The sequence below is a fragment of the Cavia porcellus genome, unplaced genomic scaffold (assembly GCF_034190915.1).
Source record: "Cavia porcellus strain 051 isolate PalLab524CR breed Dunkin Hartley unplaced genomic scaffold, mCavPor4.1 scaffold_7, whole genome shotgun sequence".
Classification (NCBI taxonomy): domain Eukaryota; kingdom Metazoa; phylum Chordata; class Mammalia; order Rodentia; family Caviidae; genus Cavia; species Cavia porcellus.
In genome coordinates, this window is record NW_026947490.1 from 25,485,128 (window position 1) to 25,543,690 (window position 58,563).

At 35.5% G+C, this 58,563-nt stretch overlaps 1 protein-coding gene and 2 pseudogenes across 1 annotated transcript; 1 reads left to right on the forward strand and 2 right to left on the reverse strand.

The window, feature by feature from the left end:
- Positions 1–4,380: 4,380 nt before the first annotated feature.
- Positions 4,381–32,915, reverse strand: Std1 (3 alpha-hydroxysteroid sulfotransferase). Its single transcript, NM_001172893.1, is given in 6 exon segments — positions 4,381–4,750; positions 5,722–5,899; positions 15,336–15,430; positions 29,118–29,244; positions 31,661–31,869; positions 32,745–32,915. Coding segments are annotated over 6 exon segments (864 nt in total). The 5' UTR covers positions 32,881–32,915; the 3' UTR covers positions 4,381–4,631.
- Positions 32,916–42,352: 9,437 nt separating this feature from the next.
- On the reverse strand, positions 42,353–43,364 carry LOC100731781 (PHD finger protein 6-like; annotated as a pseudogene).
- Positions 43,365–43,521: 157 nt separating this feature from the next.
- Positions 43,522–49,863, forward strand: LOC101788520 (pyruvate dehydrogenase (acetyl-transferring) kinase isozyme 1, mitochondrial-like; annotated as a pseudogene).
- The last annotated feature ends 8,700 nt before the right edge of the window (positions 49,864–58,563 follow it).

Below are 58,563 nucleotides of genomic sequence, written 5' to 3' on the forward strand. Positions count from 1 at the left end.
TGGCACAGCCACTAAGGAAATCAGTATGGAGATTCTTCAGAAGATAAGAAGTGATAGTTTGATTCAATGGAGCTATTCCACTCCTGGATATTTTCACTGAAAACCTGAAAATATCATGTCACACTGATATATGTGCACCTATGTTTATAACAGCAATATTTGTATTCCCTAAATCTTGGAAACACCAAAAGGCCCAGCAACTGCTAAGTGGATGAAGAAGATGTGGTATTTTTTATAAAATGGAAAATTACTCTCTGTTTAGCTGCCGCGCCTGGCCATAGGTCTGCAGAGGAGGAGCTGGGCAGATCTGGGGTGCCCTCACTGGCCTCTCTGCGTGTCTGGAGGACTCTGGATATCTGCGCCCAGACTGCTGGAGTTCCCTCAGGCTTCCAGGTGCAGTGAAGGAGAGAGGTGGGTTTGAGGCTTCCACATCAGCCTCCCCATTCCCGGCTTCATTTGGAGACCTGCTGAGCTCCCGATAGGTGGGCTGGCCCACACTACCAGCCTAGCCCAGCCTGTTTAGCTGCCGCGCCTGGCCATAGGCCTGCAGAGGAGGAGCTGGGCAGATCTGGGGTGCCCTCACCGGCCTCTCTGCATGTCTGGAGGACTCTGGATATCTGCACCCAGACTGCTGGAGTTCCCTCAGGCTTCCAGGTGCAGTGAAGGGGAGAGGTGGGTTTGAGGCTTCCACATCAGCCTCCCCATTCCGGCTTCACTTGGAGACCTGCTGAGCTCTCTCTCAGACAAGGGTCTCTTGTCTAAAACATATAAAGAATTAAAGAAACTCAGACCTCCGAAATTCAAAGATCCAATCCAAAGATGGGCATCTGAGATGAATATGCAATTCTCAGATGAAGAAATGCAAATGGCAAATAAATACATGAAAAAATGCTCATCATCATTGGTCATTAGAGAAATGCAAATTAAAACCACACTGAGATACCATCTCACTCCTGAAAGAATGGCCAGGATCAAGAAAACCGACAACAAATGCTGGAGAGGCTGTGGGGAAAAAGGAACTCTCCTGCACTGCTGGTGGGAGTGTAGAGTGGTACAGCCTTTGTGGAGATCTGTCTGGAGATTTCTCAAAAAGTTGGGACTGGAAATCCCATTTATTCCAGCTATTCCACTTCTAGGCATATTCCCAGAACAACTGAAAGCATCATACCACAGTGATATATGTGCACCTATGTTTATAGCAGCACAATTTGTAATCGCCAGATCTTGGAAACAACCCAAGTGCTCATCAACTGAGGAATGGATAAAAAAGTTGTGGTGTTTCTATACAATGGAGTATTATTCAGCTATAAAGAAGGATCACATTGAGATATTTATCAATAAATGGGCGCAGCTTGAGACCATACTCATTAGTGAAATAAATCAATCTCGCATGTGTGAATACCGAATAGTTTCCCTAATGTAAATAATGATTCAAATATATAAAAATATGTGGTAATCATGATTCCCCATTAGGTGGCCTTGAAGCCTTATAAAGTTTTCACTCATTAATTAGAAAGGCTTTATTCTGGGCTTCTTGATATGAAAATATTTGAAGCTAGAGTATATGAAGTTTTATCCAAATATTTCAAGGAAAAAGACACTATGGTAACTACTATTAAGTCAGATTATAAGGTGGTGAAGTACTAGGTTGTTGAAACAGTCATGCTGTGACCTTTATAGTTATATTGATATGTCCTGTTTTATCTCAATCTCCCCCTTATTGTTTCAAAAAAAATTATTTAGTCATTTCTTATGTTTGTCTTAATTAAAGAAAAAATTCAAAAAAATTAGGATATATAAATAGTAACTCTTTTCGATTTCCTATTAACTTGTTTTGAAGTCCTGTAGTACTCCCACGATCTTGTTTTGACTGATTAGACTCTGTTCCATTCTATATGATAGTATCAAGTTTGAAGACATAGGCAACTACTTTGAAGACAATAAGATTCACTAAGATACTCATTCTGGTTTGACTATTGTCTTCTTTGGAAGTCCTGTAATGTTTACAATGCGTAAGTTTTATTGGTCTTGTTCTCTACTGTTTTGTCCAGCTTTATAATATCTAATAAGATAGACAATTCTTTTTAAGGAAACAAGGGACAATGTTGATAACCATTGTTGATAAACTTGTACTCTGTTCTACACCATGTGCTATGTCTATCCTTGGTATTGACTGACAGCTTTGTTTTGCCATATTTGACTGTATTCTTCCCCCCCCCCCCCAAAGAAAGTAATAAGCACTAAGGAGTAATAAAATCCAAGATGTGTAAATTTTGTTGTAAAAAACAGAGGGAAAAAAAAAAAGAAAAAGAGCTCTAACGGATATAACAGCAAGTGTGTTTGGGGGTGTTAAATAGCTGACTTTATCAATGTTTTTGGAACATTGAACACAGCTGTTTGCAGTCTCCCTGTTTGAATGTCCACCTTGTGTTCTTTGATACTGTGATTTGAGGAACTATTTTCAAGAAGATAGTGTGTAATCTACTAGCAGGTGATTTCTTACTGTTATGTTTTTTTGTTTTGTTTTGTTTTGTTTTGTTTTGTTTTGTAGTTCTGTATTGCGTGTACCCTTACGCCGCTTTGGTTTGTTTTGTGTTTTTCTCTTTTTCCTCTTAAATAATAAAAAAAAAAAAGAAAATTACTCATCCATAAAATGGATGATCTTCAGACCTTTATCATTAAATGGAGACAAATGAAGACTGTGCTCATAAGTGAAATATATAAGAATCATATTTATGAATATCACATTGTCTTTCTTATATAAAAATACTAACAACTGCTGGAGTAATAAGATCAGAAATGTGTAATAGTTGTTGTAAAACAGAAAGGAAAGAAAATTGTTCTAAATGATAAAACTGCATGAAGGTTTAAATATGTAAGATAGATGACCTTAAATAGAATGGTTTGCTCTCTCATTGCATGATTATCCACTATCTATGTTTTTGTTTTGGCACTTGAACAAGTTTTTCTAAGATGACAATATGTAATTTATCAACCAGTGATTTCTTAACGCTTTTTAAAAATTTCTAAATTATTTCTATCCTTTTTGTGTTTTGCATTTTTTATCTTTAATGAAAAAGAAAAGGAAACAAAATAGCTCTCCCAGCCTGAAGCCTTCCTTGTAAAAGCTCTCCCCTCAATCCCTATAGCTATGACTTCTTCTGTTACAGATAAGATTAGCAACTGTGTCCTGAAAACAATTTATGACACGTGTTCTCACAAAATTCATCAGGCTCAGTGTTCAGTGAGGCTAAATTATTAATTGATGTTAATGTCTTGCCTTTTTTCTGCACACTTGGTGCCTCTCCCTGTCTCTAGTTTCTAAAGACAAACCTCTAAATTAAAATGTTTAAAAATTAAAGCTTTTCTCTTCGGGCTTACTTAGCCATCACTTAGGGCATCTCAAGGTCAAGATGAGCCAGTGTGCACCTAAAACCCAATGAATTCTATGGTTTCCCTATTGGTCTGTCTGATCTCTTGGATTCTGAAACAATATGACCTCAGAAAACGGGCATATCTGTTTGCACCATGCCCACAAAAGTAGTTTCTGTTTTTGTTTTTGTTTTTTTTTTTTTTTGTACTAGGGATTGAACTCATGACCTTGTGCTTGCCAGGCCGGCATTAAGCTACAGAGCTAAATCCCCAGCCCCTAAAGTAGGGTTTTAATAGAGGAAAATCACTGGAAAATTGGTTCACAGAAGAATTGGAACTAAATGATGTCTACCATCTCAATACAATTCTGAAGTAGAGTGCATACATAAGCAAGAATAAAGAACAAATAAAAAGCACTAAATAAAAATATGAGTTCATCAATTCCTTGTGTTATATACCATTAACACAAATAGCTTATTGTTTAGAATGTCACATCACCAAGTAAGACAATAAAGCAACATTGGTAATTATAATATTTCAAGTCAGATAGTAATGATTTCTGGAAGTACATGTGATAGAAAATAGCATTACATGCTTGTAGATTTTGTATCTTCCATAACATGTTGACACTGTGGTGAGGGAAAACAAAAGGAAGAAAGGAAAATACACACACACACACACACACACACACACACACCACAGTAAAGACAGTTGTAATTTTAATTTTTCTTCTCACTGAAAAGAAAACTTTGCTAATATTTATGGAAAAGATGCCATGAGTATATCTTGTAGCCTGAGTAACTACTATGGAAACAGATTTATTAAATGTACTAGTTATTATTTTTTCTTTCTGCCCTTTTAAGAAACTTTATATCTAGTTCTATTTTTCCCCTTTAAAAAACAAAACAGGGCCTGGATTATTGCTCAACAGTTCAGCATCTGCCTGGCAAGTGTAAGGATGAGAATTTGATTCCTGGTATCAAAAAATAAAATTTAAAAAGAGTTTGACACAGTTTAGTGTAATTTTTATTTTTTCACAATAATACAGTATACAAATGAACATGAAGAATTTCTAAAGTACAGGTACTTTTAAAGGAATACAGGAAAAAACGAAATTTGTAACAAGCAGGCTGTCAATAATGTAAAGACTTGATAATTCAAAACTTCACAATAAAATCTTGATTGAATGCTATGATCCCACAGGCATGCAGAAGTACAAGATAGGGACACAGCAGTATCCAAATAACACATAGACATTTTCAACATTCTTCCCATGAAAACAGTTTTGGAGGATATCCTGCCATCTTTTCCTGATAAATTTTATCAAATGCTTCAGCTTGGGCTACAGTGAAGTGATTCTTCCAGTCCCCCACAGTTCCTGGGAAACACAGCATAGAAATGTAGATCAGATTTGGTAATAGTGCGAAAGGCTTCAGAACATCTCCCTGATTAGCTCCTATGATCCATCTGACACAGAGACAGTAGCTGACATAGCTGAGGGACCAGTTCAGAGCCAATAGCCTTTCTATGCCTGGGTGCCTACCATTCATACGTCTACCTTCACAGAAACAATTTCTTTCCCCCGCCCTTCCAGCAGAGCCTGTATGTATAATCTGTTCACTGCAAAAGTGGCTCAGTCATTTGAAACATTTTGAAATTGTTCCTTCTCAACAGTCGGTTTTTACTGGTTAGCAGGAGTCAATAGCATTTGCCATGTGGGTTAACATAATACATTATGTGGGCATACTCAGTTTTTCTGTGTTGGTATCTCAGTTTCTGAATGTGAGTAATTCACAAACCTACATGTCTTGTAGATGTGTATTTCTTGTTGTCTTTCTACTTGACTCAAAAATCTTTCAAAAGCTTTTGTATTTTTTTTTTTTTTTGCTTGATCTCGCATTACAAGATAACACAGACTGGGTGGGTGATTGAAATAATAAGCATTAATTTTCTCACATTCTGAAGGCTGGAACATTAGCTAATGGTTCTGAGGGTCCTGAGGTCTTAGAGGGTCCTGTTGTAGATTTCTCTCTTTGATTGTAGATGGTCAACTTGTTCCACGTCTCCAAACTGTCCTACTTCTATGTGTGTGTCACAATTTCCTCTTTAAAAAAAACTAATAATACTTAGCTATAATATGACACAATAAATTTTGAGCAAATTTAGGTCCCTGGGAATATGGCCTTGAAGGTAATTGTTGGAGAATGGAGAATTAAGGCTTAATTGGTGTCTACTCTGAGCACAAAATTGAAACTCTTAGGCATCTTAACTATCCACATTCTGTTCTGGTCAAGGGGAATCTCTTCCATGTCCCCTGATATATTTTGAAAGTAGTGCATTGTTTCTTACCTTTTCTCAAAAGTGTGAAACCCTCAGTAGTATAAGCATGAGGCAACAGGGTGAAATTGGACATTTCATTTTCTTTCATGAATTGAAAGGAGCTATACTTGAGGACTAAATCTGTTTCTTCAGGTTTTAACTTCTTTCCTAAGAATTGACAGATCTTCTCTACAGTGCTTCTTGTGTCCTAAAGAAAAAAATAACAAAAACCTAAAAGTAGAGCAGGAGGATTGAAGAGGAAGGACAAGGAGGCTACAAGAAAGTAGCTAACTAACTTAGAGTAGAGAAATGATAAAGACAATCAAGATTTATCAAAGACAGAAAAATCTGAGTTGCTTCAAGAGGTGGAAGAAATGAGACAGGTAAAATGAGATGGCCTGAACTGTGTGCGTCGTGCAAAGATAAAGAAGTCCAAGTGTGATGGCCTACAGCACATGATAGAAACAGGACCTGGACCTTCCATTGCCAATATTAGAAACACAGATAGACCACAATAATCCTAAGCAAGGAGATATAAAGTGGGAACTAGAGAAAAAATAGTTTTAATACCAACAAACAAACAAACAAACAAAACACTGACTGTTTCAAATAATGTTTAGATAAGACAAAGCATTTACACGATCCCATAATACATGATCTCAATAATTACTATTTACTAAGACAGTAGGATGAAGATAGAAACTTTTATAACAAGAAAGATTTTGCTTTATATCTATTGCATGGTACCCAGTTAACAAACAAGAAGGACACACAGATATGGATAGAAGTAAAGATATATGCCTTCTGTGGTTTGAAAAAAGGTTGTTGAAACAAGTCCCTTTAGATGTAAGTTCAGGATTCACAGCTTCTTGCAGCAGACAGAATTGATGCAAACACAGAAGCCAGAACTGAAATAGCCAGAGGATTGTGATAGGGAGCTTTCTTCTCTCCTGGAGTATAAAGCCAGGGTTTGTATTATATTCACTCTTCCACTGTTTAATAGCATAGTATTATTTTCACAATTATTCCTTATTACAAAATTTATGGGTACATTTTAGATGTGCATAATAACCACATTCATTAGAGAAAATTTATATCTACACATTATACTTTTTATTCTTATTTTTCCCCCAAGCCCGCCTTCCATTTGACCTATTTTCCTATCTTATTTAATAGAGCTTTACTTCCCTTCCTTCCATTTTTCCATTCCCTTTCTTTCTTTCCTCCTCGGTCTTCCTTTTGTTTCCTTCTCATTTTTTCTTCCTATTTCCAAATATTTGGTAGATATTTTGGTCCTTACTCACCCTTTTAATTTCTCCCAGTAGAGAAACAATGTGATATTTAACAGCTATGTTTCATCTGAATTTGGAGTTTTGACTCTTTTTCCCTTTCCTTCCTTCTCCCATCTCTCTCCTTAATTCGCTTTCTTTTGAATAATTTAACCTGTTTCAAAATATCTTTTATATATGGGGCTCTCTATTTACACATTTGGTAGCTAATACCTGTGAAATGATGTGACATATGCACATTGAGCTCGATTGATTTCACTTAAGAGTATGTTCTCAGGTGCATCACATTACATAGAAATGGCTCTAGTTATAATTCTGTTAGGATGAATAGTACTGCATCATATTTAAAAAAAAAACACACGTTTGTCCTTTTCTCAGTTTCTGGGAAATCTGGTTATTTCTAACATCATCTATTGCAAACAGTGCTGCTACAAACATGCGTGTTCATATATCCATGTGGTAGAATGGTTTAAATTGTTCTAGGAAGACACCCAGAAAGGAATGGATGGATGAAATGGGATCTCTCATCTTAGTTTGTTGAGGAATCTCTAAAATATTTTTTAAATGATTGCACCAATGTACATTCCAACCAGTAGTGCAAAAAGTAACTTATTCCCCATAACTGCTTCAGTATTTGTGATTGGTTGATTCTTTCAAACTAACAATTCTTTCTGGGGTGAAATAGAATCTTGGTGTTCTTTCTACTTACATTTCTTGAATGACTTTTAGTGTTGAAAGATTTTTACTTGGCTTTTTTGTACATCTTCTGAGAAATGTGTATTCAACTCAGATGCCTATTTTTGGATTAGGTTTTTTAATTTGATGACTGGTTATTTTCAATTTTTCATATGTTATAGACGTAAGTCATTTGACTGGGGAACAATCAGCTAAATTTTTGCCCACTCTGTGTGGTGCTTTTCATTTTGGTAATTTCTCTTGCTGTGCAAAAAAATTGATACTATGGTGAGATTCCTGGTGTTTACTCTTTGTCGAATGTCCCATCAGATCAGACTTTGGTTTATAAAATCTTTACCTACAGTGATGTCTTCAAGATTTCTATCTATTCTGTCTTCTAGAAATATTTTTTAATATTACTGATTGATTTCCTGATGATAACCATTCTTTCTAGAATGAGATAAAATCTCAGTATTATTTTAATTTGCATCTTTTGAATGACCAATGATATTGAATATTTTTTCATACATTAATTTGCCATTTGTATTTCTTCATCTGAGAAGATGATTATACTCATCTCAGATGACTTTTTTGCATTAGGTTTTCAAATGCGGGCAGCCTGAGTTTTAAAGATACTTTATATGTTCTCGATAAGCATCCTTTGTCTGAAGGACAAATAGTTATAATTTTTTATACTTTATGTATTGTCTTTTCACTGTATTGGTAGTTTCTTTTTTTGTGCACAAGTATTTTAATGAGATAACATTTGTTGATTCTTTGTTGTATTTCCAATGTGGTCTCGAATTTGCTCATGAAGTCTTTGCCTGCCCCTACTTCAAAATTTCTATTTCTCTTCCAAAGATTCACTGTCTGTGTTTTAATATTTATGTCATAGTCCCATTTGTATCTTAGTTTTCATCCCGTGATAAACACATGCCCAGTATTAGTCTTTGGAGTGTGAAAAGCTATTTATTTCCAGCCCTATTTATTAAAGAGACTCTTTTTCTTCCAGTGAAAATGTATGGTTTCTATGCCAAACAGAGATGGCTGAGTGTGTTTGGAACTATGTCTTCATCTTCTGTTGTGTTCCATTGATCCTCAAGTCTAATTTTTGCTAGTCTATGCTGATTTAGACACATTAGCCTTGTAATATAATTTCAGATCATGAGTTGCTATGTTGCTGGACTTGTCATGTTGCCCACAATTGTTCTGATTCTTGGCCTCTTCTGGTTTCCAATCAATTTAGCAATGTTTCCTCTAATTCTGTGAAGCGATATTAAAGGCTTTTTGTTTGGAATTGCATTATATATGCATAATAGTTTTTTCAGTTTTATCTTTTCCCTATAGTGAGTTTTCATATCCATGTTCAAGGGATATCTTTCCATTTTCTGGTAGTATCTTTGATCTGATTTTTGAAATTACTAAAATATTCAATATATAGATCTTGTATTTCCTTTCTTATACTGATTCCTAAATATTTCATTATTTGAATGCCATTGTGAAAGCTGTATTTTCCCCTAAATTTCTCTGTGTGTTTATTGTTGGGGGCTAGAAATGCTACAGTTTTTGAGTATTGCTTTTGCATCAAACTATACCAGTGAATTTGATTATTATGCCTGCTGATTGTTTGGTTAGGGTTTTTATGTCTTCTTTTAGGATATCATGTCATTGGAACATAATTATCATTAAACATCTTCCTTTGCTATTGTTATTTCTTTTATTTCTCTCTCCTATCTAATCATTCTGGCTAAAGTTTCCAGTGATATGTTCAATAGGATTGGTATTAGTGGGTATCCTTCTGCAGTTCTCCAAGTGAAAGCTTTCAGGTGTTGCCTGTTTAGTATGATGTTGGCTGTTGGTTTGTCATTGGGGACTTTGGTCAGATTGAGATAAGACCATGTATTGAAATTCTCTGTAGGATTTTTATCCTGAGAAATTGCTGAACTTTATTAAGTGCTTTTTCTGTGTGTGTTGAGATGATTATGTGATTTTGACTTTTGATGTTTTGGCATGATGTGTTATATTTATTGATTTGCTTATTTTGAACCATTTCAGCATTCCTGGGATAAATCAAAAGTAATCACGATGTATAATCTTCTTGATGATATTCTACATTCTGTTTGCCATTGTCTGATTCAGGATTTTTGAATTTATGTTCATGAGGGAGATTGGCCTGTAGTATTCTTTGTTGGTTGTTTCTTTTTCTGGTTTAGTGTAAGGGTAATAAATGAGTTAGGCAATACTTTTACCCTGTCAATTTTGCTGTGTAATTTCATGACTAATGGTAATAAATCTTCACTAATTTTCTGTAACATTCATCTGTATATTCAGTAGGACCTTGGGCTTTCTTTTTTTCTCTTTGTTTTGGTCTTCTTCCCTTCATTCTTCATGTGTTTCTTTCTTTCTTTCAATATTTGCTTTTTTTTCTTTGTACTTGGGATTGAACTCTTGACCTTGCACTTGCCAGGCAGGTGCTTACACAGTTAAATCCCCAGCATTTGACCTTTTCTTTAAGGGTGAAATTTTAATTACATTTTAAATTTCATGGAGTAATATTGAGGCATTTAGCATTTTTATGCTTTTGGATTCAGTTTTAGTAATTCCTTTGTATCTAGGAACCTTCCTGTTTCTACTGTGTTTTTTATCTTTTAGAGTAGATGTCTTAGTTACTTTTTACTGGTTGTTGAGACAAAATACCTGGAGCCCAAAGTTGGAAAGGAAATGATTATTTCTAACAGTTTTCGGAGGTTTCAGTCCATCCTCAGTTGGTTTCAAGGCAGGATGGAATGGCTGGGCTGCAGTTTATGGTGGCTGTGAACAGCAAGGCAGAAACAAGCAAAAGAGAGCCAGACACACCTTCTTCCTGCCATTACATTGTAGCCTGTCTCCACCCATATGTGGGTGAAGCACCGGCACCATCAATCCAAGCACCATACAATGAACCAGTCGCAAACGCACAGTGCAAATGCATGAGGCCTGGGCATGACTAACATAAACCATGACAGCAGGGTTCTTCAAATAAATATTGATGACCTTCTGAATTTCCACAGGATTCATTGTGATTTTACACTCTTCATTCCTGCCTCCGTGGATTAGTTTTTCCTTTGATTTTTGATAAATTGACTAAGGGCTTATCAAAATATTTTTTAATTTTTCAAGTGACCTCTTCATTTAATTGATTCGTTATTACTTATAATTGCACCTCTCATTTGAGGTTTGATATTTATTTGTTCTTTTTTATCCTCAGAGTTTGAGGATCAAGGTCAGGTTGTTTATGTTAGTTTGTCCTATTTTCCTGATGTGACAGCTCATTGCTATATGTTTCCCTCTTAAACCTACTTTTATTGAATCGTATAACTTCCTACAGGTTGTATAAATATTATTACTTAATTGTAGAAAGTGTCTCACAGCACCTGCCTCTCAGGTATGATATCCTGAGTTCAATACTCAGTTTCTGAGAAATATTGTAGAAACTCTTAAAGTTCTCCTATAATTTTATGTGAAACACATTTCGTATGGTAAAATCATAGACATTTGATAAATTCAAGTCCTTTACATTTACTTAGACAAATCCTATGTGTTAGTGTGTTTAATACTTTAAAGAACTTCACATGTGCCATTGAGAAGAATGTGTATTTTGATGCTGTGTTGTGGAACACTGTATAGAAATCTACTATGTCCTTTTGTTAGAATATTTGTTTTAGTTCTGATATATCCTTGCTGATTTTTTCCCTATTTGATCTTGTTGTGATAGTGAAATATTAAGGTCCCCCATTAGAAATGTGCTTATATTTATATTTTTTATGTCCTTTATTATTGGTTTTATGTAGTTGGGTGTACTGATATTTGCTGCATATATATATATATATATATGATTGTTTTGCTTTTTCTTTATGTTTTACCTAAACACATAAACACTTTGTTTTGATCGATCTTGCCTGAAGTTTATGTTGTCTGCAATACAGTAGCTTTTTTGTTTTGGTGGCTTCCTGCCACAGGGATTCTTGATTTCTATCCTTGACTTTCAGTCTATGCTTTTTTGGGGATTAAATATGTTTCCTGTATGCAACATATTGCTGAATTTTCTTGATTCATTTTTCTCATATGTTTGCATTCATTGCTAAATTGAGAACATTTACCTGGAAAGTTATCACTGGTGCATGCTGATTATCCTTCTCATTTTATATTCCTGTTGTTGGTATCTTTATTTCTCTTTTGAAAAATTGTTTTTCCTGCGTTTTGGCTTCTTTTCCTTCATGCTATTGTAATTTTAGACTCATTCATAACTTTTCTTACAATGTCTTTCAGAGCATTTTGGAGAGGATGGTAAATGATTATGAATCTTTTGTTGTCCTTCACCATAGAAGAATGTTATTTCTGCATTAATTTTACTAGATAATTTTTCAGAGTGTATCAATCTTGTTTGATGTTGTTTTCTTGTAGCACTTGAAATATGTCATTCCAGGCTTCTCATGATTTCAGAATTTGTGTTGAGAAGTCTGCTGTGATTCTGATGTTGTTTCCTTTATAGATGATCTGTTTCTCTTTTCTAATATCATTCACTATTGTGCACTTGTGCCAAATTTCTGAGACCTTGTGTACTATATGCCATAATACAGATGGATTTTTGGCATGAATAATTGGAGTGGGATAACCCACACTTATTTAAACGTAAAATTCTTTACCTTTGGAAGTTATCTGCTATAATCTATGTGAAGATAATTTTAATGCTTTTGGAATTCACATTTTTGTTAATTCAGCTAAGATTTATGTTGTTCTTCTCTCATTAATTTTTCAGCTCTTTGGGACTTTGTATTGTCCCTTGTTATTTTAAGATAATTCTGTTGTCTTGTAGTCAATAACCAAATTCTGTTTTCTAGATCTGATAGTCTATCAGCATGTTCATTCAACCTATTGCACATATTTTCAGTGGGATTGTTTTCTTATGTTGGGCATACATGGTTTCTTTTATATTTCTGAGCTCCTCAAATTCTTTGTGTCTATCCAAATACATTAGGTGTGTCTTTCATTTTGTTGCATTTTTCACCAGAGAATTTAACTTTTCCATAGCCATATGTATTTTTTTTTCATTTCTGCTTCTATCATTTCAGGAAGATCCAGTATATCATTTCTAATTCTGTCTGACTCTTTGTTCTCTGTTTTTTACCTGGTTTTGTTGTGTGGATGTCTTGTGTTGCATTTTGCTTCTTTTCTTGTCAGTTTTTAGGTTTTTTTTGTGTGTTGTGCTCATAGATTTTCTAGGGTGCTTAGCTTTATCCCTAGCATTCACATTCCCCTGTGAAGTGTCTGTTTCCTCAAAGCTGTCCTCTAGGTGATACTTCATTCCATGTCTATGCCAAGTTCCTAACATCCCATTTTATTGAGTTCTAGAAGTTAATATTTACTTGGCTCAGCACTCTGACCTTTCGTCAGGCACAATGGTGATGATTTTTAACCCAATCACAATGTTGGGATACAAGGTAGAAAAACTGACTAAAGCATTTATGGCATCCTGGCTATGAAAGAGCATTTATCAATGAAAATATCAGCAAGCACTGCTTAGCAACAGAAAAACTTTGTTAACTATTAATGTAGCACTTTTAAATGTAGGAGCAGTCTCTGCAATGACATAGCTTCACCATATTCTGGTAACTGGTATGCAGTGAGTTTCCCCTTGTATATTGATTTTAAGATGTTTGAGTGGTACTAAAGAAGGGTAAGTAACAAAGCAGAGTTTTGAAGTAGCTGAAATATAGTAGAAGCAATAGAGACATGCCAAGGACCTTCAGTCAGTGTTTGGGAGACTGGAGAATAATGAGGAAAATGGAAGGAAAAAACAATAACCAATATTGAAACAATACAATACTGATAAAATATTCATTCACATGAAGGTATCATAAACAGAGAGGGACAACTGAGGAAACAGAGAAAGATGAACAGAGCAAAAGAAACATACAAGTAAGAAATCTAATTGATCAAAAGAAAAAGCAATAAAATAAACCAAGAAAAACTAAGCATCAAAAACAAACCACTGTAGCATAACAAAATCCTCCACAAATCAGCCAGATAAAGAAAGCTAATCAACAAAAGAAAGAGAAACAGAGCAAAATTCCTCGGATGCCCACAATTCTTTGGTAGTACTGAATTCACATTATAGTGATGTGTTGTGTAGTGCCAAGTTTTCCATGGAATTTGTGCTGTGTTATGTGCTGATCTTGTTCTCTAATTGTGGGAGCTAGTAGTGGTATTCAGAAGACAACTTTTTGGGTGTTGAATTTTCCTTAATGTGTTTGTTTCTTTGATGCTGTCACAGTTGTCACACCCTTAGTGAAATCCAGGGTTTTCTCCCAGATCTTTGTGCAGTCATCTTCTTCCAAATCTTGCTTGACAGTTTCTTTTCCATACCAGTGGCTTCTGTTATCCATTCATTGTTGGAAAAGAGACATGCCCTTGTCCAACACTAGGACAAGTAGGTTCCCTTACTTCTGCCACTGAGTTAGGGCTGCTCTGTGTGCTTCAGGCCATAAAAGCTTTTCTGGTCCTTTTTGCACTAAGTGATTTTTGTCAACCACATAGGCAGAGCCTGGGTATTCTGGCTTCTACCTCAGAACTGATTTCCCTCAAACTTCATTTCCATCTGCCAGCAGTCTGCTATTACTGGATGCTTCTCACCCGATTCTAGTCAGGGGCTTTGTCAGTGAAATGACCCAGTTCTGTTTTCTGTGGGTTTTATTCTGTTTCTTTTTGGGTTAAGTGGTGTGCTTCTATTGTACTTGTGTTTATGTGTCTGTGTGCAGAAGTACAGCATTGGTTTACCTCACACACCAAGAGATGCTTTCATTTGGCCCCTTTAGATACAGTGTCCTACCACCCACGGAGGTGGAAAGAAATGTGCACTGCTTGCTGAGAGCCTAATTGAAATGCTTGAAAATCTGTGCTTTTAAATATCAACCTTTGAGTATGTACATATAATAAGTATAGAAAATTTTGAAATTCATGAAGTACAGTATGGGATATTAATGTTTATGCAATGTGTCATGATCAGGTTTGGCTTCTTGGCAGATCTTTCCAATCATATAAATCTCATTTGTTTGTTCTGGGAAATGTTACATGCCTTTGTCAATTAATTTTCTGTAAACTACAGTTATCCTTCTAAACTACAGAATACTAGAGGTTATCCCTCGTGTCCAACAACATCCCTTTTCCCACCTTCAGGATGACAGTATTACCTGATGTCCTTCCCTCTCCTGCAGTATTTCAACACTCAAAATGTTCACGTGTATTAACTTCACTGCTTCACCTTTTTTTTTTAATCAGTGAGACGGAAATTACAGAGCACTGGACACATCTCTGGAACTCTCCAGGTTAACAGTAGCATCATAAGCCCTGCCCCTAGAAATTGTCCCGCTACCTGTAACCATCACACTCTGACTTTGGATGTGGAACTATTATTTACACATTGTGAATTCAAACAATGTAGAAAACCTAAGGATATCATGAACCAGAATCAGGAAGAGACACAATTAAGGGAAATAAGACAATAGTGTTATTCTCACACTTCCTGAATCTTTGTGAGTGTGAACTTTGAAAAGAAAGGCAGAATACAAATTCCTGAGATAAAAGCTGTCATAGAGAGTACAGGCTTTGAGGAGAGTGTGCTGATTGCACCACACAGGTTACCTTGATAAGATCTTCATAACTCAGCACGAGGACGTTTTCCATGTCTCTCATGGACAGCCAACCACGGACATGCTCAAACCACGATCCATATATCACTGCATGTGGGGGTGCAGAAAGTGTGACAGACTACAAACTCTACAAATTAGAGGTCCATGTACAAATTTCACTTTTCCTCCTCCCCTGTCTCTTAATTAAGAGACAACTCACAAATTAATCATATATATTTTCAATGTACACCATAATTTTGATACATATATTAAAACCTAGTGACATAAAACAGCAAAAACGAGATGCTTGCTCTTCAAGCCAGATATGGAAAGGGAGATCAGTAAGTAGACTGTAACATGTGTGTCTCATTGTTTCACCAACAGTATGGTCTACCGCTCCATCAATTATCTACCAAATGCCTTTCACCTGCCTCATGGTGGACAGGTACTACATCTTGTAGAGATACCATATTTCTTTATTCATTGATCTGTTGACGGTCATACAGGTTGCTTCCAGGTTTAGCTATTGTAAATTGTGATGCTATAAATAAGAATATATATGTATCAATGTAGTATGATGATATTAAATCATTCTGTGAGATACTTTGAAGGAGAGTGTCTTGGCCATATGGAATTTGTATTTGTACTTTACTTATTTATTTAATTAAACAAATATATTTTTCTTATTTGTGTTTAGTTTGTCTGTATCTTTTGCCTGATTGCTCTGACTTATGTTTGAAGTAGTATTCTAACATGCATAAATAAAAAATGAACAAATAAATAAATAAACTTGTTACAATCCTCCTACATCAGCATGTTGAGTGCTAAGATCACTGGCATGCAAAAACATTCCCAGTTCATGTATTTTTCATTTGATAAAATCCATGTAGTAGATTATTGCTGCTATTTGTTCTTCAAATGTGGTTCTGTTTAGAATATCCTTTCTAAAACCTATGACATCAAGTGTTTTATTTATTTTATATTCTAGTAGGTACAATGTTATATTTTAAAGCATTCTTTCTAAAGTTATCAGTGTGTGACAATGATAGCAACTAAAGACACTTCAGCGTAGTACTTGAAACATTAGTCACAGCAGTGAGGCAGAGATACAGACAAATAAAAGAAATACATAATGTATAATGTACTCACATTATCATTATTGGAAGACGACTTGATATTCTACATACAAAACTGAAGTTGTACACAAGGATTCATGTAATTAACAAACAATTTCAGCAGAAATGCGAACCAGGAGCAACACCTTGATTTCAATGGCAATTTGGGATATAACTGAGTTCAAAGTCCCTTGAGCATCGGAGTGAAATCTGGTCACAAAAATACCATGAAACAAAAGAAAAGAAAAGGAAAAAAGAAAAGATTGTTTCTATAATGCAAGAAAATGAAAGGATATATAAAATTCAGTATCTACAACTGATATTGTAAAAGTTAATGAGACTGTCAAAAAGAAAGAACTGGGATGGAGGAAAGCAGAGAAAAAGTAAGGAAAACAAACAAAAAAAGAAGACAAGACTAGACTTAAATGACTAGCTGCAAGGCAGAAGTGTGTGACAACCAACATTTCATTGCTGCCCCCCAAAAAATACCCTAGGGATAGAAGCACAAGCTTCTTTGTGCACCTTAAACTTTATGCAGATAACCCACACAGCTGCTGTTGTAGCACTCACACCTTTAATCCCAGTGTGGGTCAATCAATCAATCACAAATTGGATCCATGCACCTCTGAAAAACTCAAAGTCTATGATTCCATGAGGTTTTACAGGGACATCTAGACACAAACCAGAATGCCAATACAGCAGGATGTAACATCAACACACAAAAATCATTAGTATGATAGTAAACAGCATAAAGAAAAAACACAATAGCTTCAAGATAAATGAACTTCCTTGGAATTAATGAATGCAAAGATTTGAAGGAACCCTACAATCAAAACAGCAGTAGTCTGAAAGGAAGAGTCTGAAGAGGATGTGGTAAATTGAGAAGATGTCCTTTGTTCCTGAATATTCCAAAAAATATTGCTAATGGCTGTACTTCCGAAGCTGTTTTATAGATTATATAAGTCACAGTCAAATAACAGCAGTATACTTTACAGATGTAACAAAAACAGTTGTACTGTTCATGTGAAAACATAAAAGATCCTAATAGCAAAAGCAACCTGGGGCATCAGGAGAGAAACAAGAGGCATCACAATACCAGATGTCAAACTATATTACAAAGTTAGCCATGCAAACAGCATGGTTATAGAAAAAAACCAGATACATGGGCAATCCAAGAAAATGAAAAACAAATAAATATCATTAGACATATTCAGATATTAGATCATTGAAAACGAACTAAAAGCTTATGCTGGAAGAAAAAAATCCTATTCAGAACGTGGTGCTGGACCACTGGGAAGATGATGGTGTGGTAAATAGTAGAGAATACAGACTCTCTGAGTGTAGCCATCAAGATGCTGGAATATAGCATCATGAAGAAGACAAGAAGGAAGAAAATGGGTCACCTGGAGCCAGGGAGAACCTAAAATTGAATTGAAGCCCACAGAGAGAAAAAAGAAAAACTTCAATGAAGATGAATGGAGTTGAGGGTGGCACCCTCTCCCTGATAGAGGGACTCACTGTGTGAGAGGAGCTGTTTGAACCTGGATGTGCACGGTCATTGTAACAGTGATGGCGGCTGACCATGGAAGCCTCGGCAAGTAGACACTGCAGTACAGGGGATCAGCAGATGTGGAGACTGCAGTGGATTGTGATGAGCGCTGAGGACTTAGCCATCCCATAGGGAGACAGAAATGAGCTAGAAGCCATTTTGGAGATGAGCTGGATAAACTCAAATCCCAGCAATATAGCTGGCTTCCTTTAGCAGCTCCTGGTTGTGCACACACCCATAGAAACTGCTTGAGATTATCCACTACTTCATCATAAATAAAGTGCTGCGTTCCTATTAGGATAAATTAGCATTATTCAGAACTCTATCTCCACAGGTTGTCTACTAGTTCAATGACAGGGAATTTTGTTAGTGGACTATTTCTTTTTCATTAATTTTCTATTCTCTTCCCCTTCTATGTTTCTATCTGAGTGTGGAAGTGGTTCCCAAGCTCTTTGTGGGTGTGGTGCTGTTCTGTTCTTTCCTTTATGTCCTCAATTTCTCTTTATCTTCAGTCTTTTACACAATTCCCCTTAAGTTGACATCACCCACTTTTGCTCTCCAAATGTACTTCTGATTTCTTTCTCTTTATCCACTTTTGGATTTTCTCTTTAATCAATTTTTAATTTTAACCTAAGTGAGAAAAATTGCCACACTGCAGACTTGCATATTACATATAATTATCTGGTTTGTTTCACATTTTTTCTACAATCATAATTCTAGTTCATGTGTTTAAATGTTGCTAGATAAGTTTTGGCTCATTTTGTTATTGTTTAGGCTGTGGTTGATGCTATTGGTAGCACAATAACTAAAATTAACATAGTTCTGATAATTCATAACTGATATTGACCAATGCTCACAGAAAATGTGGTGTCATAGGGCCAAACAACCATGAACAGGCCAAACAATCTCAGCAGTATATACTTGGGAAGCATAAAGTCCTCTATTCAGTCCCCAGTTGGAAAAAAAATAAGAAAAACTTCCACAAAAGCAACCCACCTTTCTCAACTTATAAACATCACCCCCAAAATTGAATTAAAAAACAAAAAGGTAATAAGAGAAGACACTAAAGCAACATACAACCTCAGATATGCAGTTCATCAACTGCAAATTCAGTGAGCAATGAGATGGGACAACCCAAGGGTCTCCCCAATATCTGCCTGAAGGGGAAAAAACAAACAATTTGGATGAACATCAGGGATGAATGAAATGGGAAATAATCTTTAGGGTAACTACAGAGATTACCAAAATACATAGCATTCTCATTATGTTAGGGCTGACAAATATTTAAAAAGTCACATTTTATGATATTATGGAAGTTCAGCATAGGAAATAAATGAAATCCCTAAATCAAATTCAAGCAAATATTCATGAGAAAAAAACTCCACTTGAAAATATAAGAAGTAAATGGGCCAATGCGAAGAAAAGATCTCAGACACGAAAGACAGCTTGCAGCTAGAGATGAGGAAAAAAAATATTGCTTAAAATAGCAAGGGACTGTGACAAATCAATCCAGCAATTATTTTAGATGAGTTTAACAATAATAACTTAAGATTAAATGGAGTCAATGAAAAAGCAGGAGATACCACAAATAACATTAAAAAGTTTTCAAGGACATAATGACAGAAAAATTTCCTGGTAGAAAAAAGGAATTTGACATGCAGATAAATGAGATATATTGCAATGATACAAAAAAAGTCTATAGCCCAGCATATCATTGTTAGGCTTCCAGAAATTCCACATAAGTATAAAATCCAAAAAGCCGATAAAGAAAAGAAACCACTCATCTCTACAGCAAAGTCCATGAGAATTACAGATGACATCTTAGCACAAAGTCAGAAGTCAAGGAGAGCTTGAAGTACTCTAAGTTCTAAAGAAAGCTAATTTCAGCCAAGATTGATATAACCTTCAAAACTGTCTTTAAAAATTGATGGAGAAGTAATATACTTACATGCTGAAGAACATTTCAGGAAATTCATAAACATCAAAATAGCACTGCAAAAATATTCTTAAGGGCATTCTACAAATAGAAAATAAGACTTCTGCTCCACGAAGCTGAACAGAAGAAATCCAGCAATGTGGACAAATAAATAGAGAGGGGAAAAACAGAGCATTGACCAACAGGAAAATAATGTGGCAAATATAAATTAATAAACAACACTTTACAACCATCAATCTTAATGGTCTTTATTCACCAATCCAAAAAAAAAAAAAACCCCACTGGCAGATTATATCAACAAGCAAGATCCAACAATTCGTTGTGTACAAGAAATACACTTAATCCAAAAATAAATTCAAAGAATAACAATCAAAGGATGGAAAACATCCTTTCCAAGAGGCAGTAACATACAAAAATGGATGGATTTCTATTTCATTTGCACACAAAGAGAATTTTCAGTCAAGATTCATTACCCAAGAAAAAGAAGGCCGCTGTCTACTCATTAAAGGAAAAATTCAAAACAGGAGAAAACAATAATAAATATATATGCAACAATAGCAGCACATCCAATTATATAAAGCAATTATTAACAGACCTGAAAAATCACATAAACTCTTTTGTAATTGTATTGAGAGACCTCAAAATCCCACTGTCACAAAAAGGTAGGACAGATAGACATAAAATCAATAATGTAATACCAAAATTAAATCAAATTTTTGAACATATGGACTTAGTAGATGTCTATAGAGTGTTCCACCCCACAACATTGGAATATATTTTCTTCTAAGTTGAACAGAACACTCTCTCCAGAGTAGAGAACCCTGGTAGCTCATAGAGCATGCTTAAATAAATTCAAAGAAATTGAAATTATCCAATGTATACTATCAGACCACAGTGCAGTGCAATTGGAAATCCATGCCAAATAAAACCATCAGAACTTCATAAACACGTAGAAATTAAATAGTACACTGCTGAACAACCAGTGAATGACAAAGGAAATTAAAGAAAAAATTAAACAGTTATGCCAGTTGAATGGTAATCCCAATTCAATATATGAGAACTTACAGCATTCAGTAAAAGCAGTCTTAAGAAGAAACTTATATCAGTCAACATACATATTAGGAAAACAGAGCATACACAAATAAACAACTTAATACTGAACCACAGATGTCTAGAAAATGAAGAACAGAATAAGCAAAAGGTTTATACAAGGTAGTAAATTATAAAAACCAGAGCAGAAATCAACACACTGGAAATTAAGAAACCTATGTAAAATATCTTTGTATTGAAGAGTTAGTTGCTTGAGGTATTAAATAAAATTTATAAACCCTTAGCCAACCTTATCATACTAAGGAAAGAAAAGACTCAACAACATGTAATTAGGAAACAAACAGTTGAAATCACAACTGATCCTTAAGAAATCCAGAAAATCATCTATATCTACTTTGAAAATGTGTACTAAAATGATGGAAAATGCAGAAAACATGGCAAATTCCTAGATATGTATGACTTACAAAGCTGAATCAAAAGGCATTGAAATGCTGAGTAACCCAGCATCAATAAATAAAATCAAAGATGTATTTAAAAATTATCAACAAAAAAAAGCTCAGGGCCTGATGAATTGCCTATGAATTCTACATGAAATTTAGAGAAGACCCAACACCACTACTTGTCAAACTCTTTAATGAAATTGTAAAGATGCAATATTCCCAGCTTCAATCCTGTAAGCCAGCAATACTCTGTGGCCAAAACGACAGAGAGACCATACTCAGAAAGCAAATCTTAGGCATTCTCTCCAATGAACACTGATGCAAAAATTCCCAGTAATATATTGGAAAAAAGACTGAAACAAATCACCAAAGACTATACACCATGATCAAGGAGGATTCACCACAGTGATGCAGGGATGCTTCAAAATACATGAATCTATAATAGTGCTATGCCAAATTAACAGAGCCAAGGACAAAAGTCATATGATCATCTCAATGGATATAGAAAGAATTTTTGGCAAAGCCCAACATGCATTCATGATAAAAAAACTCTACAGAAAATTGAAAAAGATGATCTTTATCTCATTGTAATAAAAACCATCCTGATAAAAACTATCTCATTGTGATAAAAACTATCCTCATTGTGATAAAAACCACAACAGAAACCAACAGCACACTAAAAGGACCAAACATGAAAGATTTCTCTATAAATCAGTAATGAGACAAGGACGCCCACTACATTTACTGTTATTCAATATAGCCTTGGGAAACATACCAGGAACAATTAGACAAGAAAAAGAATAAGGATAGGAAAGGAAGAAATTAAACCATTGTTATTTGCTGATGACTTGATACTCTATTTAGATGACCCAAAAACTCCAACCAAAGACTTCTAGATTTAATAAACAAATTCAGTAACATAACTGGTTACAAACTCAGCTCTCAAAAAATGATAGTGTTCTTGTACACAAACAACAAACTTAGCAGCATAGAGGTTAGGGAAGCAATACCTTATACAACAGAGTCCAAAAAATGAAATACCTAGGAATCAGTCTAACAAAGGATGTAAAACATAGCTACAATACTTTACAAAAGAAGATTGAAGAGGTTATTTAAAAATGCAGAGATAACCTGTGCTCTTGATTCAGAAAAACCAATATGGAGAAAATGGTCATACTTCCAAAACTGTTGTACAGATTCAATGCAATGCCAAACAAAATTCCAATAGCATATCTAAGTTAGAAAAAAATCCTAAAATTTATCTGGAAACAGTTTAGCCTTAGAATAGCAAATGCAATCCTAGGCAATAAAGACCAGAATGGGGACATGATAATCTCTGTTTTAAAATTATACTATAAAGCTACTACCAAAAATAACATTATGGTTCTGCAAAAACACAGATCTGATGATTAATGGGAAAGATGAGAATATGCAGAAATGACTCCAGAAACGCTAAGCCAACTTCTCTTGATGCATCAGGCTAAAGTCAGAAGACACTGAATATCTTAACATTAACACAGAAACATTAAATCTGCTGGAAGATAGAGGGGCTAAAATTCTTGAAGACACTGATGTAAGCAAAGAAATTATGACCAACACCTGGATTACACAGAAACTGTCACAAACAATCAGCGACTTGGATCTTACCCTACTCAAAAGCTTTTGCACTGCAAGAGAAACCACCAAAATAGTGAAGACACAATCAAACAGAAAAGTGTTTGCCAGCTGTTCCGCAGACAAAAGACTACTACTGAGAATATTAAAAATACTCAAAAAAATCAGTCTTCTTAGCAGTAAGCCCTATTTCAAAAACAGGCACCTGAAATGAATACACACTTCTCAGATCAACAAACACAACAAATAAATATGTGAAATATGTTTTACATCACTGATCATTTATGAGATGCAGATTAAAACAACACTGATGTTCCACCTCACTCCAGAAGAATAGCTACTGTAAAGAAATCAAGCTATAAAAAAGGATGATCTTGAGGCTTTTACGTGTAAATGGAGCCAACTTGAGACTATGGTCATAAGTAAAATAAATAATATTCACATTTTTAAGAATTGCATTGTCTCTGTAGGTTAAAATTAAATAATAATACTAGTAATAAAACACTGAAAGAGTAATAAGATCCAAAATGTACAGTAGATATTGTAATAATGAAAGGGAAAAAAGTGACCAAAGACCAACTTGTATGTATGCACATATAACTATACATATGTTTAAATATGCAAGATACATAACATACTACTAAGTTTTTATTAGTTCATCAAAAAGAATAGTTTGTGCTATTATTGTTCATTATTTAGGCTTTTATTTTGTAACTTAAACAATTACTTCTAAGATAACAGTTTGTAATGTATTATCTACTGTTGATTACTTTTTAAAAATTCTACAATTTTTTACAATACTTCTTGCTTTTTTAAAAGAAAGAAATACTAAAAAATTAAAAAAAAAACCCTACAGACAAAAAAGTAGAAAAAAAGCAATAACAAATTCTGGAGGGATGAGGGAGAAGGTAATCCGTTTTCCACTATCACAGGAAATGCAGAGTGGTGCAACCTTTTGGAAATTCATCAAAAAGCTAAGATTAGATATCCCTTTCAACTTCACTATTCCCATTCTAGTTATCTTTCTCAAAATAGTAAACACATCATAATACAGTGATACTTGTGCACCCATATTTATGTCAGCACAGATTGTAATAGCCAGATGTTGAAAACATCCTAGATGGCCATCAATGTAGAAATAGATAGAAAAGTTGGAGTACAATGACGTAACACTCAGCCATACAAAATGATAGATTTTATGCTTTTATAGATATATGGTTGCAATTTGAGAACATATTAGTGAAATAAATGACTCATTTAAATACTTCATTAATGTGAGAAGCAAAAAGAAAAAGCATATATATGTGTATATATATGCATAAGGCTATAAAAATATTTAAGATATTAATGCTACGGATTCTTCTGGTTTCAATGAATAGAAAGCTTTGTGCTGGTATTATTGTGACAAATAAAATGCAGATGCCTTGTTCTCAGGGTGAATGATTTGTGGAATACATATCTGAGCAATGTAAATACCAATGTAGCCCTCTGATTGACAAGGTTGAACCATTGTTATAATTTTGTTTCTTAGCCTTTTCTTTCTTTTTATCCTTGAAATCAAATGGATTTGTTAAAACAAACCAAAAGCAACAAAAAAAGTGAAACAACAAAAAAATACATGGTGCTGGGAAAATTGGATAATTGATGCAGAAGATTGAAACTAGATTTGTATCTCCCTCTGTGAACCAAATTATTTTTACCTTTCCGGAGCAACTTTATATTCCTTATACTCTATTACATTCTGCCAACAGTGCAGAGCAATTCCTTTATCTCACCTAACTCTCCAGCCTTTCTTATTATTGGATTTCTTGATGATATCATTATTCTTGGAGTACTAGAGAACTTCAGATTGTTTTAACATGCATTGCTCTAATTGTCCTAGACGTTTAAGTTATTTTAAATATATATTGTCAATTTGGGCTGTTTTTCAAAGGGTCAACTCTTCCCGTTGTTCTTTTTTGATGTGATCTTTTTGAGGAGATGTAAAAATTTTTAGTTCTTTATATAACTTAGATATGAGTACTCTGAGTACTTATGAGACAAATAAGTTTAAATATTGCATGTTTTAACTCATATGAAAAATCCAAAGCATGGCTAACCTAAGGAAGAAAATAAGAGACAGATCTTTGAAATAGCAAAGAGGACCAAGAGACGGAATGATAGGGGAGGGAGAGAAGAGAAAGAATTCAAAGGAATTGAGAGCATTGTGTCAGGTAGTAACTCCTCATGATGAGTGTAATCATTATGTACTCTAAATATACACTGAAAAATTAAACACTCACAACTGCATTAATTAAAAACTTTAAGTAAAATTCCCAATATTTTCTTGTGACCAACTAGGTTAACTAATTTTGATTCCTCATGCAGAAAAAGTATAATTAGATTTATTAATATTTTTATTGATTTTATTTTATGTTTTTCTCATAAAACTTTGCAATCTTGCATCGCTCAGGAGACTGAACAGAAGAATCATGGTTAGTTCAAGACCAATACTGGCTACAAAGTGAGTTCAAAGCCACCATGTAATTCATAACAAAATCCTGCTTCAAAAAGACAAAAAAAGTTAGTAATGATCACATCCTAGCATTCTACAGAAACATGACTTTTAAAAAAATTACTCACTCAATGTTTTAAAATTATAGCCTTCATACATAAGGTGAAAAAGATGTAATACCAACACAAATGTTAACGCTCTCATAAAATAACTACCTGTGGTGGTCCAAGGCTATAATCTGAAAACTCTCAACATTAAGATAGGAAGATTGCTACCTCTTTGTTATCAGGCTCAGCTACAATGGTCAGTTTAAAGCCAATCTTATCTACCTAGAAAGACCCTGTCTCAAAAAAAATATTAATATAATTGAAAAGATAAAATATAGACTTGTCTTCAATCTCATTTTACATTTTAAAGTGCTTTAATGTGCAGAAAAATGATAATGATGATAATAATGGATTAGCATTGCCTCATTAAGACTGGTGTCATCAATCTTTTGGATGTTCAGTAATCAAGGCATGGGAAACCTAAGAAACAGTGAAGAGCTAAGAGGACAGTCAGGATGTCAGCCTTTGTCTCCAAATTCAGCCAGTACACAGCAAATGATGGCATTCCTTTAAGAGATACTTCATCTGTGGTGAATCATCTGATGGTGCAAGCAGGAAAATTGTTAGACTCAAGGAGATAGATGGCATATACTCAGCCAAAAGGTGGGTCACTAAAGCAGACAATGCCCCAATGGTTTCCATGAAAAGTGTATAGTGAAACTAAACACTGATGATTCCTTGCACAGATAACAATAGGTAAAGGCAAGAACAGAAGAAGAAAGCAGGCCCTCAAAGCCCTCAGAAATAACCCCCTGAGAACTCCCTGAGAACTATGTTTGCTTTACAAACATAGATTTATTTGTACTAACATGGATATTATTTTAACAGAATCTTAAATACCCAATAAAATGTAGAATCCAAAATATAGTACCTCATGGATGTATAAAAACAGAGTGCTAAGCTAGAGGTTGTGACACACTCCTGGCATTCCCAGTGCTGTGGAGGTGAAGCAGGACAATCACTGTAAGCTCCTGACCAGCCTAGGCTACAAAGTGAGCCCAACTCAACCCTGAAATGCATACCAAGATCCTGTCTTAAAAACATCCTCCAAAACAATAATAAAAATAACAACAAACAAAGACTAAAACTACATCACAAAAGGGGCTCCAAATATGACACCAGCCATTACTGGCAGTCTCTAGTCACAACTTCAAAATCTTAACCTACATCCACAAGAAGTTCAGGTTACCAGTTCTAGTAGCTCTTCAAAAAATGTGTTTTAAACCCTTTGCTGGTGGAGTAATTTATGATATTTTGATGTACATTGAAGTATGCAAAGATTTGGTAACTTACATAGACTCAGCACAGAATAAAAATAGTCTTGCTTATGAACATTATAAGTTTTGCAATGAAAACTAACTCTGTGTTGTCTGCTTCATGTTTTATATATTTCTATTATTTAAATTCAGTTACAACAAAGGTGTTCATCCCTAAAAGGTACAAGTTACAGTATAAGTTCTGAGGCCTATTTTAGAGTTCTGATGACCCAGTGGCCACCAAGAAGTGGAATACATGTAGTATTTCCTGGAAACAACTTCATTTCAAATTTAAACATGTTATATTTATTATTATATAACTAAGTAAATTTTTATATGCTCTTAAAATGTACCTGTTTGTTGACTAAACACCAGAAGATAACTAAAGATTAATGTTAGTTATGAAAGGATTATTCCAATATGCCCAATAACATCTAATTTCTGTATTATGGGGGCAACAGTTCACCATAATTCTATTTTAAGTTTTTACCCTTGATTTTTAAATATTTTTATAAACTTGTATTTCCAGATTTCTCCAGCTCTACCTGATCCTCTAGTGTCCTATTTTCCAAACAATATATATATATATATATATATATATATATATATATATATATCTTCCTGATAACTGTAACTTATAAATTGTACACTACATGCCTTATATTTAGAAATGATGTTCATGTCCATCTCTCTCTAAGCTTGAATGACTTGCTGATGGCCCAATTCCCCCAAAATGAAGTAAGTATTAAAGAATTATGCCTCTTTAACAATAAACTGACTTTGCATGAGTCAGGAGAAGATTTTCAATTAATGAAGTAAGTATCAAAGAATTATGCCTCTTTAACAATAAACTGACTTTGCATGAGTCAGGAGAAGATTTTCAATTCCTGGCTGAAAAGACTCTATGAAAACTAAAGCCCAAAGTGCCCAGAAGAAGAGGGACTCTCATCCATAACCTAGCTTAAAAAATAAAGTATCATAGATGCAGGGAGAAAATAAATTAGTATTAAAAATGGGTATATAGAAAAGAGAATAATCATGACTTTAATATAGTATTTAAAGAAAACCACAGGGTAAGGACACAGAAATGGCTGAAAGTTCCAATACCTGTTCCATTCTGCAAATTCCTTAAGAATATAAAGAAACATTAATCCTCAAAATCAGAGGCCACGCTTTTCATTGGTACATGGCTTTTCAACAAAGACACCTTCAACCTCAATGAAGTGGCACACTTGACAGAGTTATAAATCTCTAAAATTCAAATGCAGGAAAATGGCTCACATCCTACTCTACGCCAAAATAGCCTGATGACAGTAGCTGTACACATCTGAGATCATCAATATATTGGATTCTCCCAGACCACATATGAATTGCAGCCCCAGAGCATATCGAGCTCTCTCTTGAGCACCCACACTCTATTCTTCCTGAGTATGTAGTGTATTGCCTAGTAAATTATTTTTTGATTTTTAGCTACATGTTTTGAAAATTGTCTTTTTGTCCTAGAAGTCAAGACACCTATAACTGCCTCAATTGAACATATGAATCAAGGTCCTGACCTCCCCTTTTGGTGACTTCCTTGGTCTCATGTAAGAGTACTGATGGATGTACACCTCTGTCTCAATCCTAGGAATATATAGCCTTATTAATCACAGCAGATACAATCTAGTGTAGATGTAGACCTATGCATATAATGTTTTTTTTTTTCAGTTCCTGGGATGGAACTCATGGCCTCCCAATTGCCAGGCAGGTGCTTATGCTGCTGAGCTAAATCCCCAGCACGCATATGATGTTTTAATAATTATTCTCTCTGTTTTTGAGATAGTGTCTCTCTACATAGTTCAGGCTGATCTTGAACTCCCCATGTAGTTCTCTGTACAATTCAGGCTGATCGTGAAATTCCTATATAGTCCTAGCTGGCCTTGAACTGGAAGCAATCCTCCTGCTTCAGCCTCCTGAGTGCAGAAATAACGAACATGTTCCACTACTCCTGGCTGTGTCTTTATATAACTTTTCTTTTCATTTCATTTCTTTTCTTCTTTTCTATTGTTTTTGTTTTGGAGTGCTGTGTGGAGTGTGAGTACTGTGCATGAGAGTGTGGTCATAAAATACAGCTGTGCTGTGGTGAGGAAGGACCCTTGGACTTGCAGGCTGCTGAACTAAAGTGCCTGGATGGATTCAGTGAAGTGGGTGAAAGACCTTGAGTTCTTAAATTCCTACATTGCATGGCAACTCACCATTTCCTTGCAGGAACCATTCCATATATTGTTGCAGCGTCTCTGGCTTCTCAGTAACATTCATTTTACTCAGGAAAAAATAACCAGACACAAGAGCATCTCTGGGATTCCTAATACAATAAATCACCTTAAATTTAAAAATTGAGAAAGTAAACAATTAGTAGAGTTCATTCCTACATGGTTTGATCTTTACCTAGGAAATTTGTACAAAATGCCTATTAAATATCATGGATTATATCAAATAATTTGTGACAGCACTCAGTAATCAAATACAGATTTTTAAAATTTTATTAGCTGGCTCTCTGATATAAGTGTAATAAATGAGGAGGATTGCATACATGTTCCTTCTGAGTTGTCTGTCTACTCATGTGGGGAATATACTGAGAGGTTATAACTAGTAAATTTTGTGAGAAATCTTAGATTTGTAAAAATTTTGCCAAAAAGGAAAATCAATGAAAATTCTACTATGTTCATAGGCACATATAAATGTACAGTTTTTCACATAAAAAAGCCAGAAATCAGTTTCAAAGACTTTATTTTGATTAAAGAAGCCACATTTCTCAATTCTAAGAGGATAAGCTTAATTAGGTGAATTTCAAGAGCAAACAAAATGATTCTTAGTTTTAAGCCAGGAGAGTAATTACCTCTCTGGCCACTCATTGACTTGGACATGTTTTGGAAGAAACTGCTGTGTTCCAAAAATATTCTCAATATTAATCTGGGTGATATTTTGTCCATTGCATAGTTTCACAAATATTCATGAGACTGGTAATTAAGATTAGAATGTGTTCACACAAAAATAACCCCACACACACCAAAAAAAGAAAAAAGATAACTTGGCATTTCATAATCTTGTTTTCTTTGGGTCTTTATCCCATGATTTTGACACCATCTCTCTTTAGTCTTAAATGTCTCAGCCTCAGATTAACCAATTCCTTAAGATCTCATTTCAATTGGGTGTAATAACATCACTATGCAACACAAACGTGATATTTGCTAAAGATGGCATTAGTTTCTAGGTTACTCATTGTGATTTAACTAAAAATTTTGGAACCGCAGAAAGAAAGCCTGGAAGAGAAAGTATTTCTAAAAAAGAGACATGGGATGCTAGAATCTGGATCTGCCCGCTCCCTTCAAGTGACAATCTGCTAGCCACTTGGCTACTTTGAGATGGCTTATCTCAGCAGACAGCTATGTGCAGTAATACACAGCAGTTAGAAAACCCAATGTTGATGGCAGCTCAGTCACTTGGCCATAGGCGAGTGTGTGAAACTACTGCTTCACAGAAGGACAACTCTGATGTCGAAGTTTCCACATACAAAGATGGAGGGGTTGCAGATTTCAAGAGTCAGGAGAGACCATGGGAAAAACATGGGAAAAACAGGACTAACTAGGTAGACATCTGGCTCAGGAGGATGCAAAATGGCTGCAGGCTGAGCACAGGAGTCGGCTCTGGTTGAATACATTTGGTCGTGGTTGTTGGGATTGGTGTCTCTAATCACATGAATTTTAAGAGGGCATGTGGACAGAAATAAAACACAGGCAGGCTGATAAGCTTTGAGTTTTGCAACATATATAAGTGGCCTTGCTTGGGCAAAACAGAAAATTTTGGGAACAGGATGTTACGAAACTGTGCTTTGAGGGACAAAATTTATTGCTTTATTTTTCTTTAAAGAAATAACAACTACTGTAGGGAGGGAGAAGTTTCAGAAAACTTATTTTTCTAGTTAAGTCCTACTTTAGATCTAGTGATTAATATTGGCCAATTACATTACAATGTAGCAAAAGAATGGGTGAAATACATCTCATAGTCATAAATCCTGTCTCTCCTGAAAATATGGGCTTCTAAGACAGTGGATATATATATATATATATATATATATATATATATATATATATGCCGAATGGTCCGTATACTTTTATTCACATATGGACTAAATGGTAGACACTGCACAACCAGCTAATTCAGGACATTATTACATCCCATCAAGATCCACATTGTGAGAATTCATTTCAGCTAAAACATCATGGATATTTAGGCACATAGCAGTTTAAAAGGATTCTTTTGGCAAACGGACTGTGCATTGTTAAGCTGCTGAACACAGGAATCTCTGATCAGGCTGGAAAAGGGTATAGGCACAGTGTTCTGAGGTCAGGTGGATCACAACTGAGTTATCCAAGATCACGGGCTGCTTATTCCCCTATTAAGAACAATAGAGCCACCAACCTCATAGATCAAAAAGTCCAATGAATTGGCACAGTTTACTACTGGTAAAAGTTTTTGAAGTGACTTCCAAGATCCAACTCACTTTCTGAGTTTGCCTCAGAATCCCCTTCCTTTAAATTGAAATATAAACAAATTTAGGACACCCAGAGAAGTTCTGCGTCTCAACCACGAGATAATACAGGATTCAGTTATAAGGTTTTTGCCTCCTGGAAATGAAAGATCAAATCATTTTTCTCTTTCATTTAAGCCATTCACCTGGGGCCAGGCCAAGACCTTGACTGACTGAACAAGAATTTCTAAATCGATGTTCACTGACCTTGGCTTTGGAACTGAAGAAGGACTTGGGAAAAAGATGGAGGGGCAGGTGGGATGTGTAGACTCGTGGGTCCTTCTGACCCTTCACTAATTCATAACCTCCTGTAGACTCTATCCAAGGTGAACGCTTCCAGTTGAGCACTGATTGAACCCACTTGGGATCCCCCTTGGAAAGAATCAGGGAGACAATCTCATTTAACCAGTTGGTTCCTGAAAAAAGAAGGAATAATGATTGTCAGTGATATCAACATGAGTTTTATAAATTGCCCTAAAATATGCACAATATAGATGTAAACTTGCAGCAATTTTTAAGCATAATTTACAGTTCTTTCAAGTAATGGTTATCATACTCCATTTAGTGCTCAATGTCCCAAATAATCTGTCTAAGAAAAATAAATATTTCTACTCATAAAATACTAGTCCCCAGTGACTCCATGCACTCTATGGCAACCAATATTGCCCATTATGTCCATGAATTTGAGTAGTGCCAGTATTTCACATAAGTGAAAATGTAACAGTTTTCCTTTCATGATGGGCTTATTTCATTTAGCTTAATGAGCTCTATTCATCTATGTTGGGTCATGTTTCCGAATTTCATTTCTGAGTGCATGATATTCTGTGGTATACATTTAGCATTCAACTTATGCATTCATCTGACAATGGATATTTGAATATCTACCAGTTTTCAGAAAATAAGTATTTAAATGTCTTTAACTAGAACTTTAATAGTTCTTTAACTATTTACTAAAGCCCATTTACTAAACTCCCACTGTCTTTACTCTTTGAGTGTTATGAAAATTCCAATGTCATCCTTTACCACATTGACCCCCATAAAATTATTCAAATTTGAGAATCTGCATTAGTATTTCCCTGTTACATTTCTGGTCCTTCTTTATTCTCACCTCCCTGTGTAATATTTGAGATGCAACCTTTTCTCTTAATGCAAATGCAGTAAGGCACTATTCCTTGCTTCTCAAAGCACTGTGTGGTTTCTAGAATATTGTGAGCTTTCTATTCATCTGTAAAATTACTGAAACCCAAATCATAGATTTTCATAGGATAGGCTCATGATCCCATCTCCTTACCTGATTTGGGATACGTCACTGTTATTGTATCTTCATCCTTCACCAAAAACTTGTCCCGTACTTCCCTTAATATTTCAGGACTGTAGCATACCATAGGGAATCTTATCCCTTCAAACCACGGAGTGTTATCTGACATGGTGGTGAGTTCTTTGTGCCTTGTTTTAGTGTTCCAACTGTGGCAAGTGACAAGAGGTATTTATAGATCATAGCTAACCTTCCTTATCTTATTAAAAAATTTCCTGGTAAATAATCACAAATAAATCTGTATCTCCTGATCACAAGGTTTTCTGTATTGAGCAATTGTTTGATTATTCTGAGCTTAGTATTGTTTCAGTTGTAGTTCAGATCAACAACTAGATTTTCAAAACAAGTAAAATTATATAGAAATATATACAGTAAACTTCACTTGGTTCAATGTGTTTAAATGTATATATAAAAAGAACAAATCAGCTGTGTGATTCAGGCTTGTAATACTAGCACTTTGGAGACTTGAGGCAGGAGCATCCCTAACAGTTCACGACTAGTCAGTACTAATCCGTGAGGTACTGTCTCATAAAAGTGAAAAAAAATTTTGCATCTGTAACTTCAGCTTAGCAGCACAGTACCCATGAAGCAGGAGTCCCTGATTTCTATTCGTAGTGCAGTGTGGGGGAGACTGGGCATGGTGCTGCCCAAATGTAATCCCAAAAATTGGGGGAATGAGCCAGAAAGATCCCTGTGATCTGAAAGCCAGAATAAACTGAAGAGTTAGACCCTGTCTCAAAAGCATAAAAACCAACAAAGGACAAACAAAAAAGCGAAGAAAATCATGGAAGAATTTCAGTGGCAAACACTCGCTATGACTCAGGAGGCTGATGCAGACAATATTGCCGTTGTCATTGACTGGATAAATGAATGTGCTTCTTTCATTCTTCTTAGAGCTACATGTGACTCCAATGGAGCTTTGTTAATGCAAACGTTTTGCACAGTACCTGTTGCCACATTCTCTTCACTGAAGGAAGGGGAGTGCCTTGCTCCATTTTCTGCATAGCCTAGTGCCTTGTTTGGTCTGCAGAACACATTACAGTCATGTGCTGCACCAAAGAGGATCACAGACATTGCCTCTCTCTCAGGTATGTTATTATTCTGTTTTCTTATCCACTTCAGGAAAATTTACCATGACTGTCTCTTCATTATTCACTAATGACTCATGCAATTCTTTCATAATTACACACATTTCAGCCTTGAAAGTAAAAGGCATCTTTTCAAATCACAAGCATCACATGACAGGAGAATGAGATCTGTGTTCCTGGTGTTAGTTCCAGCCACATTTACCACTGATAGCTCTGGACGGCACTGGAAGATCAGTTTTTTTTTGCATTAAAGACCAAATAATCACAAACTTACCTTGCAGTTCAGGGAAGTGCTCACAAAAAGAGAAAGACATTGCAGTACGTGGACCAAATTTTAGTTGTATTGAGCCTTCATGAAGTCGATAAGAATAAGTTTTGGAAAGGATCAGGTTTCGTGTATAGGTGTGAGAAATAAATACTCATTAATAAGTGCAAGGATAAAGAAATATCAGCATATTTAACATTTTAAAAACATTTTGATTTTTAATGGCCTGAAATACATCGAATAACTCTAAAGAGAGCACAAGGAAATTCCATCCATCACTCTTTGTTCCGGTTTCCTTAATTTCCCCTCATGTACTTTTGGATTCGCTATCCCATCCAGAAGAGCATATCACTCAATCACTACTGACCGTAAATTCAAGGCCTCCCCTTGGCTTTGATGGTGACTGCGACTGTTTTTGTTGTGTTTTCTTTTCTTTTTGATGGCCTTGACATTTTACTGGGATGCAATTTATGGGTTTTTTATGATTTTTTATATTGAAATTGTGGGTTTTTTTTTATCATTACCTGGGTTTATGGTTGTTGGAGAGAAAGGCCACGAACGAGGGAGGTAAAGTGCAACTGAAAGTTGAGTCCAGATAAGGATATTGTAAATAGTGTGACATCTACTGAGCATCCTCAAATGCCTAAGCATAAGTCAGTAATGGTCCTCAGCTACCAGGAAACCTTGCAGCAACCTGATTGGTGGGTGTTTATGAAGTGTCAGTGTCTGTGTTCAGTGTTGTAGCTTTAAAAATGTAGGGAAAAAGATATTTTGAGGGGTGGGTTAAGGTTTAGCTCAGTGGTAAATTGTGTTCATATTTGGATGAGACTTCTATTCCATTTCAACAGGCAGATACACAAAAGGTTTGTTGCTGAAGCCCATTAATCATCAAGGAAATATAAATTAAGATAAAATGAGATATTTATAATTCAAAAGTTATAAAGCATTACTGAAGATTCAAAGACATAAAAATACAAGAGGTTGTCAAAGCAAGTGTAAATTTTTGTTTTTTTATCCTTTCATTATATTTGCACTAGAAGGTGTTCTACCACTGAACTTTATATTTACTGATTTTTACTTTTGCTTTTGTAATAACGTCTTACTTATTTGGCCACATTGAACTTGAACTTGTGTTTCATCTACTTTAAAGAACCTCTAAGTTTAGGATTGTGTTGTAATTTATATGTAGGCATCTCCTTCAAGCCCGGTGAGATCATAGATGTGTGTTTGGGAGGTGACTAAATAAGGGGGCTGATAGCTGACTTTCTCCCAGGAAGTGAGTTCTTCTCAGCAGATACAGGTTCCCGATGGCATGGTGAGGAGTGTTTATCTCTCTCTCCAGTTATCTCTGCAACCTGAGCACCATCCCACAAACTGCTGGCCCTCTATCAAGCCCTTCTGCCACTCCGTCATTCTCCTTTGTAGCCAAGTTACCACGGACTGCAACATCTACAAAGTTTGAGCCAAAATACAATTCTTCTCCCAGGAGTTGTGCGTGTCCAGTATTTTTTCTCAGTGAGGAGATAGTGACAAAGACAGAATGTCTCACCTTACTGGGCTTATGTCTTGTCGATGAGTTTCAGTATCATTAAGAAATTATTGGAGACTGAATCCAGTGTGGGAAGAAACTGGAACGCAGCAAATGGCCCTTTTCTCTCAAATATTTTGTCTCTCCAAGTTGTCTTTTCCTTTTCTTTTTTATTCTTACCCATTTTTGCTTACTTGTTTTATTTTCTTTCTTTGTCTTTTTCTTTCCATTTCTCTTTTCTAAATGATGTCAAAGAAATCAGTCACAGAAAATTAATTCAATTCACCAAACATAGAATCCTAGAACAACTAATTCTGTGAATATGCCATTTCTTTTTCTCTACCACGTTCTCCACTTTCCCAAACTGTGGATGACCACACTTTGTCTGCCAACTTTGCAACAATGTTCATTAGTGAGATTGGCCTATAATTCTCCTTTTTGATTGGGTCTTTCTCTGGTTTTGGTGTCAGAGTAATACTAACCTCCAGTTATGTTTTAGAGAGGATTGCTTCAGTTCACATTTTATTGAACAGTTTAAAGAGTATTGGCATCAATTATTCTCTTAATTTTTGTAGAATTTATCAATGAATCTATCAGGACTTGAGCTTTTATTGGTTGATAAGTTTTTAATTACATTTTCAATTTCAGTAGCTGCTATTGCATTATTCAAAATTGGTATATCTTCTTGGAGAAAGCTTTGGTGGTTCATATGTTTCTAGAAATTTTTTCATTTACTCTGTGTTTTCTGTTGCATCTGAATAGAAACCTTCAATATAGATATTCATGATCTTTTGAATTTCCATGGGATCTGAGGTAATTTTCCCTTTTCAGTCTTTATTGCATGAATTTTGGTTTGTTTTTTCTTATATAAGGTTTTCTAAAGGTTTATCAATTTTGTTTATTCTCTCAAAAATCCAGCTTTTTATTCATTATGCCTTGTATATTATTTTTAGTTTAATTGCTCTTATTTCTGCTCTAATCTTAACAATTTCTCTTCTATGGGGCTGGGGATTTAGCTTAGTGGCATAAGCACCTGCCTTGCAAGCAGGTGGTCATGAGTTCGATCCCTGGTACCGATAAAAAGAAAAAAAAAAAAAGAAAGAAAGAAAAAACAATTTCTCTTCTATGAACTGTGAGCTTAACTTGCTCTCCTTTTTTCTAGAAGCTTCATGAAGCATTAGGTTGTTCATTTGTGCTCATTCTGTTTTCTTGAAATGACAATTTATTGCTATACATTTCCCTCTTAAAACCACTTGCATTGCATCCCAGTTTACCGTATGTAATTTCTACATTTTTGTTGAACTGTAGGTATGGTTTTATTATTTAATTTCATTTGCAGTCCAATGGTTATTCAGAAGGTTGTTTTTTAAGTTCCATATATTTATGCAGGTTTGGAAATTCGTTTTTTTTTTAATTTATTTTTTTATTTAAGAGGAAAAAGAGAAAAACACAAAACAAACCAAAGCGGCGTAAGGGTACACGCAATACAGAACTACAAAACAAAACAAAACAAAACAAAACAAAACAAAACAAAAAACCATAACAGTAAGAAATTACCTGCTAGTAGATTACACACTATTTTCTTGAAAATAGTTCCTCAAATCACAGTATCAAAGAACACAAGGTGGACATTCAAACAGGGAGACTGCAAACAGCTGTGTTCAATGTTCCAAGGTTTGGAAATTCTTTTGCCTTTATTTTCAAATTTCAGTGCACTATGATCAAATATTATGCATGGGATGATTTCAATGTCTTTACAGTTACTTAAAAATGTTTTACAAGATAGTATAAGGTCTAATTTGGAGAATGCCCCATGTGCAGCTGACAAGAATGTGTATTCTGCTATGGGTGGTGGAACACTTTGTAAGCATCTACTAACTACAATTGCTCACAGGTATTATTTAGTTCTGTTATTTCTTTGTTGACTTTTTGTCTAGTTGATCTATCTCTTTGTGACAATGAGGTATTAATGTAACCGATTGTAATTGTGTTCTTGTGTATTTGGTTTTTCATGGCCATGAGTATTTCTTACATTGTTGGGGGCTCTGGTATTTGCGGTAATTGTATTTGTAACTGTTAGCTCTTCCTCTTGAATTTTTCCACTAACAACCATGTAGTGATCTTCTTTATTTCATTAAATCACTTTAGGTTTGAAGTTCACATTGTTTACCAATAGAATAGTTATCCATGATTTTTCTGGGTTCCTATTTCATGGAATACTGTTTTCCAACCTTTAACTTTTTTTTTTTGTCTTTTTCGTTTTTATCCGTACCAGGGATCAAACTCACGACTGCCTGCTTGCAAGGCAGGCACTTATGCCGCTGAGCTAAATCCCCAGCCCTCCAACCTTTGACTTTTAATCTATGACTTTGCTTTAGGGTCTGATGTGCTTCTTGTATATAGCATATTGTGTGATCATGATGCTTTAACCATTCTGTCTAACTATTTCTTATGACAGTTGAATTGAGGCCAGTGACATTTATAGATATGACTGAAATGTACTGAACCGGCTTTGTCATTTTATGTTCCAGTTGTTTGCATTCTCCTTTCCCCCTTGTTTAATTGCTTGTCCTACCTGGTGGTTTCTTTCTGTTGTTGTTCTGGGATTGTTGTCATTTTTATCTCTGTTTAGTATATCTTTCAATACTCTTTCTGAGGTTGCTTTGGTTGACATGAATTTCTTCAGTTGTTGTTTGCCATGGAACTATCTTATTTCTCCATTAAATTCGAATGAAAATTTTTCTGAGTTCATCATTCTGGGTTGAAAGCTGTTTTCTTTCGGGGCTTGCAATACGTCACTCCAAGTTCATTTTGACTTGAAGGTTTGTGCTGAAAAGTCTGCTGTGATTTTTAATGGGTTTTCCTTGATAGCTGAGTTGTGTCTTTTCTCTAACAGCTTTTAGTATTCTGTTTTTATGCTGTATGTAAGATCTTAATTATTTTGGGTCTGAGTGTAAAATTTTGTTGGTTGTGACTTTTGGGTTTTCTATACACCTCGCTAATCTGCATATGAGATATTTTCCCATATTTGGGAACTTCTCTGCTATTACGTCTGTGAATATGTTAGTTATGGTATTTGCACTGACTCCTGTGTCTTTCATGATGTCTATTAGTCTTATATTATTTCTCGTGGCATCATTTTGAAGCTGATGTTGTCATTTAATGCTGCTTTGCTATTTTCAAAAGTCTATCCTGTCGTGATCACTAATTGTGATTCTCTACCGAAGGTCTGAAATTTTATCCTTAGTCTCATCTAGATGGTTTTGCCAGGTTTCAATAGAATTTTTTGTTTCTTGAATGTCTCTTTGAGTTCTTTTCATGAATTCTGCTTGTTTTGTATATTGTTTATTCAAGATTTCAATCATTTTCCTATGATCCTGTACTTTTTTATCTATTTCTTCTTTAGCTGTGCTCAGCAACTCCTTTACTAAGGTTCTTATTTCTGTTTTTAAATGAGAGAGTACTTCTATTATGATTTTCTCTATAGCTTCATAGAGTTTTTTTTATTTCTCTTGCTGTCTTTTCAGAGATTTCTGGTGTGATACTATTTAAAACCTTTATTTCAATATCTCCTATAATTGTTCCTCATGGAGTAGATGTTTGAAATTGCATTTTTCTTATTCATTTTGCTTTTTTCCCCTTTTGGGTTAGTATTTGGTTCTTCTATCCCACTAGTATCAACTGTTGGTAGTGTGTATCTTGGGTTCCTAATGTAAGATTGATGTTTGTCCATTGCTGCTTTGCATAATGAAGAGGTGGGTCAGTCATGTAACTTCTCCCTGCAGGGCCTGTTGGGGGGAGTCCTATGTTATTCCTAGGCTGAGAAGCCTAGGAGCACTGATGGAAATTACCTGGTACTTCCTGATATTATTATCTCTTCAGCTTGTTCAGAGTCACCTGTTCTCCCTGTTTATAGTGTTTGTCTCACCTGGTACCCTACTGTGTCTCTGGTTATCTCACAGACCCCCTTAGTTTTCTCCAGGTTGGGGGAGGCCTTATTGGCATCCTACTCAACCTACCTGATTTTCTCTGTGTGGAGGAAGGACTCACCCAACCCCGTGCCAAGCTTGTCTATGGCCTTCTAGAGGTGGCTTCATTATTGCTCTTGATTACCCAATGATGGGGGCAAACTGTTCCTATTTTAGAGGCAAACTCACCTCACTGATGGAAGCCTGCTGAGTTCTTCTTACTGAGTCTCCCCTCAGTACTGCATGGTTAATCCACTGCACTTCAGGGTTCTAGGGGAATGTGTGGGAGCTGGAGTTTCACCAGCAATACTATGTCCAGGTGAGAGTGTCCCTGAAGGCAGCAGTGGGACTGCAGTGATGTGTGTCATGGGCTGTATATCCTATGTCCTGAGGTGTGTGCCCAGGACTGCAGGGACATGGAAAGGGCCCAGTGTTGGCATCAGTTGCCCATGAATTTGGCAGGAATTCATGGGTCCTGCAAGGTGATCTGCCCAGAAGTCAGGAGTCGCCAGAATGGCCTGAATCTAGTCTGGCCGCATGTGTGCCTCTGGATGCAGTTCCCAGGGCAGGCAAGGTGGTTTGCTAGGATGGCAAGAGTCATATCTGATGCATGTTGCTCGCTGGAGTTCCTGTGTCCCATGAGGTGATCTTCTGGGACAGCAGGATTTGGGGGAGAGACAAGGTCTAGTAAGGCCCCTTGTGCACCACTGCCTGGAGTTCCTGGGTCCCTTGAGGTTGTCTGTGGGGACAGCAGGAATCATGGGAGGTCTGGGTTATATCCTGGACCTGTACACCCTGCTGGATGGAATTCCCATGTCCCACAAGGTCATCAACAACTCTGGTTTTTTTTTTTTTTTTTTTTTGTCTTTCTGAGACAGGGTCTTGCTGTGCAGTTCAGGCTAGCCCTGAGCTCACTAGCCTAGGCTGGTCTCAAACTCGCAAGTGTCTTCCTGCCTTAGCCTCCCGACTGCTTGGGATTACAGGCGTGAGCCACCATGCCTGGCTTGACAAAACTGTTCTTAAGCAACTAACCATTAAAACACTCAGTCACAAAATATTGTGTAATTTTTCACGAATTACATTAAAAATGCTTTTCTATCAGCTGCAGAATATCTCAATGGACAGTCAAATTAACATGACTTCCTTCATTTCTAACTATGTGTTATTGTGGTCGATCAATTAATGCTTCAGAAATCAAAATTCATATCTTTGTTATTGAGATGCTGTGATAGTGTTAAGAAGACTACAACTAAAGTTTTTTTTTCTATAAAGAAATGCATAAATTTCCTTCTGCAGGAAGTGGAACAAAATCTAAAGAGCAACAGATAGCAATATGATGATTCTTTTTGAAACGCTGGTTTCTTTGGCTTTAAAACACAATTCTGATGATCAATAAATAATGTTGGGCCTTTCTGGGAAAAAACAGGGCACAAGAACCTATTTAATAGATAAACAAACAATTACTGAAAACATTAAAACTATTAAATAATTTTCTAAGATAGTGTTCACAAAATTAAAAATCAATGCTCTTTTATGTGAAGACTGTTTTTCTTCCATAGCATAGGAGACCTCTGTATACACGGTGGGCCAATATGTGAACCATTCTACACAACAGTGCACTTGACAGGAATGGGTTTCAGATATAGTGTCTAAAGTTCTTACAAGGTAATGACCCCTTAAATCCAGAAGACGTTTAATTTCCTGTTGCCAATTGTTGGTTTAAACTCAAAATGATTCAGTCATTTTGCCAGAAGTTCTTTTCATGACATGGAAAGAGAAAAAGTGTGCTTTCATGAGAATTTTGGCATAAGCACAAGAGCTCACAGTTCATAATCCCCAGGTACCCTCATCCATACTAGTGAGAACTGCTCTGACAGGAAACCAAATAAAAAGCTTCAGCACATTTTAGGAAGAAACTCTCAACATGTGATTTCAAAGCTAAGATAAACAGAAGGTTCTTTCCATTTCAAGTCTCTGATACTTACGTGCAAAAAACGTGCACAAATTAACATGTGTTATCACCGGTAGTATATTTGCACTGTAAGGTAAAATATGCTTAAGTTTCCTTTCAGCATGATCCACTAAACAAATGTAAGCACTCTAGACAGTAGAAGCTTGTTCAGTTCAGAAATATAACTTGCTTCATGTCAGTGTCTGCTTTAACTGTTAACACTATGCTAAGGGTTAATTGAGTTTCAATTGATTTCCAGAAACTGCAAACCATAGTTACATAATATCAACATGTCAAATTCATCAGTCTCGAGAAGACTCATAAAACACACAAGATGTTTTTAGGCAGGTCAATGAAGGATCTAAGAGTTGGGCAGTAAAATTTACAAAACCTTTTAGAAAACAGTAAAAAGAATAGTAGTTATAGAATTCTTGTTCATTCTGACTTTTCTAAACCTGTCCCATGAACCTGTTTAAAGCATAAGAAAATGTAAAATACAATTCTTGAGGAAAATATAACCAACATTATGTTGCTGAGGATTGAGAATGTATTAATGATTTGACACTATAACTACATTTACTAATAAAGTAGATAATTTATTTTTGTTGTTGAATACTTGCTAGTTAAAAAAAAGCTATACAATCCTATATAATCCTCAGCATTCTGGTAACATTATCTTAAATAAACATGCAAAGATTTTTATAAAATTTTACTGTATATCATTACTTCATCATGTATTTATAAGTAGATATTAGATCCCGAGAACAGATCCCATATAATTAACCTAATTTCTGTTAAAATGCTGCTGAGCTTGTTGCTGATCAATTTCTACTTTTTCTTGGACTTTACTCTCTCATTCCTCATCTTTTTCATCCCTCTCATCATTTTCACTGTGGTTTTGACAATACAGTTGTAAATTTCTCCTGATGTGTCTTCAGTTTATTTAGCTTTGTCTTGTACCCCACAATGGTAATTTAGGTCTTCACATAGGCTTTTACTTTACATCTGATAGTAGCACCAGGCTGACTTCAAAGTGTACATTATTTTTTTCACTTAATCTTCTGAATACTGTTTTAATATCAAAATCTCCAAATTCTGCTCCTTTCATTGTTAGCTGAACTGCACCAGAGGAAAACTACATGTGCTTATAATGAGCAGTTTTCTTCTTACATTAAAGCTATTCAATTTTCCTCTTGATTTATTGTTTTCCTCCTGTACATGACAACATCCAGATTTAGGTTGTCACTGGGGTGCTTCTGTGTGGAGAACATATCTCTACAGGAAATGCTTTCAATTTCAGCTGTTCCATCAGAAGTTGTGCACCTGGTATCTTCTGATACTCCTTTAAAATTAGTTTTTCTGGACCTTCCATTGTGACTTTTCTTTTTTACTTTTGGGACATGAGAACTACAGATCATGCTCATTGAAATTTCCTCCTAAATTATCTGATCCAGAATTATGTGCAGTTTTCTTATGTTTTGCACAATAAATCATGTAAATTCCACGTTTATGTCTTTCTCCTTTATGAGCTCTATCATGCAAAGCACAGTGGTAGTGTAATGTCCTGTGACATGTTTTCACATTTCAAGCAATTGTTTCTCCAGGACAGTGGCCCAAAGAACACATCAACCTGATCTCTTTTAATTTCCTTTTGGACATCTTCAATAGAGATTCCACCAAGACACTCATTTTAAGACTGTGATGATACTAAAGAAGCATGCACTTATCACCATCTTTTGGTGTTCTGATATTACTATCTGTCCACATTTCTTTTCTCCAATTGACTTACAAAACACACATTTCAGATATCTTGCAGGCCCCTTTGTTCTTTTCAATTAATCTTGACATAATTTGTAAATTGCCTTTAGATATGACACTTAAAATTTCAAGAAATGTAGCTTTTCCCAGAGGTGTTTGCTAGAGAGAAGTGCCAAAGGGATTGAAGAGAAAGCAATGGGTCTGCATTCTCTGGTTGCCCCTCAGAGTGGGGCTCGGTCACAAGAGTTTGTTACCTTTCACTCGAGGAGAGGAGAAATTGGCTTGATTTATTTTATTTTATTTTATTTGAAAGAGTAAAAACACAGAAAACAAAACAAAAAAAATGAGTCATGCAAACAACAACTACAAAATCAACAAAAACCCAAAACAATAAAAATGTATGCTTTTAACCGGGATAGGAATTTTTTTTATATTTAAGAGGAAAAAGAGAAAAACACAAAACAAAACAAAGCAGTGTAAGGTTACACATAATACAGAACTACAAAAAAAAAAACATAACAGTAAGAAATCACCTGTTAATAGATTACATATTATCATCTTGGAAATAGTTGCTCAAATCACAGTATCAAAGAATACAAAGTAGACATTCAAACAGAGAGACTGCAAACAGCTGTGTTCAATGATCCAAAAACATTAATATAGTCAGCTATTTAACACCCCTAAACACACTTGCTGTTATATCTGTTAGAGCTCTTTTTTTTCCTCCCTCTCTTTTTTACAACAAAATTTACACATTTTGGATTTTATTACTCCTTAGTTCTTATTACTTTTTTGGGGGGGGAGAGAATAAAGTCAAATATGGCAAAACAAAGCTGTAAGTCAAAACCAAGGATAGACATAGCACATGATGTAGAACAGAGTACAAGGTTATTAACAATGGTTATCAACGTTGTCTCTTGTTTCCTTAAAAGGAATTGTCTATCTCATTAGATATTATAAAGTTGGACAAAACAGTGGAGAACAAGACCAATAAAACTTAGGCATTGTGAACATTACAGGACTTCCAAAGGAGACAATAGTCAAACCAGAATGGGCATCTTTGTGAATCTTATTGCCTTCAAATTAGTTGCCTATACCCTCAGACTTGCTACTATCGCACAGAATGGAACAGAGTCTAATCAGTCAAAACAAGATCGTGGGAGTATTACAGGACTTCAAAACAAGTTAATAGGAGATCGAAAAGAGTTACTATTATATATCCTAATTTTTTAAATTTTTCCGTTAATTAAAATAAACATAAGAAATAGCTAAATAATTTTTTTAAAGAATAGTAGTTACCATAGTGTCTGTCTTTTTCCTTAAAATATTTGGATAAAACTTCATATACTATAGCTTCAAATATTTCCGGGATAGAAATTTAACAATGGTTGTAATAATGCATAATGTAGTCTTCCAAATAGTTGCTTAGATTCCCAGATAGAGATATACAGGCTGATGTAATCATATAATTATTAACTGTTCTTTTCCAAGAATAAATAGAATTAGTAGTATAGTAATCTTAGCTATTTTATGTGCATATGAGTGAATTTATTTCTTTTTCTTTTTCCTTCCTTTTCTCCTTTCCCTATCTTATTTATTTTTACTTTGCATGGAGTTTCCTTCTGTTATAAGTATTTAGCCTAATATTAATCTTTAATTTTCCTCAGGTGTTTACTCAATGAACTGGTGCATTTTAAGAAGATAAAACATTTTCTTCAGTTCCTTCAACATTAAATCTAATATCATTTCATTTTTAATTTTAATAGTTTCCAAGAAATAGACTACTAAAGGTATTTCATGTTTTGGTATACATCAGATCTCTAAAACTTGCAAAGTTCTAAAGGATAGTCTAGAAAAAACAATGAAAATTACAATTCCAAGAATTCCAATAGCATGATTCCACCAGACAACAGAATCAATTCAATAAAAGGAAAAGAAAGAAAATCAACAACAGAAAAATAATACAGCAAAGATAATTTAATGCATATCAGTTATTACCCTCAATGGTAATGATAGCAATTCAAAAATCAAAAACAAATTGGATAGTGTGGGATAATTAAATTTTCATGATCCCCAGACCATAAACCATGTTCTACTCACCTCAGCAATGGCCACAGTCTCACCTTGGACTCAGGATCAAGTACACATGGTACAGTAGCTTTCCAGGATTCCTATTTACATTTCTCAATTCTGCAACTCTCCAGGAAGCACTTCCCAGATTTTAGGTCACTGGATGCTTGTGAAATAACTCATGTATATTTCTTTGGAAAAATATACCATTAAGTTGTCAAATACAATGAATGGGAAAAAAATCACCTTTCAGATACTCTCAGAGTACCATCCATTCAATTGGTAAAAATCTGGTATGTGCAGACCCTTCAAGAATATCTTGGTTTTAAAGGCAAAAGTGCTGAAGATTCCAAAGCTATTTATGAAGTATGTTTTCCCTAGGATAGAACATGGTGCCTTCCCTTGTAGAGTATATCCCTGGAATGTCACCATCACACCTTATAAATACTGTAATATTGATCCAAAACTAATACAATGACATCATTCTCTCAATGAACCAAGATGTGACTGAATACAGAGAGAATTTTAAGGTGTATCCTGTCGTCAACCAGAATGTTCAGTATTTTTGACTGATTCTACATGAGTAGCATTTAAATTAGATTATTGAATCAACAGAATTATTTGGGGGCAAAGAAGTCCATCTCATCAAAAACATATTGGCATCATTGTCAAAAGCTGGGAAAATGGTAGATCAATAAACAGTAAATTAAAGAGCCTCTCTGAAAGAAACAGCTCAGATGCTGGAAAAGCATCATGGAGAGAGCAAATGGAAGATGGATCATCTCAATACAGGAAGAAACTAAAGGGGAAAAAAAGAGAAAAATATGGAAGGCAGGCTGTAGCCACACATGCTCTCACCAGAGCTGGCCCCGCTGTGTGTGAAACACCCTGCAATCTGAAACTGCAGGGTCACAGTGAAGTTGGGGGTGGGAGACTCCAAGGACCTTGGTGAGAGGATGCATTCATTGAGGGGAGAGGTGGAGCAGAGAAGAGCAGTGGCTCAGAGATCTTTGTGGCTCAGATATCTTCACTGGCTGGCAGTGAGTGCAGGGAACTCAGTCATGCTGTGGGAAAGGCTGATTGGTTGGGTGTTATTTTGGAGTCAGGCAGGACAGGCTTGGAACCAGAACTGAAATGTCTTCAGTCAGTCACTCCTAGAGCAGAGCAGATTGGTGAGAATTCCTTGGACTGAATCCTGCCCCATGTGTGATACAGTAGCCAAAGAAGGGGTCTCCATTAAGCTCTCCATAACTGGCCAATCCATGTGGTACACACTAGTGTGGTAAAGTCTTCCAGTGGTTGATAAGCTCAGAAGGGAGTGACTAGCCTGCCCTCCCCCGATTTATTTCAGTGGTCACTAGCAGACTGAGAAGTGCAGCATTCAATAGCCAGAACACATAGGAGTAATAATAGCCAGAACACAAAGTGCCAGAAGCCCCCACAATACACTTGTCTGGAAGAAACCAGAAACATGACAAGAGAAGAAACAAAAGGAATTCTACAGCCCCCAACTCAAACAAAAGTGGCCCAGGAGAAATAATCACAGGAGAAATTTGGGCTTGCACACCTGCAGTTTCTGAAGAAGAATCATCTGACATAAAGAAATACCTTTCTGACACTGTAAAAGAACACAAATCAGAAATAATAATACAAGTAAAAGAAGATATAAGAAAAATAATAAAAGGAATACTAAGCACCTCATAAGAAGACGGAGATGTAAGAATAGAGGAGCAGAAGAAAGGAGAGAAACCTTTGATGAAGTATACAAAAAAATCTCGAATACATGAGATGATTCAAAGAGATTACCAGGAAAGTTAAAACTCCATTGAAAGCTGGAAAAATTGCTTGAAGGAATCTAAATATGCGCCATCATATTTGAAGACAAGTTTGCAAGATGTGATTATGAAAGAAAATGTTTCTCAAAAATAACAAAGAACCAGGAAGGAACAATTGAAATGCTAGATAATGACAAGAGGATCTATAATTTAAAAACAAATATGTGAGTGAAGAAGCAGGGGTAAACACCAAAGAAATAAAAAGACTATTTGCCAAAATAGCTAAAGAAAACTTCCCAAGCATAGGAAAAGAGAATGGTATTCAGATAAATGAAGCAAACATAACTACAGCCAGCTAAAACCAAATAAATCTACACCCAGACATATAATGATCCCAGAAATTCAACACAAGAAGGAATGTTAAAAACTGTCATAGAAAAGAAATAGATCACCTATAAAGGAAAACCCATCAGAATCATGACAGACTTCTAGACACAAACCATCAAATCCAGAAGAGCTTGGAGTGAAGTAATCCAAGCCCTGAGAGAAAATAACCTCCAACCCAGATGGATGCACCCTGAAAAATCATCTCTCAAAATTAATGGAAAATAAGATACTTTCATGACAAAGAGAACCTGGAGGAGTTTGCAGTCATCAATCCAGCCCTACAAAAATACTGGAAGTCAATCTAGAAAGAGATAAAAATACCATGATTTCAGGTTCAGAGACAGAGAGGGCTGTCTGAATGAGGCAGAGAGTGGAATGCAGGGGAAAAGTAGACAACTAATGGCAGAAAAATAGCATGGCAGCAATGAAGCAGAGAAGGTTGGACATAATTGCAAACATGGGTGGCCTTGATATACTAATGAAAAGAAATACAGGCAGAGTATATCAGGAGACAGGGTCCATAAAAATGCTCTACATAAAAAATATAATTATCCTGAAAGTGTTTTTATGGACTCAAAGTCAAATATGAGAAAATAATGCTTTATGTGACAAGGAATCAGAAAAAATTTGGGTTAGCTGGCCTTTCAGCTGCATATTGGTTGGAAAGACATAACATTTTTATACAAAGGAGAACTACTCAGCTATGAGGAAGGAAAACCTTGATGCTCTTATAGGTAAATGGATACAACTTGAGACCAAGCTCATGGGTAAAAGGGTTCAGAACCACTTAGATAAATAGTGGGTTGCTTCCCTAATTTAAAAAACTAAAGGAGTCAGTGGGATACAAAATGTAAAATGTACCCTGTGAAAGTGAAAGAGGAGGAATGCTCTAAAAAGACAAGGTAGAGGTCATTATTAAGATTGTGTCATGATTTGAAATCCATATTGTTGTCATCACAGAATATAAATTAGGTTGGTTACATTTTGTTCCAGTTCATCTACTTGTACTAGATTGGAGGGCATAGATAGTTATTCCTAGGATGACAGGACATAATATAGTAATCATTTTAAATTCTTTTTAACTTATTCTGAAACCATGTATTGCTTTCAATACCTTGTCTTGACTGAATTTATTTGAATTTAATTTGTTCAGTCACTGTGTTGTTCTGACTGATTTATTGAATCTGTTATATTTGATAGTATCAAGATCGAGAGTATACTCAATTATCCTTAAGACAATAAAATTCACTAGGATACCCATACTGGTTTCACTATTACAGTCTTTGGAAGTTCTATAATGTGTTCAATGTTCTGTTTTTATAGATTTGGTTCTGTACTCCTATGTTCAATTTTATTGTACTTGATGATATTGGAAGTTCTACAATACTTTTTTTGTCTTTTTCTTATTTTATTGGTACCAGGGGTTGAACTCATGACTGCCTGCTTGCAAGGCAGGCGCTTATTCCACTGAGCTAAATCCCTAGCCCCAATATTGGAAATTCTATTGAAGATAACAGGAAATATCATGGCACCCATAGTAGAGCACCTTGTATTGCAGTTTTAGATCATGTAACTATGTCCATTGTTTTGTTTTACATGATCACATTATTTTCTCATTTTGGTTTTATTCTTTTCAAAATAAAAATTTTAAAAATTGCATTGACATAACAAATCCAAACTGTGATGTGTTTGAGGTTCTTAAAAATGGCTATGAAAATGCCAGACATCTATATGATTTGTATTATACTTTCTGGAATTAAAAGTACAAGAACTAAAAGCAAAATTACTAGGGCAACCAGTGGAAGTGCCTCACATACCATAACACCTCTGTCTTGCGGTATTTGAAGTTTTCAGGAGTGCCACTCTACAGCAATGTGCCAATAAATGTGTTTGTCCTCAAATTCATGTTCACACTACACAGTGTAATGAGGATTTTACTGTGAAAATGAGAGCTGTCCCTTTGAGAAAAACAGACAGGCTCAACTATAAGTATTCAATGGCACACCATCCAATCATGCAAACTTCCCAAGCAGCATCCCTGCTTGGTTTTAGTTATCAACTTCCCATAACATATCGTAATGCACATGTCTGTATGCAGCTTCCAAGGGGACCTGAAATTGTATTCCCTAGAGGACTATGACAGAAATGCCATTATTCATCTAAGGCACTATCAACTGAATCAATTAAGAGATTCACAGTGCATAATACAGCTATGTGGAAGCATTGCAGCAATAAACAGGAGGCTGATGACTGGTGTGTCACATACAGAGAACCAAAGGACAAGATGGTGACTCACAGAGCTTAATTCACTTGTGAACCTGGAAAGTGCAAGGGTGGTTTTAGTGCTAAATTTGGAAGAGATGTCTTTCAGAATTATATAATAGCAAACACTTCATGTGTCATCCTCAAAGTAAAAGTAACTCTTTGGGTGGAATGAATGTAAACTGAATTTTATTTGTGCTTGCTAAACTTCCTAAAGCATAAAATTATACCTATTTTACATTTACATTTTCACAGTTAATTGAACATATTTTTAAATAACTGTAGTTTTAGTCAACTTAATGTTTTATTATAGAATTCAGAAATATTGAGGTATTTGGATTTACATTTTTAAACATGTATATTTCATTCATGTCTGCTAGAAACATTTGCTAAATAATACTCAGTAGATTTCTGCTATTTGGAGTTCTGCCATCATTTAATTGGTACTGATGAGATGCTCTTCATATTTATCAGTCACCAACTACAAGTAAAGCAGACAGACTTGTAGGTATAGAATTAATTCCCTTTCCGTTTCTATATGCGTTGTCTTACCTTTGAATTCATTTAATTGTTGCAAAGTTTTATTGAAATAGATGTTAACAAATAGTTTCCTTTAGTTCTAAGCTAACATAATGGCACACTGTTGCAACTATGCTTGTAATTAATGCAAGAAAAACAAACTAACAGCTGGTAAATTATAGAGAATAATTTTAGGACACAGAAAAAAGTCCACAAAACATATCCAATCAGTTGCCAAGCTTACATGTGGGAACATTCAAAACTGATATAAATTTATGGGATCCACTCCAGATATATTCATTTAGAATCTCTACAACTTGAGCAGAGGGATTTCAATTTTTAAAATCTTTGCAGTGCGAGTCTGATTTTTAGCATGATTAGAAATGCTCTTTAAAAAATCTGAATAGTGGTGATATTGCATTTGATGAAGTAACAATGAGATCTTAAATTTTGGTTTCCTTTTACTTAAATGCCATGTTTCTAGATTCATAAGAGATAAACTGAACTAAGTCTTGGTGCAGTTAGAGAAATAATGAGAAACAGGAAAACAAAGTACTTCAGTATACTTGTTTATGTATCAATGGTTCTCCTTATTTTTATCTTGAGAGGCAATGAAATACATACACTTTTTAAGCAGACTCTTATCAGGGAATCTCAATTTGTGGTAATTACAAAAATTCTTGGCATATGAACAGTAATTTGTAGTTTATATGTATTTTGAGATATGATTGTAAAGTTATTGGTCTTCAAAACAGGTGAGAAGGTGGTATCATCCTGACTTTCAGGATGAGAGTGACTTTTAAAGTGAGTGATAATTGTGAGTAGGTTGAGCCAGAGCCTAAGTGGTCCCCCACATTGACATCATCAATGGGCAAGTGCAGGAACCTACAAATTTCATATCTCAGCTTCAAGAATGGCAGGGAAATTTCCCAAAACTCTAAATTATATATATATATATATATATATATATATATATATATATATACTAAATTATTGCACAAAGTCCAATAAATATGTACAATTTTTTAAAGTCAACTCATGCACAGCACAAAACTGATTTCTCGTGATTGTCAGGAAAAAATCATACAAGAAAGTTAAATGAGTGTTCATCCTAATCCTCATTTAACTGATAAGGATCATGAGATTCAAAGATTTGTCAGTGGCTCAGGGCTTCAGAGCTAATCTGACTCAATGCTGAAAAATGTACCTTATATCACCTACTATTCCTTAGCATGAATTCTGTGGAAAATAACAGAACATGTTCATGCTTGACTTTAGTTCAGTGCATTAATTTTTTAACTTTAAATTATATTTTCTTGTAATGATGAAATGCTTTAAAATCCTTTGAATGAAAATACTCTTTTCTTAATTAGACATTTGTGCAGCTAAGCTTAATATTTTTACCTATGTGCCTTTCTTATGCAAGAAAATTAGTACACACACACACACACACACACACACACACACATATTCCAACAATGATGTTTTTAAGTAAAAGGTGAAATTGGGTTTGTTTTTTTTGATGTTTTAGAATTAACATCACTTTAATTTTTTTTATTGTGGAAATAGACAAAAATTATCCTGGGAAATATTTTTTCCTGGCTGGTTTTAAATCACTGAGCTACTTGAAATGACTTCAGATTTGTATGTGCACAGTTTGTCTACCAGCATTAATGTTAAGCAATATAGATTTTTAAAAAAATATATTTTGGAATTCAAGAAGTGGACACTGATTTGTATAACCTCAGAAATTAATAAATATACATGCAATAATGGCTCAAGAGAGCTACCTGCAGAGTTAAGCTGTGAGGAAAATCAGATTTTATTCTTCTACCTACAGGCAGTCTGAAAATAGATGAAATATCAGCAAATACCTAAAGGGGTGGACAAATTGTATATAGGATATAAGGGTGGGGTACACCTTTAAAGAATGTCAAAAAATCTAGATAAAATGTTTGAGTTTAAGACTGTGGGAACAATCAATATAGGTCAGTACAAACAACTGGTATCAGGGGACTGCAGGATGACCTTATACCTATATTAAACTTTTCAGTGCCCTTGCTTCGTGTTTACCAGGGGCAAGCCACTCCCAGTATTGGAGAGAGTTCTTTGTTTGTATTGGACAGCTCTTTGTCTCACTCAGGTCACTTTCAGGTCAGTTCTGAAAACATCAACATTATTTTATAAAGAAACAGCAAAAATATTCTGTACTTTACTTAAAGTGCTGGCTACTTTTGAGGTCTTCCTATGTAATATTGCTCCTTTTATGGGACAGTAAAGTTTTTACATCAAGTTATCAAAGTGTAGGTCTACCATATTATTTTGTAAAATGCCTTTCATATGGCAATAAACTGGAAACATGCAGCCACCCTAATATTGGGAATAAACTTGGTCAATTTAGTGTTTTTTTAAAGAAGTAATTGGGTTAGAAATACAGCTCAGTGGCACAGCACCTGTCTGGTAAGCACAAGATACTGAGTTTGATGACTTCACATGCAAAAACAAACAAACAAACAAACAAAATCCCTGAAGACAGTGTGGATGAATAGAGAAGGAACCTGTTTCAGAGTGACCATGACAAGTTCAACTAAACACACAGATAATTGTAAGAAAGAGGAAGGACATACATCCTCAATCCAAATCAATCTGAAACAAGAGACTCATACATAGTTAAAGCAAAAGATAAAAGGTGTAATGAACTGATGACCAGCCCACCCTACTGTTGGTGGTTTACCGCATCACAGGCAAATTTCTGCCATACTTGGAAGTTTGAAAGATGAGAAAATATACTAAATATATATACTAAAATTTTATATATATATATATATATATATATATATATATATATATATAGCCACACAGTATATAATTGGATTGCGTGGTCTCATACCTCTTTTAATTTCCTCCAAACAAAGGGTGCTGCTGACAAGCAACGAATTCTGCTGGTACATACAGGAGTGCCTTCCCTGATGATAGGCCAGGTTTCCTTTTTTTTAACTTTTACTCTTCTTTTCTTCCCATTCCTTTTATGTACAAGAGCACTAACTGGAAACTTGAGGGTCAAGATTAATGACAACAGCAATGAACACCAATGCAACAGCTAACTCCTATCTTGTGAGCTTTGATTCAGGAGAGGCACAGGAAATTAAACTGCCTTGTTCCTCTGGATTGTGCAGCCTCATGCTGTCCCCAGGCTGGCAGTAGGAGCAGAAAGGCACCCCACAGCCCCTCATCCCCCTTCCCAGAGAGGCAGATGGTAGTGTCATTAGAAGTCAAAGAGCAACAAATGGGAAGTTAGCAGTCTTCCCTTGGGAGAGTACTAACAATTCGGACTAAGAAGCTCTGGATAGATCTTGCAGAAGCACAGGGAAATGCCATAGCACAGCATCTCACCTAACTTTCAATGAATGACCTGATGGGACAGAGATTTGCCAGTGAAAGCAGAACACAGAGGACTTAGAAAGGACCCAGAGGGTACAGGACTTAGAGCAGCTCAATCTGTGTCTGAAAGCAGCACAGCAGCTGGGAGAGAGAGAGAGAGAGAGAGAGAGAGAGAGACAGAGAGACAGAGATAAAGAGAGAGACAGAGACAGAGAGACAGAGAGACAGACAGAGACACAGAGAGACAGAGAGAGACAGAGACATCAACACAGAGACAGAGATAGAGAGAGAGACACAAAGACAGAAATACAGAGAGAGGTGGGGCAATAGAAATAAGGCAAAGAGTAGACAGACCATTAAGTTACATACAGAGAGTACTGGATGAAATATTCTTTCCCCAAGCCCCAACATCTGGAAGCCAAGATCATCCTTACATCCAGCACAAACTCTATTATGCACATGGTAGTGTAAAGCATTAGCATTTGTTTCTTGGTAGACACCAGAGAATTTTTTTGACTTAAAGATAATTACACCAAACAAAATAAAACAGAATAAAGCAAATCAAAACAACACATTCGCAACGATAGTTATTTGTTCTGTTACCTATTATGATTTCTGATCTGATTATTTTTAGTCTCATGTAACAGTTTCTTTATTTCAGTTTCTATTCTCTTAGAAGTATTATTTATTTACTTGAATTGCTATCCTCTTGAAATTTCAGGTGTTGACTTTCAAGTTGTTCGTGTGTATGTCTTCTGGATTTGTTCCGTGTGGGCTAGAGTTCTGAGATTGCTCTTCCATCTTGACATTTTCCTTTAGATCAGCCAGGTATGAGGTCCCAGACACATTGCTTGATGGTTGTGTGTTTATGGTATAGGTAAATGTGGCAGGCACCTATGAAGCTGGGTTCCAAGGAGGTAGTGGAGTATGGTGCAGGTTTCTCCAGTTGGGAGCTGCACACTGAAGCTTATTCAATGGTCATGGGTATATAGGGGGAGGCCTGCATCTTCTCCTAGTTGCATGGATATACCAGGACTCTCCCCATGGCATATCTGACTGTTTCTCCTGCCCCATTTTGGCTTCCCATGGAAAGAAAAAAATAGCTGATGGTGATAGGTAGACACATGGAGTAAGTCTTCTGTTTTCCTGATGCATAGTGATCACCTGTGGGAAGCAGATGTCACAGATGGTTTCTGGGGGAATCACTAGGAGTGTGTTCAGCTGCTTCTCCTGGCCCATACTGGATATCTGTAAGATGCAAGTGTCCCTGATAGTGGTAGGCAGGAAAGCAAGGTGTGTCTGCCTGCTTATCCTGGTGTATGTTGATTACCTTCAAGAAACAGGTGCTCCAGATATTGATTGGGGTCACACAGGGCATGTCTGGCTGCTTCTCTAAGACTGTTCTGGGTAGCATCATCTCAACCCATGCTTCTCTAAATTATCTGGTTGTGTATAAGGGATAGGAATGGGAACCGGGGACTCCTCTCCTGGTTCATGGGCCACCTGGTTTGTAGAGAGGGAACAATTACTTTTTTAGTGTGACTACTGCTTGCTCATAGATATTTGGCTTCTTCTTGTGCTATTTTTTTCTAATCCGTTGACTACTAAAATTTCAAAGTTTTGAAGTTACCAAAAGAACTTAAAAAGACTTTCCTTGAGGTTCTGGGTTAAATTCAGCAGTTACAGAAAACCGATGAGCTTTAGGTTCACTCTAATATTTTTATTTTGTTTCCTTGCTGTTTGCAGCCACCATGAACTGTGGCCCTGCCATGCCATCCTGCCTTGGAGCCAACTGAGTACGGACTGAAACCTCCAAAAACTGTAAGAAATAAACCTTTCCTTTCCCAACTTGGTGCATCAGTGATGGGTAAAAAGTAACTAACACAGCGATGAGTAAAAAGTAACTAACACATCCCTTTTCACTCACTTCCTCAAAACCCATCTCTTATCTCATCAGGCTTGAAGGAGATGCCTACATATAAACTACAACACATGCCTAAATTTTGAGCTTCTTTGCAGGCTAAGGCAGATGAAACACAAGTTCAAGTTCAATACAGGCAAATAAGCAAGATCTTATTTCAAAAGCAAAAGTAAAGTCACTGCCTATAAGGTTCAGTGGTAGAACATATTCTCATGGAAATATGATAAAAGGATGGTATCTTAGTTACTTTTAACTTGTTGCTGGGACAAAATACCTGATGACCAAAGTTGGGAAAGGAAAGGTTTGTTTCTTACAGTTTTTGGAGTTTTCAGTCCATAGTCAGTTGGCTCCAAGGCAGGGAGGAATGGAGGAGCTGCAGTTTGTGGCAGCTGCAAAAAGCAAGGCAGACACCAGCTAAAGAGCAAGACACACCTTCTTTCTGCCATTACATTACATCCTGGTTCCACCAGTAGGTCACTGAAGCACTCATACCCCCAATTGAAGCACTAGACAATGAACCAAGCACCAATGCACAATGCAAACGCGTGAGGCTTGGGGGCCACCAACATAAACCATGACATTCCGTTCCTGGCCCCCATGACTCGTGTACATCCTTTTTTTATTTGTATTCTTTTGCTTTTTAAATTTTATTTAAGGGGAAAAAGAAAAAATCAGAAAAAGGATGCAAGTAATAAAGAATTTCAAAGAAATGAACAGTAGGAAATCACTAGTTAATAGATTACATACTGTCATCTTAGAAATGGTTGTTCAAGTTACAAAATTAAAGCATACAAAAGTGGACATTGTGAGACTGTAAACAGTCCTGTTCAATGATACAACAAAAATTCACTAATATGGTTATCTATCTTATACACTTAAATATACATGCAGTTACATCCCTTAGAGCGCTTTTTCCTCTGTTTTTTACAATGACAATTACATATTTTGGGTTTTATTACTCCCACAGTTCTATTACTTTTTTCTGAAGAGAATAAAACCAAATGTAACATAACAAAACAGAGTCAGTGAAATAAAAAAGATGGACATAGTACATGATGTAAAAACAGAATACATGGTGATCAACAATGGTTATGATAATGTTTCTTGCTATCTTAAAATGAACTGACTATATCATCAGTTATAATAAAATTGAACAAAACAGTACAGAACAAAACCAAAAAAACTGAAACATTGGAGCCATTACAGGACTTCAAAAGAAGATAATAGTCAAACCAAAATGGGCATATAGTGAATCTTACTGTCTTCAAAGTAGTTGCCTATAACCCTCAAACTTGATACTATCAAGCAAAACAGAATAGAGTAAAATCAGTTAAAACAAGATGGTGAGAGCAATACAGGGTTTCAAATCAAGTTAATAGGAAATCAAAGTGGGTTACTATAATATATTCTACTTTTTTTACTCATTTTTCCCTTAATTAAAAAGATAAAAATAAAAAAATAAAAATGAGATTGAGATAAAAGAGGACATAACAACAAAACAGCACAGGTCAGAACATAACAATTTAAACAACATAGTGTTTCACAACAAGATATCTCGATATAACAGTAGTTACCATACTACCTCTTTTCTTGAAATATTTGAGAATAACTTCATATACTGTAGCATCAAACATTTGAAGACAATTTAAAACCATACAAGGGAAAGACAATATTACAGGGTATTTAGAACCAACTAACAGAAAATGAACAATGGTTTCTATATTATCTCCTTGTCTATAAAAGTTTTTGTTTACACTAACACATAAAATAAAATCCAATAAGATAAAACATGTTAAGACCAATGGAGACAGAAGAACAAAAGCTTGATGGGACTTCAAGACAAGATGATATTAAATCAGCACTAGCTATTATGATATCTTGTTTTCTCAAAATAGCTGTTCATACCATCACAGACAATAAAATCAAACAGCCCAGAATAAAGCTATTACAGTGAATAGGTGAAAATATTATAAGGCTTAAAAGCAGTATAATGGGGAATCATGATTACTACATACTTTTATGTATTATCATTTCTTTCACTAGCGAAGCTATTCTTTATTTATACATGTGGGTTTGATTTATTTCACTTATGAGTATGGTCTCAAGCTGCGCCCATTTATTTGTAAATATCTCAATGTGATCACTCTTTGTAGAAGAGTAGTACTCCATTGTATAAAAATACCGCAGCTTTTTTATCCATTCTTCAGTTGATGGACACTTAGGTTGTTTCCAAGACTATAAACATGGGTGCATATATCACTGTGGTATGATGCTTGCAGTTCTTCTGGGAATATTAGTAGAAGTAGAATAGCTGGAAGAAATGGGACTACCAATGCCAGCTTTTTGAGATATCTCCAGACTGACCTCCACAATGGTTGCACCAATTTACACTCTCACCAAAATTGCATGAGAGTTCCTTTTTCCCCACAGTCACTCCAGCATTTGTTGTTGTTAGTTTTCTTGATCCTAGCCATTCTTTCTGGAATGAGAGGGAATCTCAGTGTTGTTCCAATTTACACTTTTCTAATGAGTAATGATAATGAACATTTTTTCATGTATTTATTTGTTATTCGTATTTCTTCATCTGAGAATTCTGGATTTATCTTAGATGCCCATTTTCAGATTGGGTCTTTGAATTTCAGGAGTCTGATTTTTTAAAATCTTTATATGTTTTAGACAGAAGTCCTTTGTCTGATGGAGAGTTCACTAATATTTTTCCCTGTTTGTGGGTTTCCTTTTCATTATACTAGTGATCTCTTTTGACATGCAGAAACTTTTTAATAAGAGGTGGTCCCAGTTATTGATTCAGGGAAGTACTTCCCTTGCAGTTTGAGTCCTGTTCATGGATTCTCTACCTACCCCTAAGTCTTCAAGGTTTCTACCCAATTTGTCTTCCAATAGATTTAGTGTTTCTGTTTTAAT